The 61,741-nt window shown below is 42.5% G+C and overlaps 1 protein-coding gene across 2 annotated transcripts; it reads right to left on the reverse strand.

The window, feature by feature from the left end:
- Window positions 1-2,345: 2,345 nt before the first annotated feature.
- Window positions 2,346-38,319, reverse strand: LOC135525340 (nexilin-like). 2 transcript variants are annotated; one of them, XM_064953043.1, is made up of 14 exons: window positions 38,170-38,319; window positions 26,843-27,422; window positions 26,153-26,344; window positions 25,446-25,530; window positions 25,029-25,177; window positions 21,643-21,840; window positions 21,138-21,314; window positions 12,612-12,800; window positions 12,215-12,406; window positions 6,831-7,028; window positions 5,224-5,445; window positions 4,950-5,141; window positions 4,426-4,789; window positions 2,346-3,199 (listed from the first exon to the last, which is right to left on the reverse strand). In XM_064953043.1, the coding sequence occupies exons 2-14, from the start codon at window positions 27,374-27,376 to the stop codon at window positions 3,186-3,188; spliced, it is 2,706 nt and encodes a 901-aa protein (XP_064809115.1). In that variant the 5' UTR covers window positions 27,377-27,422; window positions 38,170-38,319; the 3' UTR covers window positions 2,346-3,185. The 2 variants fall into 2 exon arrangements, with proteins under 2 accessions (XP_064809115.1, XP_064809116.1); XM_064953044.1 differs by lacking the exons at window positions 2,346-3,199; window positions 26,843-27,422; window positions 38,170-38,319 and having other exon boundaries at window positions 4,406-4,789; window positions 26,071-26,196.
- Window positions 38,320-61,741: the final 23,422 nt, after the last annotated feature.

Raw genomic sequence — 61,741 nt, forward strand, 5'->3', positions numbered from 1 at the left:
ACTTCCACAGGAATGTCTGAAGGAGGGATTGAACGTCTGAAGGAGGGATGGAACGTCTGAAGGAGGGATGGAACGTCTGAAGGAGGGATGGAATGTCTGAAGGAGGGATTGAACGTCTGAAGGAGGGATGGAACGTCTGAAGGAGGGATGGAACGTCTGAAGGAGGGATGGAACTTCTGAAGGAGGGATGGAATGTCTGAAGGAGGGATGGAACTTCTGAAGGAGGGATGGAACGTCTGAAGGAGGGATGGAACTTCTGAAGGAGGGATGGAATGTCTGAAGGAGGGATGGAACTTCTGAAGGAGGGATGGAATGTCTGAAGGAGGGATTGAACGTCTGAAGGAGGGATGGTATGTCTGAAGGAGGGATGGAACGTCTGAAGGAGGGATGGAATGTCTGAAGGAGGGATGGAACGTCTGAAGGAGGGATGGAACTTCTGAAGGAGGGATGGAATGTCTGAAGGAGGGATGGAACTTCTGAAGGAGGGATGGAATGTCTGAAGGAGGGATTGAACGTCTGAAAGAGGGATTGAACGTCTGAAGGAGGGATGGAACGTCTGAAGGAGGGATGGAATGTCTGAAGGAGGGATGGAATGTCTGAAGGAGGGATTGAACGTCTGAAGGAGGGATTGAACGTCTGAAGGAGGGATGGAACGTCTGAAGGAGGGATGGAACGTCTGAAGGAGGGATGGAACGTCTGAAGGAGGGATGGAACGTTTGAAGGAGGGATGGAACGTCTGAAGGAGGGATGGAACATTTGAAGGAGGGATGGAACGTCTGAAGGAGGTGTCAGGACCCGGTTACGAACCCGGGTCTCCGGAGTGAGAGTCACTTAACCAACTGAGCCACGAATAGTCAGCAGAACCCAGAAGATGAGGCAGACACAGCAGTACTTGAGACGGTGTATTTAATAAAGTAAAAAGTGAAGTCCTTCAGGAAAACATGTAACTCCACAACCTCAAAAGGAATTCCACAAGAACAAGGTAATCCACAAGGTGGTAGGTAAAGCATAAAAAGCCTCAAAAGATACTCAAAAATAAATAAACAAGAACAAAAAACAGAATTCCACAAGAGCGTCCACCGGGATCAACAAGAGTACACAGAATACTAGGGCTGGGTGCTAACATACAAACACAGAGCAAAGAACTGAGGGAAACTAAGGGTTTAAATACAATCAGGGGAAACGAGGCACAGGTGCAAATAATAATGGGGATCAAGGGAAAGCAAAAGGTCAAAAAGCACAATGGGGGCATCTAGTGACCAAAAACCGGAACAACCCTTGCCAAATCCTGACAGGAGGGATTGAACGTCTGAAGGAGGGATGGAACATCTGAAGGAGGGATGGAACGAGGGACGTCTATCGTGCTCTTGTATTCTTAGCTTCACCATCATTTTGTAAAAGTGGTACATTTTATTCGTCTGGTATGATTATGGTTTTAAAAAGCAGTTTTTGTGATACTTTTCTCTTAGCTATGTATGTTTTGCATCCACACACAATACCCTGCAATAGGTACTGTTCATATAACACTGTTTTCCTGTTTAACGATTTTTTTGTGATAAAGAAAATAATTTAAAAGTTGTTGCTGATGAACATATAGGTACAAAGATACATATAGATACAAAATATATTGAAAGCATGTGCTTCCACACAGGTGTGGTTCCTGACTTAATTGAGCAGCAATTAACAGCCCGTCATGCTTACGGTCATGTATAAAAATGCTACCATGGCTATGCCCTCAAAGGATGACAATGCCCATCCACAGGACATGAGTGGTCACTGAATGGCTTGATGAGCATGAAAACAATATAAACCATACGCCATGGCTGTCTCAGTCACCAGACATCAACACATATGAACACTTCTGGGAGATTCTGGAGCAGCGCCTGAGACAGCGTTTTCCATCACCATCAACAAAACACCAAATGATGGAATTTCTCATAGAAGAATGGTGTCGTATCCCTCCAACAGAGTTCCAAACACTGGAACTCTGTTGGAATCCGTGCCAAGGTGCATGGACACTGTTCTGGGGCCTCGTGGTGGCCCAATGCCTTATTAGGACACTTTAAATGGGTGTTTCCTTCTTTTTTTTTTGCTGTTACCTGTATATTACATACACCTGCCGTTGATCCATGTTAATTAGAAGATACAGTATGTACCATGAAAAAGGTGCAGCTGAAAATAGAGTCTATTGTCAACTGTCTGTCAAACTGTCTTACATTGTAATACAATACATCCCTCCATACGTTTAAGTTACAGTAGCTAATGTTTTATAAAGATGATAGAACAGTTACAAAGAGACTAGTATTTAGCACTTTTTATTTCAAACTTTAAATAAACATATCACAAACATGTCACTATACTGTATTTCAAGCCATACAACAGTGTCCAAGACAATTATATAATCAATTTCCTGTAGAGTTGTACTTTAACTCAATGTGAAAAATACTTTTGGGATATGAAAAATCTAAGTGTACATTACAACCAAACCTTTCAGATAATTATTCAAATATTAAAAATGAAAAGAAACAAAAATCCTAATTAGATCATTATTTTATTAGTAAACAATTCTGCAAATAAACTGTGCAATGCATACTGCTGTGTCTATTTTACAGGTATTTCATTAGGCTTTAAATTGGGTTGCACCATATTCTCAAATGGAACTTTCTGAAATTTTACCTTTGAAGGGAGACTTTCCCTGATGCAAAGATGTTATGATTTATGACAGTGTTATTCAATTCCGGTCCTGGAATGCAAAACATTTCCGTTTTTTTGTTTCTACCGAGTAGTTAATTGCACTCACCTGGTGTCCCAAGTCTGAATTAGTCCCTGATTAGAAGGAGAGGATGAAAACCAGAAGCGTTTCAGCCCTCCAGGAACAGCCTTGATATGTGATGTTATGATCACAAAATCAATCTGAACATCATTCGTGACAGCAATCACTCGGGGGATCAATATGTGATTTGGCACAGATTTCATCCTAAACGTAATACTGAAAGGGAGTGCAGCTTTATTGATGAATGATGAGCAATACGTAAACAACACGATATTGCACTTTTCATGTTGTGTGTATCCCGAGAAGGAATGGAGAGCATAATGCTGTTTCCTCCTCTTTTTGGCCCTACCATGAGGGATGAAGTTTTACAAAAGGAGTGAGAGACAGGGAAAGTTCCAGAAAAAGCAGAGCATCAGTAGTCATCAGCTGTAAGAGAGAAACAGAAGATGGGATTACACACGGCTGAAACTGAACCAAGCCGATGAGGAAGAGGAGCATGCGATCCCACCCAATCATAGGAAGATCAGGAGGAGGAGCATGCAATCCCACCCAATCATAGGAAGATCAGGAGGAGGAGCATGCAATCCCACCCAATCATGGGAAGATCAGGAGGAGGAGCATGCAATCCCACCCAATCATAGGAAGATCAGGAGGAGGAGCATGCAATCCCATCCAATCATAGGAAGATCAGGAGGAGGAGCATGCAATCCCACCCAATCATAGGAAGATCAGGAGGAGGAGCATGCAATCCCACCCAATCATAGGAAGATCAGGAGGAGGAGCATGCAATCCCATCCAATCATAGGAAGATCAGGAGGAGGAGCATGCAATCCCACCCAATCGTAGGAAGATCAGGAGGAGGAGCATGCGATCCCACCCAATCATAGGAAGATCAGGAGGAGGAGCATGCAATCCCACCCAATCGTAGGAAGATCAGGAGGAGGAGCATGCGATCCCACCCAATCATAGGAAGATCAGGAGGAGGAGCAAGCAATCCCACCCAATCGTAGGAAGATCAGGAGGAGGAGCATGCGATCCCATCCAATCATAGGAAGATCAGGAGGAGGAGCATGCGATCCCACCCAATCATAGGAAGATCAGGAGGAGGAGCAAGCAATCCCACCCAATCATAGGAAGATCAGGAGGAGGAGCATGCAATCCCACCCAATCATAGGAAGATCAGGAGGAGGAGCATGCAATCCCATCCAATCTTAGGAAGATCAGGAGGAGGAGCATGCGATCCCATCCAATCATAGGAAGATCAGGAGGAGGAGCATGCAATCCCATCCAATCTTAGGAAGATCAGGAGGAGGAGCATGCGATCCCATCCAATCGTAGGAAGATCAGGAGGAGGAGCATGCGATCCCATCCAATCGTAGGAAGATCAGGAGGAGGAGCATGCGATCCCATCCAATCATAGGAAGATCAGGAGGAGGAGCATGCAATCCCATCCAATCTTAGGAAGATCAGGAGGAGGAGCATGCGATCCCATCCAATCGTAGGAAGATCAGGAGGAGGAGCATGCAATCCCACCCAATCGTAGGAAGATCAGGAAGAGGAGCATGCGATCCCATCCAATCATAGAAAGATCAGAAAACCAAATCAGGAAGTGGCATCATGTAGACATGTCGGTCAGATGGAAGAATGCTTACTTTCTATCGTTAGGATGCAGGTGCTGGCGGCGGTGCCTCTGCTGTTGACAGCCTTGCACATGTACTCTCCTTCGTCCTCTGGGAAGGTCTCTGGCAGGTAGAGGCAGAATGTCTCTCCTCTCTCTATGTACTGATAGTCTTCACAGTCCTGGAGCATCTCCCCCTCAAACCACCAGGTCACCTCCGGCTTGGGCTCCCCGGTGATCTTCACCGTGAACCGCACTGGCTCGGCATCCACCACCGATTGGTTCTTCAGGGGCTTCTTAAACCACGGAGCCCCTGACCTGGCGTGGTCCTCCTCATCCTCATAGGCTGCCGAGCTATTGATGATGCTTCCCTCTTCCTCCTCCTCATCTTCCCTTTTCTGACAAAGATATGACACATGATATCACATTTTTTATTTTTGGAAACCCTCCCTCCACTGAACTGTCATGCGTTTTTAGAATGTCATGCGAGTCAGGGACGTTTTCAACTGTTTAACAACGAGAAACCCGATGATTGAACCCGATGAAAGAGGGATTTACTTTTTGGAGAGCGGCGTCAATCTCTTGCTGTTCGAACTGCATCCTCTGAAGCTTCTGTTCGTCCACCCTCTTCTTCTCCTCCTCCTCTCTGGCTCTGGCCATTTGTTCAAACCGTGCGCGCATGTCAACCTTCTGTCTGAACGGAGCCTCCTCAGCCCCTTTCTCTCTGTCCTTTTTGCCTTCATCATCATCCTGAAAAAACAGCATAACATGATACAGACCGACGCATTTGGAGTTCCAACGCGATTCTGAAGGATCATGCTAAAATATATACCTCCTGGATCCTCTCTTCTTCCCTCTCTTTGATTTCCTCATCTACAGCCTTTCTCTTTGCTCTCACATCCTCAATCTTCTTCTGGACCTCCTCGTCTTTCAACTGCTTGATCTTCTCAAACTTGGACTTGAGGTTCTTGGCCTGGATCGAGCCGGTCCTCTTGAGTTTCTTCAGCTCCTCATACTCCTTACTTACTGTATCAGAGCTCTCATTCACCACATCCTTAGGAGATAAACACATATAGTGACAAGATTAGTTTTGAGGATACAGACAAAACAGAAGCATAGGCCTAATAATTTCAACACATAGGAAATTAGGCTGTATGCATCAAGTGTCTCAGAGTAAGAGTGCTGATCTAGGATCAGGTCAATGTTATCTTGTGATTATGGTTTAAAAGGCTAAACTGTTCCTAAATCAGCACTCCTACCCAGACATACTTTATAAATACAGTGGGGCAAAAAAATATTTAGTCAGCCGCCAATTGTGCAAGTTCTCCCACTTAAAAAGATGAGAGAGGCCTGTAATTTTCATCATAGGTACACTTCAACTATGACAGACAAAATGAGAGAAAAAAATCCAGTTAAATTACATTGTAGGATTTTTAATGAATTTATTTACAAATTATGGTGGAAAATAAATATTTGGTCAATAACAAAAGTTTATCTCAATAATTTGTTATATACCCTTTGTTGGCAATGACGAGGTCAAATGTTTTCTGTAAGTCTTCACAAGGTTTTCACACACTGTTGCTGGTATTTCGGCCCATTCCTCCATGCAGATCCCCTCTAGAGCAGTGATGTTTTGGGGCTGTTGCTGGGCAACACGGACTTTCAACTCCATCCAAAGATTATCTATGGGGTTGAGATCTGGAGACTGGCTAGGCGACTCCAGGACCTTGAAATGCTTCTTACGAAGCCACTCCTTCGTTGCCCGGGCGGTGTGTTTGGGATCATTGTCATGCTGAAAGACCCAGCCATGTTTCATCTTCAATGCCCTTGCTGATGGAAGGAGGTTTTCATTCAAAATCTCACGATACATGGCCCCATTCATTCTTTCCTTTACACGGATCAGTTGTCCTGGCCCCTTTGCAGGTCTACAATTTTGAATTTTGTTTCTGGTGTCCTTTGACAGCTCTTTGGTCTTGGCCACAGTGGAGTTTGGAGTGTGACTGCTTGAGGTCGTGGACAGGTGTCTTTTATACTGATAACAAGTTCAAACAGGTGCTATTAATACAGGTAACGAGTGGAGGACAGAGGTGCCTCTTAAAGAAGAAGTTACAGGTCTGTGAGAGCCAGAAATCTTGCTTGTTTGTAGGTGACCAAAAACTTACTTTCCACCATAATTTGCAAATAAATTCATTAAATGTGATTTTCTGATTTTTTTTTTGTACCTATGATGAAAATTACAAGCCTCTCTCATCTTTTTAAGTGGGAGAACTTGCACAATTGGTGGCTGACTAAATACTTTTTTTGCCCCACTGTATGGCCCCTAGTTCTCCTCATCTTGTTATCAATCTCTACAGTTGGTAGTTCCATGCCAATATCCATAAGACTTCCCACGTGGGTCTTTAACAGCATTGTGAGACTGATACCATGTTGATGACTGACCTCTCCCATCTCTTGTCTGAGCTGTTCAAACTCCTGTTTCTCCTGCTCCATTTTCTTCTTGCGCGCCGCCACTTTGCACCTCCTATCGGCTTCCTCCTTCTGCTTTAGCAGCTCTTCAAAGTTCATCTCCAGTTTTCCAGGGTGCAATGCTTCCTGGGAGTCGCTCTTGACCATTCCGTCCTCGTCCTCATCTAGCACCTACCGGCACACAAACACAGAGCATGGTGTCATTGACAATCTCACAATAAACCAATTAGAACCCAAACAAAGTTTGTTTGTCACATGCGCCAAGTACAACAAACTTACAGTGAATTGCTTACTTACAAGCCCTTAACAAACAAAAATAAGAGTTAAGAAAATATTTACTAAATAAACTAAAGTAAAAATAATAAAAAATGTACACAATAAAATAACAATAACGAGGCTACATACAGGCGATATCAGTACCTGATCAATGTGAAGGGGTACAAGTTAGTCGAGGTAATTGAGGTAATATGTCCATGTGCTGTAGGTAGGGGTAAAGTGACTATGCATAGATAATAAACAGTGAGTAGCAGCAGTGTAAAAAAAGGGGGGGGATCAGCGCAAATAGTCCTGGTAGCCATTTGATTAACTTTTCAGCAGTGTTCTGGTTTGGGGGTAGAAGCTGTTTACAAGCCTTTCGGACCTAGACTTGTCGCTCCGGTACCGTTTGCCGTGCGGTAGCAGAGAGAACAGTCAATGACTAGGGTGGCTGGAGTCGTTGACCATTTTTAGTCCTCAATGCCATCGGATGAATCCCGGAACATATTCCAGTCTGTGCTAGCAAAACAGTCCTGTAGCTTAGCATTTGCGTCATCTGACAACTTCCATATTGAGCGAGTCACTGGTACTTCCTGCTTTAGTTTTTGATTGTAAGCAGGAATCAGAGGATAGAATTATGGTCAGATTTTCCAAACGGAGGATGATGGAGAGCTTTGTATGCGTCTCTGTGTGTGGAGTAAAGGTGGTCTAGAGTTTTTTTCCCCTCTGGTTGTTTATGTGACATTCTGGTAGAAACGAGGTAAAACTGGTTTAAGTTTTTCTGTATTAACCTCTTACATCTATGGGGGCGCTATTTCATTATTGGATAAAAAAACGTGCCCGTTTTAAGCGCAATATTTTGTCACAAAAATATTCTCGACTATGCATATAATTGACAGCTTTGGAAAGAGAACACTCTGACGTTTCCAAAACTGCAAAGATATTGTCTGTGAGTGCCCCAGAACTGATGCTACAGGCGAAACCAAGATGAAACTTCAAACAGGAAATGAGCAGGATTTTTGAGGCTCTGTTTTTCATTGTCTCCTTATATGCCTGTGAATGCGCAAGGAATGAGCCTGCGCGATCTATCGTTTCCCCAAGGTGTCTGCAGCATTGTGACGTATTTGTAGGCATATCATTGGAAGATTGACCATAAGAGACTACATTTGCCAGGTGTCCGCCCGATGTCCTCCGTCGAAATTGGTGCGTCATCTTCAACTGCACGTCTTTTTCCAAGCGATTCAGAGGAGAAAGTAGACATCTACGAACGATATATCAATGAAGAGATATGTGAAAAACACCTTGAGGATTGATTCTAAACAGCGTTTGCCGTGTTTCAGTCGATATTATGGAGTTAATTTGGAAAACAGTTCGCCGTTTTGATGACTGAATTTTCGTTGTTTTTTTTGGTACCCAAACGTAATGTACAAAACGGAGCGATTTCTCCTACACAAAGAATCTTTAAGGAAAAACTGAACATTTGCTATGTAACTGAGAGTCTCCTCATTCAAAAAAACATCCGAAGTTCTTCAAAGGTAAATGATTTTATTTGAATCCTTTTCTGGTTTTTGTGCAAATGTTGCCCGCTAAATGCTACGCTAAATGCTACGCTAGCTATCAATACTCTTACACAAATGCTTGTTTTGCTATGGTTCAAAAGCATATTTTGAAAATTTGAGATGACAATTTGAGATGACAGTGAAAAGGCTAAGCTTGAGAGCTAGCACATTCATTTAATTTCATTTGCGATTTTCATAAATAGTTAACGTTACGTTATGCTAATGAGCTTGAGGCTATAACTGGATACAGGTTTTTTTCATAGCCAAACGTGAACAAAACGGAGTGATTTGTCCTACACAAATCATATTTTTTGAAAAACTGAAGATTTGCTATCTAACTGAGAGTCTCCTCATTGAAAACATCTGAATTTCTTCAAAGGTAAATGATTTTATTTGAATGATTTTCTTGTTTTTGTGAAAATGTTGCTGGCTGAATTCTAGGCTTATAGCTATGCTAGCTATCAATACTCTTACACAAATGCTTGTTTAGCTATGGTTAAAAAGCATATTTTGAAAATCTGAGATAACAGTGTTGTTAACAAAAGTCTAAGCTTGAGAGCAAATATATTTATTTCATTTCATTTGCGATTTCCATGAATAGTTAACGTTGTGTTATGCTAATGAGCTTGAGGCTATAAATAGGATCCCGGATCCGGGATTGCTCGACGCAAGAAGTTAAAGTCCCCAGCCACTGGGAGCTCCGCCTCTGGATGAGCATTTTCTTGTTTGATTATGATCTTATACAGCTCATTAGGTGTGGTGTTAGTGCCAGCATCAGTTTGTGATGGTAAATAGACAGCTACAAAAATATAGATGAAAACTCTCTTGGTAAATAGTGTGGTCTACAGCTTATCATGAGGTACTCTACCTCAGGCAAGCAAAACCTAGAGACATCATTAATATTAGATTTCTTGCACCAGCTGTTATTGACAAATAGACACACACCCCAGCCCTTGTCTTACCGAACATAGCTGTTCTGTCCTGTCGATGCTTAGAAACCCCAACCAACTGTATATTTTACATATTTCCGCCATGTCTCAGTGAAACATAAGATATTACAGTTTTTAATGTCCCGTTGGTAGGAAAGTCTCGAACGGAGATCATCCAGTTTATTGTCCAATGATTGCACTTTGGCCAATAGGACAGATGGTAGAGGTGGGTTACCCACTTGCCGATAAATTCTCACAAGGCACCCGGATCAGTGTCCCCTGTATCGGCGTCTCCTCTTCTTGTGAATGACGGGGATTTGGGCCTGTTCTGGAATCCTTTGAATCTGACTCATTAAATAAAACATCTTCATGCAGTTTGAGGTGAGTAATCACTGTTCTGATATCCAGAAGCTCTTTTTGGTCATAAGAGACGGTGGCAGAAACATTATGTACAAAATAATTTACAAACAACTAGAAAAAGCATCTATCCCCTCTAGCACCAACATAACAATCTTTAATCCCAAATCGATCATTGCATCATATCAGCTTCCAATAACAAATTAACACACCACCTAAACCCTCCCACAATGAAACACAAACAACGAAGTACCGGATGAAAAGCAAAGATAAAGCAACATAATCACATTGAACAGAAAAGCTACTGCAACCAAATTACATTGAATTTCTCATCAGATGATCCTGTAAAAAGCTTTTGAATGACATGAAGATCTTTAACTCATTCTATAATAATAAGGTAGATGTAACGGTCGTTGGTGGAAGAAGGTGAGGACCAAAGCGCAGCGTGGTAAGTGTTCATATCTTTTAACTAAGTAATAGAACACTGAACAAAACAATAAACGACCAACGATCAGTCCCGTAAGGTGAATGACAAAAAACACTAAACAGGAAAATAATCACCCACAACTCAAAAGTGAAACCAGGCTACCTAAATATGGTTATCAATCAGGGACAACAATAAACAGCTGCCTCTGATTGAGAACCATACCAGGCCAAACACAGAAATCCCAAAACATAGAAAAAGGAACATAGACAACCCACCCAACTCACGCCCTGACCATACTAAAAGAAATACATAATAAAAGAACTAAGGTCAGAATGTGACGGTAGAAGCCTTTCATTGTCCTTGTAGAATCAGGTAGAATCAGAGTCAGAATAAGCAGGACACACATGATAAAGAGCCATCCATTCACAACCTTGTATTTACAGTAAGAACTTACAGTATTAGCATTTCATGGCAATCACTATTATTTCTTCTTAGTCAGTGGACAAATACAATTGTCATTTGAAAGTGAAAATATCTTACTTCTCCATCTCGATATGAAGTCTTAGATTTTTCTAGATCCAGGGAGCTCTTTAAGGAGATCATTTTGAAGGTAGGAACAGCAATTGCAAGTGTACCATTTGAGTTTGAACAGTAACGTTACATCATCATGTATGATTAATCCATGTCCAATTAGAGTCCAATTATAGATTGAGTTCCTATACTAAATACAGCCTACCTCAAATGTTAATATTGCCGTTAGTTTTCGGGAGATTGAAGAAACATTGGTCACACTTTAAATCAAACATAACAGTAACACTTCAAGTGTTGTTCAATATATAGGTTGTGACAAGCAAGTCATAACTCTGTAACTCTAGAGTTTATTTTTAAAAAAGGTCAAGTTTTGTATTGACACTTTAAGATGCGCTTATGACACTGTTATATGTGCTTCGTGAAATAAACTTAATTCATATAAAAAATAAATAATAATGGGCTCCCGAGTGGGGCAGCGGTCTAAGGCACTACAGACCTTGGTTCGATCCCGGGCTGTATCACAAATGCCCGTGATCGTGAGTCCCATAGGACGGTGCACAATTGACCCAGCATCGTCCGGGTTAGGGAAGGGTTTGGCCGGGGTGGCTTTACTTGGCTCATCGCACCCTAGCGACTCCTTGTGGAGAACCGGGTGCCTGCAGGCTGACCTTGGTCATCAGGTGAACAGTGTTTCCTCCGACACATTTGTGTGGCTGGGTTCCGGGTTAAGAAGGGCAGGTGTTAAGAAGCACGGTTTGGCGGGTCATGTTTCGGAGGGGACGCATAACTCGACCTTCACCTTCCAAGCACGTTGGGGAGTGCTAACGATGAGACACGATTGGAATTGGGGATAGAAAGGGGGTAAAATGCCCCCCCCCCCCCCCCAAAAAAAAAATTATACACAAAAAAGAACAACTCTTCAAGTGTTTAACACTATAACTTCTTAACTTATGAAAGGATAATGAAGTATTCAAAAGCACTTCATAAAGCCTACATATAGACAGCATGAAACATTACTCACTATGGCTCTATTCATGATGAGTAATCAAAATAATTAAAATCTTTTCTCATGCTTCTTCTGAACTTAGCCTACTTCAGTCGACGTGTTAGCGCAGGGCTTCATTTGCTACATGCTGGTGCTGCCTGCAGAGGTATGTTCATAGAGATCCTATAATTCACAAATGTATTGTTTTATACTATAGTTATACCATATTTGATCCATTTCTAGAATTAACGTTTTCCTGACCAAGATGGTCAGATCTCTTGTAGGATCTCTATGGTTATGTTACCCAGTCCTACCATATTCTTGCGGGCTTCTGCAAAGAGCCTCTTCTCCTCCTCCAGCCTCCTCTTGGCCTCCTCCTCCGCTTTCTTCTCCTCCGCCTCTCTCCTCTGACGCTCCTTGTCCTCGAAGCTGACACACAGCTTCCCTGGCTTGCTGCCCTCCAGGTTCAGCATGGCCATCAACACCTCATCATCATCATCCACTATCTGGAGAAGGAGGACAATGACGAGAGAGCTCAAACTAGTGTCTGACATCTCGGGGCTCACAATATTAAACGTAAAAAATGAGCTGTAAAGACAGTGATTATATTGATGGTCCCAGATCTGTTTGTGCTGGACTTTTGGCATAGGAGCTGGCAAGACAGCCCAAACAGATATGGGGTAAGGCGAAGTGACCATCACACTCACTGACCATGCTTTTCCTGGCCTCGGCGAAAGCCTTCCTCTCCTCTTCCATTCGTCTCTTGTATTCAACCTCTGCTGCTTTGCGTTCATTCTCTACCCTCTGTTTCTCAAGCTCCTCGAAGCTCAACCTAAGTTTACCAGGCTGGATGATGTCTCTCTCGCCTTGAGCTCCTTGTGAGTCCTCCTCATCTTCTCCCTGCAAGTACATAGAGTTCCAAAGTCACACCAGGCCCAAGGCTAGGGAAATACAGTGGCTTGCGAAAGTATTCAACCCTTTGGCATTTTTCCTATTTTGTTGCCTTACAACCTGTAATTAAAATATATATATTTTTAGGTTTGTATCATTTGATTTACAGAACATTCCTACCACTTTGGAGATGCTAAATATTTTTTATTGTGAAACAAACAAGAAATAAGACAAAAAAAACAGAAAACTTTAGCGTGCATAACTATTCACCCACCCCAAAGTCAATACTTTGTAGAGCCACCTTTTGCAGCAATTACAGCTGTAAGTCTCTTGGGTTATGTCTCTATAAGCTTGGCAAATCTAGCCACTGGGATTTTTGCCCATTCTTCAAGGCAAAACTGCTCCAGCTCCTTCAAGTTGGATGGGTTCTGATGGAGTACAGCAGTCTTTAAGTCATACCACAGATTCTCAATTGGATTGAGGTCTGGGCTTTGACTAGGCCATTCCAAGACATTTAAATGTTTCCCCTTAAACCACTCAAGTGTTGCTTTAGCAGTATGCTTAGGGTCATTGTCCTGCTGGAAGGTGAACCTCCGTTCCAGCTTAAATCTCTGGAAGACAAGCAGGTTTCCCTAAAGAATTTCCCTGTATTTAGCACCATCCATCATTCCTTCAAATCTGACCAGTTTTCAAGTCACTACCAATGAAAAACATACCCACAGCATGCTTCACTGCAGGGATGGTGTTCTCAGGGTGATGGGAGGTGTTGGGTTTGCGCCAGACATAGCATTTTCCTTGATGGTCAAAAAGCTCAATTTTAGTCTCATCTGACCAGAGTACCTTCTTCCATATGTTTGGGGAGTCTCCACTGTGGGGTTTTGCAGCTCCTTCAGGGTTATCTTTGATCTCTTTTTGCATCTCTGATTAATGCCCTCCTTGCCTGTTCCGTGAGTTTTGGTGAGCGGCCCTCTCTTGGCAGATTTGTTGTGGTGCCATATTCTTTCAATTTTTTTTACAATGGTTTTAATGGTGCTCCTGATCTGTACTTCTCCACGACTTTGTCCCTGACCTATTTGGAGATCTCCTTGGTCTTCATGGTGCCGCTTGCATGGTGGTGCCCCTTACTTAGTGGTGTTGCCGTTCAGAACAGGTGTATATATACAGTGGGGCAAAAAAAGTATTTAGTCAGCCACCAATTGTGCAAGTTCTCCCACTTAAAAAGATGAGAGAGGCCTGTAATTTTCATCATAGGTACACTTCAACTATGACAGACAAAATGAGAAAATAAATCCATAAAATCACATTGTAGGATTTTTTATGAATTTATTTGCAAATTATGGTGGATAATAAGTATTTGGTCACCTACAAACAAGCAAGATTTCTGGCTCTCACAGACCTGTAACTTATTCTTTAAGAGGCTCCTCTGTCCTCCACTCGTTACCTGTATTAATGGCACCTGTTTGAACTTGTTATCGGTATAAAAGACACCTGTCCACAACCTCAAACTGTCACACTCCAAACTCCACTATGGCCAAGAACAAAGAGCTGTCAAAGGACACCAGAATCAAAATTGTAGACCTGCACCAGGCTTGGAAGACTGGATCTGCAATAGGTAAGCAGCTTGGTTTGAAGAAATGAACTGTGGCAGCAATTATTAGGAAATGGAAGACATACAAGACCACTGATAATCTCCCTTGATCTGGGGCTCCACGCAAGATCTCACCTCGTGGGGTCAAAATGATCACAAGAACGGTGAGCAAAAATCCCAGAACCACACAGTGGGACCTAGTGAATGACCTGCAGAGAGCTGGGACCAAAGTAACAAAGCCTACCATCAGTAACACACTATGCCGCCAGGGACTCAAATCCTGCAGTGCCAGACGTGTCCCCGTGCTTACGCCAGTACATGTCCAGGCCCGTCTGAAGTTTGCTCGAGAGCATTTGGATCCATTTGATCCAGAAGAAGATTGGGAGAATGTCATATGGTCAGATGAAACCAAAATATAACTTTTTGGTGAAAACTCAACTCGTCGTGTTTAGAGGACAAAGAATGCTGAGTTGCATCAAAAGAACACCATACCTACTGTGAAGCATGGGGGTTGAAACATCATGCTTTGGGGCTGTTTTTCTGCAAAGGGACCAGGAAGACTAATCCGTGTAATGGAAAGAATGAATGGGGCCATGTATCGTGAGATTTTGAGTGAAAACCTCCTTCGATCAGCAAGGTCACTGAAGTCGAAACGTGGCTGGGTCTTTCAGCATGACAATGATTCCAAACACACCGCCTGGCCACAAAGGAGTGGCTTCGTAAGAAGCATCTCAAGATCCTGGAGTGGCCTAGCCAGTCTCCAGATCTCAAGCCCATAGAAAATCTTTGGAGGGAGTTGAAAGTCCGTGTTGCACAGCAACAGCCCCAAAACATCACTGCTCTAGAGGAGATCGGCATGGAGGAATAGGCCAAAATACCAGCAACAGTGTGTGAAAACCTTGTGAAGACTTACAGAAACGTTTGACCTCTGTCATTGCCAACAAAGGGTATATAACAAAGTATTGAGATAAACTTTTGTTATTGACCAAATACTTATTTTCCACCATAATTTGCAAATAAATTCATGAAAAATCCTACAATGTGATTTTATGGATTTTGTTTTCTAATTTTGACTGTCATAGTTGAAGTGTACCTATGATGAAAATTACAGGCCTCTCTCTCTTTTAAGTGGGAGAACTTGCACAATTGGTGGCTGACTAAATACTTTTCTGCCCCACTGTACTGAGATCATGTGACAAATCATGTGACACTTAAATAAAGTCCACCTGTGTGCAATCTAACTAATTATGTGACTTCCAAAGGTAATTGGTTGGACCAGATCTTATTTAGGGGTTTCAAAGCAAAGGGGTGAATACATATGCACAAACCACTTTTCGTTTTTTATTTTTATTTTATTTTTTGAAACCAGTTCTTTTTTAAATTTCCATTACATGAAATCCAAATAAAAATCAATTTAAATTACAGGTTATAATGCAACAAAATAGGAAAAATGCCAAGGGGGAAGAAAACTTTTGCAAAGCACTGGATAGCTCAGGTGGTTAGAACACAGTAATAAAAACAACCACAACCACCGCAATAACAACAACAACAACCACAATTACAACACAGGTTGAATCCCCAAAGGAGATTCAGAACACCTAATGAAGGAGTTGACTAAATAACCTTTAGAACTATTGTCACGTCCTGACCATAGAGAGCCTTTATTTTCTATGGTGGAGTAGGTCAGGGCGTGACTGGTGGGTTAGTCTGGTTTATATTTCCTATGTGGGGTTCTAGGTTGTTTTTTATATGTTGGGTTTTGGTATGATTCCCAATTAGAGGCAGCTGGCTATCGTTGTCTCTAATTGGGGATCATACTTCAGTAGCATTTTTTCCACCTGTGGGTTATGGGTATTGTTTATGTAGCATCTCGGTAGTGACGGTTCGTTGTTAGTTTATTGTTTTTTTTGTTTTTTTTGTCTTTGCTAAGTTTCACTTTCTTTAATAAATATGTGGAACTCTACATACGCTGCTGCGCCTTGGTCCGACCATTATTCCAACGAACGTGACAACTATACTATACACATTATGAAAGTTCTGACAGATGTGTGTAGTTACAGTATACTTTTCAGAAAGGGGACTTGTGATGGATCGTTTTAATTAAAGGACTGTATGCAATGCTTATGATACTATTTTAACCTGAATAACTACATTCCTATAACTAAACTCATCCTCTCACTGTCATCTGGGTTCATTTTCAGCAAACTTAACATGTGTAAGTATTTGTATGAACATAACAAGATTATACAACTGAGACATGAACTGAACAAGTTCCACAGACATGTGACTAACAGAAATTGAATAATGTGTCCCTGAACAAAGTGGGGGTCAAAATCAAAAGTAACAGTCAGTTTCTGGTGTGGCCACCAGCTGCATGAATTACTGCAGTGCATCTCCTCCTCATGGACTGCACCAGATTTGCCAGTTCTTGCTGTGAGATGTTACCCCACTCTTCCACCAAGGCACCTGCAAGTTCCCAGACATTTCTGGGGGGAATGGCCCTCGCCCTCACCCTCCGATCCAACAGGTCCCAGACGTGCTCAATTGGATTGAGATCCGGGCTCTTCACTGGACATGGCAGAACACTGACATTCCTGTCTTGCAGGAAATCATGCACAGAACGAGCAGTATGGCTGGTGGCGTTGTCATGCTGGAGGGTCATGTCAGGATGAGCCAGCAGGAAGGGTACCACATGAGGGAGGAGGATATCTTCCCTGTAAAACACAGCATTGAGATTGCCTGCAGGTGCGGGCAGCGATCGGTTGAAGAGTATGTATTTAGTTTTACTTGCATTGAAGCTTGTCTGGAGGTTAGTTAACACAGTGTCAAAAGAAGGTCCAGAAATACAGAATGGTGTCGTCTGCGTAGAGGTGGATCAGAGACTCGTCAGCAGCAAGAGCGACGCCATAGATGTATACAGAGAAAAGGGTCGGTCCGAGAATTGAACCCTGTGGCTCCCCCATAGAGACTGCCAGAGGTCCAGACAACAGGCCCTCCGATTTGACACACTGAACTCTGTCTGAAAAGTAGTTGGTGAACCAGGCGAGGCAGTCATTTGAGAAACCAAGGGTGTTGAGTCTGCCGATAAGAATGTGGTGATTGACAGTCGAAGCCTTGGCCAGGTCGATGAATACGGCTGCACAGTATTGTCTTTTATCGATGGCAGTTGTGATATCGTTTAGGACCTTGAGCATGGCTGAGGTGCACCCATGACCAGCTCGGAAACCAGATTGCATAGCGGAGAAGGTACGGTGGGATTCAACATGGTCGTGATCTGTTTGTTAACTTGGCTTTCGAAGACCTTATAAAGGCAGGGTAGGATAGATATAGGTCTGTAACAGTTTGAGTCTAGACCGTAGCAGCTTTCCAATCTGTCTCAGACGATACGAAAGAGAGGTTGAACACGCTAGTAATAGGGGTTGCAACAATTGCATAAGTCGCTCTGGATAAGAGCGTCTGCTAAATGACTTAAATGTAAATGTAAATTTGGGTGAAGGAGAAATGGGGGAGGCTTGGGAAAGTCGCTGTGGGGTGTGCAAGACTGTTGACCGGGGTTGGGGTAGCCAGGTGGAAAGCATGGTCAGCCGTAGAAAAATGCTTATTGAAATGGTCAATTATAGTGGATTTATCGGTGGTGACAATGTTTCCTAGCCTCAGTATAGTGGGCAGCTGGGAGGAGGTGCTCTTATTCTCCTTGGACTTTACAATGTCCCAGAACTTTTTGGAGTTTGTGCTACAGGATGCAATGTTCTCTTTTAAAAAACTAGCCTTTGCTTTCCTAACTGCCTGTGTATATTTGTTCCTAACTTCCCTGAAAAGTTGTATATCGCGGGGGCTATTCGATGCTAATGCAGTATGCCACAGAATGTTTTTGTGCTGGTCAAGGTCAGTCAGGTCTGGAGTGAACCAAGGGCTATATGTGTTCCTGGTTCAACATTTTTTGAACGGGGCATGCTTATTTAAGATGGTGAGGAAATCACTTTTAAAGAATAACCAGGCATTCTCTACTGACGGAATGAGGTCAATATCCTTCCAGGATACCTGGGCCAGATCGATTAGAAAGGCCTGCTCGCTGAAGTAATTTGTGTGAGATTGAGGACATCTGGCTTAGATTGTAGGATGGCCGTGGTGTTAATCATGTCCCAGTTTCGGTCACCTAACAGTACGAGCTCTGAAGATAGATGGGGGGCAATCAATTCATATATGGTGCCCAGGGCACATCTGGGGGCAGAAGGTGGTCTATAACAAGCGGCAATGGTGAGAGACTTGTTTCTGGAAAGGTGGATTTTTAGAAGTAGAAGCTTGAATTTTTTGGACACAGACCTGGATAGTATGACAGAACTCTGCAGGCTATCTCTGCAGTAGATTGCAACTCCGCCCCCTTTGGCAGTTCTAGCATGTCGTAAAATGTTATAGTTAGGGATTGAAATGTCAGGATTTTTGGAGACCTTCCTAAGCCAGGATTCAGACACGGCTAGGACATCCCATTTGGCAGAGTGTGCTAAAGCAGTGAATAAAACAAACTTAGGGAGGAGGCTTCTAATGTTAACATGCATGAAACAAAGGCTTTTACGATTACAGAAGTCAACAAATGAGAGCGCATGGTGAATGGGAGTGGAACTAGGTGCTGCAAGGCCCGGATTAACCTCTACATTACCAGATAAACAGAGAACGAGTAGGATAAGGGTACGGCTAAAGGCTATAAGAACTGGCCGTCTAGTGCGTTCGAAATAGAGAGTAAAAGGAGCAGGTATCTGGGCGAGGAAGAATAAATTCAAGGCACAATGTACAGACAAGGGTATGGTAGGATATGAATACAGTGGAGGTAAACCTAGGCATTGAGTGACGATGAGAGAGGTTTTCCCTCTAGAGACATCATCCTGTCTCAGCCTCCAGTATTTATGCTGCAGTAGTTTATGTGTCGGGGGGCTAGGGTCAGTTTGTTATATCTGGAGTACTTCTCCTGTCCTATTCGGTGTCCTGTGTGAATCTAAGTGTGCGTTCTCTAATTCTCTCCTTCTCTCTTTCTTTCTCTCTCTCGGAGGACCTGAGCCCTAGGACCATGCCCCAGGACTACCTGACATGATGACTCCTTGCTGTCCCCAGTCCACATGGCCGTGCTGCTGCTCCAGTTTCAACTGTTCTGCCTTATTATTATTCGACCATGCTGGTCATTTATGAACATTTGAACATCTTGGCCATGTTCTGTTATAATCTCCACCCGGCACAGCCAGAAGAGGACTGGCCACCCCACATAGCCTGGTTCCTCTCTAGGTTTCTTCCTAGGTTTTGGACTTTCTAGGGAGTTTTTCCTAGCCACCGTGCTTCTACACCTGCATTGCTTGCTGTTTGGGGTTTTAGGTTGGGTTTCTATACAGAACTTTGAGATATCAGCTGATGTACGAAGGGCTATATAAATAAATTTGATTTGATTTGATAGTTTAAACCAGGTGAGGTCACCGCACGTGTGGGAGGTGAAACAAAAGGGCTAGCTAAGGCATATTGAGCAGGGCTGGAGGCTCTACAGTGAAATAAGACAATGATCACCAACTAAAACAGAAATGGACAAGGCATATTGACATTAGGAAGTGGCATGCATAGCCGAGTGATCATAGGGACCAGTGGGTAGCTAGGTGAGCTGGAGACACGGCGATTCAGACAGCTAGCGAGCCGGGGCTAGCAGGCTAGCAGAAGGGCCTTAGGGGGACGTCACGACGGAAGAGTCTGTTGTAGCCCCCTCGGACGGTTACGTCGGCAGACCAGTCATGATGGATCGGCAGGGCTTCGTGTCGACAGTAAAAGGGTCCAGGCCAAATGGCAAAATAGGTATTGTAGCCCAAGGAGTGGCTGATGGACCTCTTCAGCTAACAGTCTGATATGCTCTAGATAGCTAGCGGGCCGCGGCTAGCAGGCTAGCGGATGGGCCTTCAGGGGACGTCTTGATGGAGGAGCCTGTTGAAACCCCATCGAGCGGATTATGTCGGTAGACATGGTGGGTATGTGTCCATAGGTGACGTTGTTGACGGTGATGTCTGGTGAGGACCTGCCATACAACAGGCCTACAAGCCCTCAGTCCAGCCTCAGCCTGTTGCGGATATTCTGAGCACTGATTGAGGGATTATGCGTTCCTGGTGTAACTCGGCAGTTGTTATTGCCATCCTGTACCTGTCCCGCAGGTGTGATGTTCAGATGTACAGATCCGGTGCAGGTGTTGTTCCACGTGGTCTGCCACTGTGAGGACGATCAGCTGTCCGTCCTGTCTCCCTGTAACTCTGTCTTAGGCGCCTACCGTCTGTAAGCTGTTAGTGTCTTAATGACCATTCCACTGGTGCATGTTCATTAATTGTTTATGGTTCATTGAACAAGCATGAGAAACAGTGTTTAAACCCTTTACAATTAATATATGCGTAGTTATTTGGATATTTACGAATTATCTTTGAAACACAGGATCCAGAAAAGGTGACGTTTCTTTTTTTGCTGAGTTTCCATTATACCACAACATTCAAGCTCTGACAGCTACGTTTTTAAAAAGTATTATCAAAGACAGCACAAGTCAACTTCAGAAGCACCAGAGGAAAGCACTGAATGGAAGGGTTTGCGAAGGGAATGTGCAGGTTTGACACGGAATGCCACTGCTAATTTACCTCCAAGGTTGATCTAGCACTGAAATACTGTATCTCAGCTCTCACAAGGAAAGAACAGGACATTGAAATGTGATGCGCTAATAAGTGAATAAGATATTTTATAAGATCAGTCACCATTTCCAGCTTGGCCTCCTCAAAGGCTTTCTTCTCGTCCTGCAGACGTCGTTTAGCCTCCCTCTCTGCCTGCTTTCTCAGGCATTCCTGCCTCTCCTTCTCAGCCTCCTCAAACGTCATTTTTAGCTTCCCAGGAGTCACCTGCTCCTTCTCTGTGGGCTGTTCCTCGTCCTCGTCCTGGTATTGACACAATCAGTCTACGTCAGAGACCATGATATCCACATGAAGTATTGACACAGACAGAATATAATAGCTTTCATGAAATATTAGATTTTCCTAGAAACACCTATGCTCAATCTACACCTAGACTCCATTAAGTATTGACACAGATATAATGGCTTTCCTGAAATATTAGATTTTCCTAGAAACACCTATGCTCAATCTACACCTAGACTCCATGAAGTATTGACACAGATATAATGGCTTTCCTGAAATATTGGATTTCTAGAAACAGCTATGCTGCCAGTCCTGCCGAAGCCTATGGGAGAGGTTCTCCTCAGCTCACCTGAACAACCGAGCTCCTCTTGGCCTCGCGAAAGGAGAGCCTGTTCTCGTTGTAGCGCTTCTTCTTCTCCTCCTCTGTCCTCTTCTTCTGCTCTTCCTCGCGGTTCTTCTCCAGGTCCTCAAAGTTCATCTTGATCCTGCCTGGAGGTCGTGACAGCTTTGCCGGCACCACACGGACCAGGATGGTGTCATCTCCCTCCTGACATAAATGGACAAAAGCCATTGTTAGAAGAGTAAATTACAATAACATAAGATAAGATACGATAAGACAAGACAGTACTTCATTTAGCACATCAAACATCAACAAAACAAACCATTTCCTGGTCTGTGAACTTTACAAATGCTGAAGTGGTCGTGTTTATTCAAGTAATGGACTAAACCTATGTTATACATTATGAAATTATTAGTTGATACCTCTCAAATAAAAATGAAAATCCCCACAAACAAAATACACACACACACACACACACACACACACACACACGCACACACAGAAGATAGGCCTTGAAGGAGAACGTTCTTTTGGTAATGGCCAACATTTGCAGTAGACCTGTCAGTGAACGTCAGCCCTAAGATAGGAGAGTCTAATTCAGTCAGCTAGCTAGGAAGCAGGGGCTAATTTAGACAGTCAGTGGTGTGGGAAACATTTACCAGTCACATGCTGTCTATACCCGGCAGCGTCTGTGGCTCAAGCAGCAGCAGTAGAACTCATTAGCCCAGTTGTTTCTATCCCACTCAGTCAGTACTGGCTCCGATTGAAGCTACCTCCCAGGCTCAATAAACCAGGAAGAATTCCCCAAGTTTTCACTAACTTTTACAGTATAGGTACATGCAGTAGGTTGCAGTGAAAGGAGACAATGAAGAGATGGGTTTATCCAGCTTTCATCATGTTCAAGAGACAAATGACTCCAATTCAGTGGAGTAGAACTAATAACAACACTGTGTGAACAGTAAGCACGGAATATAAACAGACAATATCCATGCAGCCTGTCCATCCACAGCCAAACCAAACGCATTTCCACAAAAAGGAAACCCTTTCAATAGGCTTTGTCAGAGTAACTCTATTGGAACATCTCTGTAATTGCCCTGTGCCAAGATAGAAAGTACATTCAGTACCACTCTTCCTTTAATTTAATTACATTAGAATTAGTCTAGTAGTACTAAGTACTATGTAATTCCCTATCTTGTACAAGGTCATTAACATATTCATTAGAGTGATCCTGAAATGGCACGCAAAGGTTAGCAGGTGTATTAGCAGGTGTATTTCAATTGAATTTGAAAGAATAACATGAATGTTTTCTATTGTATACTTGAAATTTGCACTATAAATTTGAACAAATGAAATTTGAAATGTCAAAAAATTTGTTATTACTTGTAACCATCCAGTACCTTGTTGTATCTAGGTCAACCTCGATTTGGTAATGAAGAACTGGCTTCAATCTAGTTTGGCATGGCTACAACTACAGCTAGCCTAGCATTAGACTCGGCTTCCAGGCTTCACTCACGTCATACCGAAGGTGAGATGAAAGCCCGTGGCAGAGACTAGCCTAGCTTTAATGCACAGCGCTGAATGCTTTAATGCTTTAAACATTTAATGCGTTAATGCACAGCGCTGAATGCTTCTTAAGCAGCCAGCTTATTTCAGTTTATGGCACATTCTAAGGCCTGTATCTGAAGAAGGCTGTGTGATGACACATCTGAAGATTTATATGATATACACTACCTATTAAAAGTTTTAGAACACCTACTCATTCAAGGGTTTTCTTTATTTTGACAATTTCTACATTGTAGAATAATAGTGAAGACATCAAATCTATAAATGTGTTGAAGAAATCAAAATATATTCCATATTTGAAATTCGTCAAATAGCCCCCCGTTGCCTTGATGACAGCTTTGCACGCACTTGGCATTCTCTCAACCAGCTTCACCTGGAATGCATTTCCAACAGTCTTGAAGGAGTTCCCACAAATGCTGAGAACTTGTTGGCTGTTTTTCCGTCAATCTGCAGTCCGACTCATCCCAAACCATCTCAATTTGGTTGAGGTCGGGGATTGTGGAAGCCAGGTCATCTGATGCAGCACTCCATCACTCTCCTTCTTGGTCAAAAAGCCCTTACACACCCTGGAGGTGTGTTTTGGGTCATTGACCTGTTGAAAAACAAATGATAGTCCCACTAAGCCAAACCAAATGGGAGGGCGCATCTCTGCAGAATGCTGTGGTAGCCATGCTGGTTAAATCACAGACAGTGTCACCAGCAAAGCACCCCCACACCATAATACCTCATACATACTTTATGGTGGGAAATACACATGTGGAGATTATCAAATTTGGACTCCAGATCAAAGGACACATTTCCATTGGTCTGATGACCATTGCTCGTGTTTCTTGGCCCAAGCATGTCATTTCTTATTGGTGTCCTTTAGTAGTGATTTCTTTGCAGCATTTCGACCATGAAGGTCTGATTCACACAGTCTCCTCTGAACAGTTGATGTTGAGATGTGTCTGTTACTTGAACTCTGTAAAGCATTTACTTGGGCTGCAATTTCTGAGGCTGGTAACTCTAATGAACTTATCCTCTGCAGCAGAGGTAACTGTGGGTCTTCCATTCCTGTGGCGGTCGACATGAGAGCCAGTTTCATCATAGCACTTGATAGTAATGATGGACTGTCGTTTCTTGTTACTTATTTGAGCTGTTCTTGCCATAATATAGACTTGCACTTTAACCAAATAGGGCTATCTTCTGTATAACCCCCTACCTTGTCGCAACACAACTGATTGGCTCAAACACATTAAGAAGGAAATAAATTATTTTAAGAAGGCACACCTGTTAATTTAAATGCATTCCAGGTGACTACCTCATGAAGCTGGTTGAGAGAATGCCAAGAGTGTGCAAAGCTGTCATCAAGGCAAAGGGTAGCTACTCTGAAGAATCTCAAATATAAAAAAAATAATACAAAAATTAACAATTTTTTGGTTACTACATGATTCCATGTGTGTTATTTAATAGTTTTGGTGTCTTCACTATTATTCTACAATGTAGCAAATAGTAAAAATTAAGAAAACCCTTGATTGAGATGGTATTCCAAAACCTTTGACCGGTACTGTAGCTCTGATAGTATATACTGTATCAGACACGATATGTGCTCTCAGAACTGCAATGGATTGCAGCACCACTCAAGTCCTTTGCAGCAACTGTTAGCCTTTCAAATGGCACTTAAAATACATCATCCAGGTGGCAGTTGAGGATTACCTGACTGATTACACAGAGGTAGAGGCCAGTCCCTCATCAGGGGCAGCGATTGAGCAATCCAGCCCTGATGTACTGCTTCCCTTATAGGCTACATTACAGTTTACCTCTGGCCCAACGAAGGAATCCCGCAAGCTTACCTCTGCGGCTTTCTTGGCCAGCTCCTTCTGCATCTTCGCTTTCTCCATGATGTCCTGGGCGGCGCGCTTCTTCCTCTCCTCCTCCATCCGCTTCCTCTCCTCCTCTTGTCTCTGCTTCTCCATCTCGGCAAACTTCCCCTTCACACTGCCTGTAGAGTGTAGACCCCACATGTTGATGATGAGACCACAGAACAAACAAAAGGGTCGTGTTCATTAGGCCCGCAACGTTTTACAACAGTTTGCAATGGACATGATAATGAGCGTTAATTATTGGTTAGGTCCAGGTAGTCTCACCCTGTTTCAGTCTGTTTCCTTCCATTTGTTGCCTAATGAATACAACCCAATGGGTGAGATGAGGGTAAGGACAGCACCCTCCCCCTCAGGCCTCTCCCAGCCCACCTGCCCCCCATTTCCTACCTGTGATCTTGGGGACGTAGGATTTCTCTACCTTGGCCGGCTTCACCTCCTCCTCCTCATCACTGGAGGCAAGTAGTTCTTTTATCTGTGGTGGATCAGAGGGAGAGCGTTGCTGAGAGGTTACCGGTTTATCTGGGATCATCTGCTCTGCACGCTAGCCACCTCAGGAGCCATGCTGGGCCCAGAAAGTACTCAAGGCCCTAATCTGGTAAAATAGCGCAAGCATGTGACCCACAGGGAGGCCTCTGATTGGATCATGCGGTTGTGACATAGGGGGAGATCAACACTTAGGCATCCAGTCTCTAAGAGTTAGCTACTACCGTACAGGGCGTTTTCTTCCCTCCTCCTGAGGATCAAGGTGTTCCACCCTTGTATCAGACGTTGCTTGTTTTACTGTAATGTGTCCTGTGATACAGCTTTTAATAAAGGACAACATGCGTAAAATAGAAAATGTATTTAGTATGTTCTCAATTATCCCCATGTTTTGGGTATAAGTTTGCCCTAAATTGACATAAGCACAAACCAAGCACATCTATAACATAATTGTTAAGATATTTCAATAGAACATTGAGATTTTTTTGTGCAAAGTGATATGATGCTGATATGAGTTTTCCAGTACACCCACACTGCTGTTGTTGAGGCTTGTGCTCCATGCCATGCAGGCCACAGTTAGTTGGGGTTAACTCTCTCGGTGTTTGACCTCCAACCTGTTGCTTCCTGCGGTTGTATTCTCTCTCCTTGACGTACTGCTCCTTCCTTTTCTGGTGCTCCTCTAGGCTCCTCCTACTGTTGCGCTCCTCCCTGGCCTTCTGCATGGCCTCAAACTTGTTCTTCACATCAGCCTTACCGATCTGGGGCACGTAGCTCCTGGCCACCGGCTTTTTGGAGCGCAGAAGTCTCTGGAGTAAGACAAAAATACAAGAAATGAATTGCTAAGGTTCATATATAGGAGTGTGGTTCTCAGATCTAAAAGAGACGTTTTGAATAGTATTATTTAGCTGAACGTTACAGAAACGTTATGAAAGATCTACAGGCCGTCAATCCCTAACACAAGGATAGGCAACTTTGATGGGGGTGGGGGCCACAAAAAATCTGAACTCATCATGAGGGGCCGCAGTTGCTAGCAGGTCTGTGTACCCAAATTCTTACCCACACGTGTAGTCAGAGCCGGCCCTAGCCTTTTGGGGGCCCTAAGCAAAATTTGATCCACAAAAGGGGGGCGTTATGGCCCGCAGCCGGCCAGTTGCCCATCCCTGCCCTAGTGTGGTTGACTCAGCAATGTGCTACACTTCAAATTGACTCTTTTGAATGGTAAATCTATCCAGAAGCAAAGTACATATCACATATATCCATTTCAACTGTTGATAGCAGGATGAACACCCAGGGCCGTGCCTCACCTTTTGTTTCAGAGCTACCTCAGATTCGTTCTGTGACTGGTCCTTCTCTTCTTTCTCTGACTCATCGTTCATGTCATGTGCCACTCCATTTTGTGCCACATCGTTCTTGTTCTTCCTAGATCTTGAACTTTGCCTTGCCTTGTCCTTAACTGTATCATTTTCTTTGTGCTCCACATCATTCCTGTCGTGTGCCTCATCTTCTTCCTCCTCCTCTTCCTCGGGCTCTGTGTGAACCTCATCCTCTTCGGTGTGAACTTCTTCCTCATTGTCGCTGTGCGCCTCATTCTTTTCCTGTGCCGCATCATGTTCGTCATGGGACACATCGTTATTTTTGTATGCCTCATTGTCTTTGTGTGCCAAATCATGCTTGTCGTGTTCCACATTGTCCTCTTTGTGTGCCACATGGCCATGCAACTCGTTCATGTTGTCGTTGTTCTCTTTATCACTCATTTTGTGTGCTTCATCACACATATCATGTGCAACATCAGTCATGTCGTGTGCGACATCAGCAATATTTTGTGCTACCTCAGTCATGTTCACGCCACGCTGACAAATTAACAGAGCCCTATTCAAATATTACCTGTCAAAAAAATAAAAACACCATTATGGTATGGTACAATAACAACAAACATCTTTCTCTTCACATAATCATGTATTATTCATAATTTATTATTCATATTCAGACCCCTTCCCCTTTCCCATAATTTTTTAAAAGTTACAGCCATATCCTTAGATGTATTCATCTACACACAATAATACCCTATCATGACAAAGTGAAGAAAAAAAACATAAATACCTTATTTACATAAGTATTCAGACCCTTTGCTATGACACTCAAAATTGAGCTCAGGTGCATCCTGTTTCCATTGATCATCCTTGAGATGTTTCTACAACTTGATTGGAGTCCACCTGTGGTCAATTCAATTGATTGGACATGATTTGGAAAGACACAACTGTCTATATAAGGTCCCGCAGTTGACAGTACATGTCAGATCATAAACCAAGCCATCAGGTCGAAGGAATTGTCCATAGAGCTTCGAGACAGGATTGTGTCGAGGCACAGATCTGGGGAAGGATACGAAAACATTTCTGCAGCTTTGAAGGTCCCCAAGAACACAATGGCCTCCATCATTCTTAAATGAAAGAAGTTTGGAACCACTAAGACTCTTCTTAGAGCTGGCCCACCCGGCCAAACTGAGCAACCGGAGAAGGGTCTTGGTCAGAGAGGTGACCAAGAACCCAATGGTTCCCTCTGACAGAGCTCTAGAGTTCCTCTGTGGAGATGGGAGAACCTTCCAGAAGGACAACCATCTCTGCAGCACTTCACCAATCAGGCCTTTATGGTAGAGTGGCCAGACGGAAGCCATTTCTCAGTAAAAGGCACATAACAGCCCGCTTGGAGTTTTCCAAATGCCCCCTAAAGGACTCTCAGAGCATGAGAAACAAGATGCTCTGGTCTGATGAAACCAAGATTGAACTCTTTGGCCTGAATGCCAAGCGTCACATCTGGAGGAAACCTGGCACCATCACTATGGTGAAGCAGGGTGGTGGCAGCATCATGCTGTGGCAATGTTTTTCAGTGGCTGGGAGACTAGTCAGGATCAAGGCATGATTGAACGGAGCAAAGTACAGAGAGATGCTTGATGAAAACCTGCTCCAGAGCGCTCAGGACCTCAGCCAAGACAATGCAGGAGTGGCTTCGGGACAACAATCTCTTGAGAGACCTGGAAAATAGCTGTGCAGCGACGCTCCCCATTCAACCTGGCAGAGCTTGAGAGGATCTGCAGAGAAGAATGGGAGAAACTCCCCAAATACAGGTGTGCCAAGCCCAAGAAGACTCGAGGCTGTAATCGCTGCCAAAGATGATTCAACAAAGTACTGAGTAAAGGGTCTAAATACTTATGTAAATGTATTATTTTCTAAATGCTTTATATACACTTTTCGAATGAGATGTACATCACGTTCTTGCCTTCTCAAGTTATACCATTTTCATTTCCTTGAATCATTTTTGTCCGCAACATCAACTTCTAAGGCTGCTCCCCCATTAGATAGCACCGCCACCTCATACTCTGCTTCAAAACTCAATAGGACAGACAGTGTCTTCTCAGTTTCCCCATGCTCGGGAACGGGTCTGTGTCGCACCAAACGGCGGGCGTCACAGACACAGGGAATCTTTTCGTTACTCCACCACAACACTTAACGCTACGGTCTGAATACTTATGTGATATTTCATTTTTTTAATGTTGTATAAATTAGCAAACATTTCTAAAAACCTGTTTTTGCTTTGTCATCATGGGGTACTGTTTGTAGATTGATGAGGGGGGAAATGATTTAGTCCATTTTAGAATAAGGCTGTAACTTAACAAAATGTGGAAAAAGTCAAGAGGTCTGAATACTTTACAAATGCACTGTATATCCCTTCAAAATGTTTATGAGGCTCCTCTGCCCCATCATGAAACATACTGTAAAGAAAAGAGCTAGCAAAATGTAGTCTCATTCACCTCGGTTTTCCTCAAAGACGTGCAACGTAATGGTGAAACATTTCTCCCAATGATGAACTTCAGATTGAGTTTATTGAATGCCCTATACCGAATGCAAAACTAGGACAACAATTTTACCAGTAAACATTATGTAGTGCCCTTTCTGAAGTCTGGTGTGGTAAATGGCTAGCCTATACATGTATGGACTTCAATAATGTGTGTAACTTTTAATATCTGTTTCACTACACTCTTTAAAAAAGGGTTCCAAAAAGTTTATACCAAGAACCATTTTGATCTGAAGAACCCTTTTTGGAAGACAAGAGTTTTTTTGTAAGGCAAAGGGTTCTACCTTGAACCTTTAACATCCTAAGAACTGTTTTTGGAATACAGGGTTCTTTGATGATGTAACGGCGTTCTTCTTTTGTTGAAGGAGAGTCGGACCGAAATGCAGCGTGTAGGTTACTCATGTTTATTAGAAAGACAAACGAACGAACTATACACGAATAACTATTAAATACAAAAATAACAAACAGAACGTGAAACCTATTACAGCCTGACTGGTGCACACTACACAGAGACAGGAACAATCACCCACGAAATACAAGGAGAAAACCAGGCTACCTAAATACGGTTCCCAATCAGCGACAACGAGAATCACCTGACTCTAATTGAGAACCGCCTCAGGCAGCCAACCTAATAAACACACACACACACACCCCTAATCAACTACAATCCCAAACACTACAAACCCCAATACGGAAATACAATACATAATAACCCCATGTCACACCCTGGTCTGACTAACTAATAAACTAAAACACAAAATACTAAGACCAAGGCGTGACAGATGATTCTTTGGAAGGCAAGAAGTATTCTTTGGAAGGCAAGAAGGGTTCTATATAAAACCAACTATAATATTTCCCAGGATGCTCTATTGCATGGAGATTTTCAGAATTGTTTGTTTTATGGTAATCTCTGTGCTTTTGCATGTACATTGATTGGTTGATTAGATTTATGCTACAGGATGATAAAAAATATCCAGTTTGTAAAAAATAATCCAATCTATTAGTAATTTGATTTATTGGATCTGTTACTGAGATGGTTTTTCCAGTTTAGATGATTGAGGTAGTCTCAGTATTCAATCTTCCCTATCCTGGTAGTCATGCAGAATGCAAGTTACAGGTGATTAACATTTCCACTTGTTGGATATCCTAACTCTGGCTGGATTCCAGTAGGAATTACACGTCACTTTGCAAGCCAGCATAATGTGATTTGCAGGCCTAATGTGACCTGTCAACCAGGATCTTCTCTAACACCACTGTGTTAGGGTAGAACTAGGCCCTCAAAGAAAGTCCTTATGACGTATATAATCTATTGTCATTAATAATAACATTTTAAAGGCTAATAAAGCTGGGGGAACCATTCATAGCAGTTCTAGGAATAATCTTTAGATGATAAAATGGTTATTGGTAGGACCCTTCATAGACGGTTATAAGCAGAACATTTCATATCGGGTTCTAGGCAGAACTACACTGAATAAAAATATAAACAGAGCATGTAAAGTGTTGGCCCATGTTTCATGAGCTGGAAAAAAATTCCCAGAAATGTTCCACTTTGTCACGTCCTGACCATAGAAAGCCTTTATTTTATATGGTGGAGTAGGTCAGGGTGTGACTGGGGGGGTGTTCTAGATTATTATTTCTCTGTGTAGTCTAGTTTTTAGATTTCTATGTTGGCCTGGTATGGTTCCCAATCAGAGGCAGCTATCTATCGTTGTCTCTGATTGGGGATCATATTTAGGTAGCCTTTTCCCACCTGTTGTTTGTGGGATCTTGTTTTGTATTGTTGCTTTTGAGCTCTACAAGGCTGTATGATCGTTTGTTTGTTTCTCTTTATTGTTTTTGTTGCTGGTTCACATTCTATAAATTATGATGAACCCAAATCACGCTGCGCCTTGGTCTACCTATTTCGACGAGCGTTACACACAAATTTTCACATATGTTTACATCCCTGTTCGTGTGCATTTGTCCTTAGCTAAAATAATCAATCCACCTGACAGGTGTGGTGAATCAAGAAGCTAATTAAACAGCATGATTCCACAGGTACTGTGGATAATAAAAGGTCACTTTAAAATGTACATTTTTTTCCACACAACACAAGTATTTATGTCTGCAACAAAGCCATTTTGTTGGTGAAAATTAATTCTGATTCGCTGGGCCTGACTCCCCAGTGGGTAGGCCTGGCTTTCAAGTGGGTGGGCCTATGCCCTCCAAGGACCACCCATGGCTGCAACCCTGCCAAGTCATGTAAAATCCATAGACTAGGGCCTAATGAATTTATTTAATTTGACTGATTTCCTTCTATGAACTACAACTCTGTAAATTCTTTGAAATTGTTGCATATTGAGTTTATATTTTTATTCATTATATATCAGGGGGATCTTTGAAGAACCATCCATAGAGGGTTCTGGAAAGGGTTCTACCCAGCACCAAAAAGGGTTCCACTATGGGGACAAACTTAAGAGTGTACCCTACATATATTTATACTGTACAGCAAACAAAGTGTACTGTGAAGCACTTTGTGATAACTGCTGCAAAATAGCTCTATAAAATACATGCGATTGATCAATACCCTACAGAATATCACATGATAAATACATATGTTTTTGCAGAGCAGCTGGAGTTTTGCGGGTGTATGTTTGGGGAGGCAGGCACCTCATGGCTGCTGCAGTTTGGGGAAGGAAAGGGGTGCTCGTCCTCCACCTCCTCCCCTCAGTATGCTGAGCCACAGCACATTATGCAGGGCCAGGACACTAAGTATAGCCCGCTTGTGTGTCCAGACCATGTGTTCATGGCTATTTCTGATGAGTGGTATGCGGTTGGACAGAGCGAGGGTCGGTAGCCACATGTCACCCAACAGACCCTTGACAAAACATAAGACTTAGTACCAGACTTAGTAACACACTTATTACCAGCCTTAGTACCAGCCTTAGTACCACACTTAGTACCACACTTATTACCAGCCTTAGTACCACACTTAGTACAAGCCTTAGTACTAGCCTTAGTACCACACTTAGTACCAGATTTATTACCAGCCTTTGTACCAGCCTTAGTACCACACTTATTACCAGCCTTCGTACCAGCCTTTCGTACCACACTTAGTACCACACTTAGTACCACACTTATTACCAGCCTTAGCACCAGCCCTAGTACCAGCCTTAGTACCAGCCTTAGTACCAGCCTTAGTACCACACTTATTACCAGCTTTCGTACCACACTTAGTAACAGACTTAGTACCAGCCCTAATACCAGCCCTAGTACCAGCCCTAGTACCAGCCCTAGTACCAGCCTTAGTACCAGCCTTAGTACCACACTTAGTAACAGACTTAGTAACAGACTCAGTAACAGACTCAGTACCACACTTAGTACCACACTTAGTACCACACTTAGTACCACACTTAGTACCAGCCCTAGTACCAGCCTTAGTACCAGCCTTACTACCAGCCTTAGTACCAGCCTTAGTACCACACTTAGTAACAGACTTAGTACCAGCCTCAGTACCAGACTTAGTAACAGACTCAGTACCAGACTTAGTACCAGACTCAGTACCAGACTTAGTAACAGACTCAGTACCAGACTTAGTACCAGACTTAGTAACAGACTCAGTAACAGACTCAGTAACAGACTCAGTACCAGACTTAGTAACAGACTCAGTAACAGACTCAGTAACAGACTCAGTACCAGACTTAGTACCAGACTTAGTAACAGACTTAGTAACAGACTCAGTAACAGACTCAGTAACAGACTCAGTACCAGACTTAGTACCAGACTTAGTACCAGACTCAGTAACAGACTCAGTACCAGACTTAGTACCAGACTTAGTACCAGACTTAGTAACAGACTTAGTAACAGACTCAGTACCAGACTCATTATCAGACTCAGTAACAGACTTAGTAACAGACTCAGTAACAGACTTAGTACCAGACTTAGTAACAGACTTAGTAACAGACTTAGTAACAGACTCAGTAACAGACTTAGTAACAGACTTAGTACCAGACTCAGTACCAGACTTAGTACCAGACTTAGTACCAGACTCAGTACCAGACTTAGTAACAGACTTAGTACCAGACTCAGTACCAGACTTAGTACCAGACTTAGTAACAGACTCAGTAACAGACTTAGTAACAGACTCAGTACCAGACTTAGTAACAGACTTAGTACCAGACTCAGTACCAGACTTAGTACCAGACTCAGTACCAGACTTAGTAACAGACTTAGTACCAGACTCAGTACCAGACTTAGTACCAGACTTAGTAACAGACTCAGTAACAGACTTAGTAACAGACTCAGTACCAGACTCAGTAACAGACTTAGTAACAGACTTAGTACCAGACTCAGTACCAGACTCAGTAACAGACTCAGTACCAGACTTAGTAACAGACTCAGTACCAGACTCAGTACCAGACTTAGTACCAGACTCAGTACCAGACTCAGTAACAGACTCAGTACCAGACTCAGTACCAGACTTAGTACCAGACTCAGTATCAGACTTAGTACCAGACTCAGTACCAGACTTAGTACCAGACTCAGTATCAGACTTAGTACCAGACTCAGTAACAGACTCAGTACCAGACTCAGTACCAGACTCAGTACCAGACTCAGTATCAGACTTAGTACCAGACTCAGTACCAGACTTAGTACCAGACTCAGTAACAGACTCAGTACCAGACTCAGTACCAGACTCAGTACCAGACTCAGTATCAGACTTAGTACCAGACTCAGTATCAGACTTAGTACCAGACTCAGTACCAGACTCAGTATCAGACTTAGTACCAGACTCAGTAACAGACTCAGTACCAGACTCAGTACCAGACTCAGTACCAGACTCAGTATCAGACTTAGTACCAGACTCAGTAACAGACTCAGTACCAGACTCAGTACCAGACAATCGGACGAGCAAGAGATAATTTGGCCATAGAGTCATCAGACACTAGAAAAAGGTTACTGTTTATCAGTGTGTTAGAAATGTAAGCTAAATGTAGAATGTATTATCATCAATTCACTTGGTAATGATACTGAAGTAAACAGTCAGGGAGGTTTGGGGTTAACACATGCTTAATAAAATGAGACAGGCCATCAAATAACATTTGATTGATTTCATTGATTCATGGATTTAAAAGTTGAAGGTTAGACCTAAATGTACCAAATGTTGTTTTGTTGATCAACAGGCCTACTTAATTAACAGTGTATAGTTAGACTTTGAGTTAAATCAATCTCACATTACACACCTGATGAACAGCTGTGTTGGCACATATCACAGCAATTACTTTGATTGCGACAACTACTATGATGTTGATGGTGTGGATTACCAGTCTGAAGGTTGAGAACAGAGAGAGTAACAGGTAATTAACTTGATTTGACCAAAATATGAATAACTCAAGACAACTTTCTAAGAGGTTATCTCGACTGGCTATGTTTCCCTCTGTCCAATTAATCATTAGACTGGGTTCAGAACGTCTGTCACAGCTGTGGAGCTGGTTAACAGACTGCACTGCCCTCTTCAATCCAGCTGTGATAATCAGGCATGATAATAAAGTCTATAATTCATATAAATTAAATGAATATACCTTTTTTATCACAATATTGTGTCTGTGCAAATCACAAATGGACAAAATGGTACAATTTGGGGAAACAGTAAGCAAACACAATGTCCAAGTCACCATCTCTCTCTACAAAGAAGTTGTAGGCCTTTGCCAAAATATAATATAATTTCATGCATTTTTATAATATCACCAACTTGAAGGAGACAAAACTTGAAAAACATCATCCTGAGACATTTTGAAACGTTACATGGTGTAACACCTTGCCAGGGACTAGGAACACTAACAGAAAAGGTTGAAAACACTATTTTGGTGTTTCGAGTCCAATTTAGTGCAGAATTGGTGCAGTTTCCTCTCTCTTAAGCTTCCAAACAGTATTCTGATGATTTGAATCCTGTCACGCGCAGAATTAAATCCTTTTGCTTGGTGTCTTAAAGTTTAACATTGTTTTATGCTTTTGCTATTATATACCGCTTCAGCAGGCACTGTCAAGCACAGTGTTTGTTTGAACCACCAGCAGTAACGACAGGTTCAACTGAAAGAACTAAAGATTCAGCACTAGTGTTTTCCATTGCCAAGCATGAATGTGGAAATGGATGTTGTCCTCATTGAACTTCATATGTCTGATGGTTTTGATATGCGTTCATCATGATCTATTACACTTCACGGCACAACGAGCTTAATACTAATATACAGTAGAAACATACTTTTCTTTCTTCAAACGTGCATACAACACCGTTGAAGAGATGAAAACCAGACTTCCAATGAGTTCAGTCACTCAATTGTCTCTCTCTTTGGTTATCCTCATGAAAGATACATTTTGAGCAACATATTAAGTTGGATTTACCTTATTTTAGGGTGTACTAAGTTAACATATGGAATTGTTTTAACAATGCATTGTTTAGCTATTTCATTTTGAATGTTAGGACCCCTTCAGGTATAGAAAAAAAATGATATTTTATCAACAAACAAAAAAATGTATATTGAATTTGGCCTTTACTGCTATAGCCCATAGAAACGCATTGAACAACACATTTATAAATGGCATAAAAAAACGATTCTGAAGAAGGCCATTGAAGGCCGAAATGTCCATCCTTTAAACGTATCTAATAAAACGAAGAATGTTGAATGGTGAGCCAGCGTTGTGCCTCTTCAGTCAAATAAGACAGTCAAAAAATGAATCACAATGAATAAGGTTTTGACGTGTATTTCCTATATCTAGGAGATATAAGAAAACTCAGGAAAGATTTGTGTTGTTTTGGACACATATTTAACCCCTTATTTTTGTTGGCACAATCCATTAGTTTGTATGGGTTACCTTCAGATGAGTCTAATGACACTTGTGAGGGTCGGAGAGTAAAACGGAGAACACCGTCGTGTTCGTGAGAGTCTCCTTTTTCCATAATAATTTGTAGGCCAAACCGTTCAAACGCTACAAATGTATTCGTTAGAAGACGGATTTTTGCGATGTCTCATGGTCTGACAAACACCGCTGTAGCTCGGCCACCTTCCACCTAAAATGCGGAAAGACGACATAGGCGGATGTGGTGGATTGAGATATGATAGCTCTCGTTTAAACTGAGATTTTGATGGGATTTTTTGTATTATGATAGTTATGAAATGACAGAGGGGAAACAGATAGTGGGAGAAACAGTGGGAGTGAGAGAAACAGATTGAAGGGTTGGATTGGGATTTTAACCCCGGTCATTGGTGAGGAGGGCTGACCTGTCTAAACTGGGTGCGTTACCGCTAGAGAAAGGGCTCTGCATGACTTGCATACATTTTTATTAAGTATATGTTGGTTATTTTTCTTGTCAATTTCAGTTCACTCCAGTTTTTTCTTTAACAGTGTGGCTGTGTGGTTGAGTTGGCAAACTTTTACGAAATGTACTAATTTACTGCCTCATAGGCCCATCAATGAATATTCAGGCTATAAATCAAATCAAATTAATTTATATAGCCCTTCGTACATCAGCTGATATCTCAAAGTGCTGTACAGAAACCCAGCCTAAAACCCCAAACAGCAAGTAATGCAGGTGTAGAAGCACCTTATAAACCATTTGCTTTTCTAAACCATTGACTGTATAAGAAACACAAGTTTTGTGTTTTGATGCTGCCTTCTACATGCACTGAAACGTCTTAAAAACAAGAATATTCAGGTTGAAATGCATCTTCTGCATTCAACCCAACCCCTCTGAAACAGAGAGATGTGGGGAGCTGCCTTAATCGCCTTAATCAACATCCACAACAGAAGTTGTGTGGGGTTAAGTGCCTTGCTCAAAAGGCAGAACAGCAGATTTTAACACCTTGCCAGCTCAGGGATTTCAACCAGAAACCTTTTGGTTACTGGCCTAACACGCTTAACCGCTGGGATACCTGCCGCCCTCAACAACCACTTTGGGTGTTTCAGAGTACTACATTTCTGTTTTATATCATTCTGTGTACTTAAACATTTCCATTAGGTTTACCTTCAAACACCCTCCAAACATCAGATATCAGCTTAGGTGCCTTCATTTTTTATGGTTTCATTACACAATTATGAATTTTGGAGACTTTCTATTTTTACAGTGTATTGTTGAAGCACTTCAATATGGTATATTAACTTAAGTGTCCTACTGTATCAATTATGACCTTTATAGGTTGGCAAAAAATAATCAAAATGTATTAATTACCTTAATTATGATCTACAGGCTATTGCATTACCCTGATATAGTTACACTCATAAATACTTTTCTTGACCACACAATTCATGCAAGGATTTGTGTAGATTAACTTGAACTGCTATATCATCGTTAACCAAATCATTTAGACCTGGCAAGTCAAATCCTATTTTTGGTTAATAGTACACTCAGCTGCCACTAAATACCATGACAAGATGCTAGAATAATCTGTGTATATTTTAAAAAAAGCATTTATTTGTTTGATGTTTGCTCATGTTTGTCCCTTTATGCTGGAGTAAACCAAACTATCATCATCTTTTATTTTACAGCTAAATAAAACAGCTGAATGTCAAAGCAAAGTCAACTAGGCCTGACTGATATATATCAATTTTCAATTTTTATTTTTTTTATTAATAAATTACATTTTGCGTCGTCTTCTGAATAGCATTATGTTCTCCTTCACGTTACAAATCTCAATTTCCAGATCAACCATTGAGGGGCAAAATGTAAACTCTCCCCAACATGTGAATTTTAACATCCACATAACACACATTATCTTAAATTAAAGTTTTGCAGGAAAAAGTTTACCTGTTTCAGTGTAATATCCTCCTTATTTTAGGACTTTTTTTCTGTGCAGAAAGTGGATTAAAACAAATGTAATGTCAAGTATAGAAAACCGAATTTGTCAAAGCATGGAGATGCCTGCGCCGCGTTCACGACTCAAAGTTTAATGGGTGAGGTTACGTATCCGCAACCAGCTTTCATGAAAGTACCGCTACTTTGGCCGACAGCCGCATTCCGCGCGCGCCAGCGCCAGCTTCAGCTGTCGCCTCAAAAACGCATGGTCCTTCCTGTTCGCCCAACACAGATACAGCTGCATCTCTCTTCCATTAACCCAGACCGTGTTTTATCTGTCAAATGATATTCCCTGCCTTTGGAACAATTATTTTGTGAGTAAATGTATACATTATAATAAACTGTTTAACCTACCTTTCATTGGCTTGTTTTATTTTTTTGCAGTAGGCTACTACTACTTACACTGCTACTACTAGTACTACTACTGCTACTACTACTACTACTACTACTACTGCTGCTACTGCTACTACTACTGCTACTACTACTTCTGCTACTACTATTGCTACTACTAGTGCTACTGCTACTACTATTGCTACTACTGCTGCTACTACTACTACTTCTGCTACTGCTGTTGCTATTACTACTGCTGCTACTACTACTAATACTTCTGCTACTACTATTGCTACTACTACTGCTACTACTACCCCTACAACTACTGCTGCTACTTCTACTACTTCTGCTACTGCTACTACTATTGCTACTACCACTACTACTGCTACTTTTGCTACTGCTACTACTATTGCTACTACTACTGCTGCTACTAATACTACACAAATATTCCTTGATGCCCTTCCAGACTCCCTCTGCCTACCCAAGGACGTCAGAGGACAAAAATCAGTTAACCACCTAACTGAGGAACTCAATTTAACCTTGCGCAATACCCTAGATGCAGTTGCACCCCTAAAAACTAAAAACATTTGTCATAAGAAAATAGCTCCCTGGTATACAGAAAATACTCAAGCTCTGAAGCAAGCTTCCAGAAAATTGGAACGGAAATGGTGCCACACCAAACTGGAAGTCTTCCGACTAGCTTGGAAAGACAGTACCGTGCAGTATCGAAGAGCCCTCGCTGCTGCTCGATCATCCTACTTTTCCAACTTAATAGAGGAAAATAAGAACAATCCGACATTTCTTTTTGATACTGTCGCAAAGCTAACTTAAAAGCAGCATTCCCCAAGTGAGGATGGCTTTCACTTCAGCAGTAATAAATTCATAAACTTCTTTGAGGAAAAGATCATGATCATTTGAAAGCAAATTACGAACTACTAATTTAAGCTCAGTTGTCCTTAGTCTGCAAAACTCTGCCAGGACCTAGGATCAAGAGAGACACTCAAGTGTTTTAGTACTGTATCTCTTGACACAATGATGAAAATAATCATGGCCTCTAAACCTTCAAGCTGCATACTGGAACCTATTCCAACTAAACTACTGAAAGAGCTGCTTCCTGTGCTTGGCCCTCCTATGTTGAACATGAGAAACGGCTCACTATCCACTGGATGTGTACCAAACTCACTAAAAGTGGCAGTAATAAAGCCTCTCTTGAAAAAGACAAACCTTGACCCAGAAAATATTAAAAAACTATCGGCCTATATCGAATCTTCCATTCCTCTCAAAATTTTTAGAAAAAGCTGTTGCACAGCAACTCACTGCATTCCTGAAGACAAAGAATGTATACAAAATTCTTCAGTCTGGTTTTAGACCCCATCATAGCACTGAAACTGCACTTGTGAAGGTGGTAAATAACCTTTTAATGGCGTCAGACCGAGGCTCTGCATCTGTCCTCGTGCTCCTAGACCTTAGTGCTGCTTTTGATACCATCGATCACCACATACTTTTGGAGAGATTGGAAACCCAAATTGGTCTACACGGACAAGTTCTGGCCTGGTTTAGATCTTATCTGTCGGAAAAATATCAGTTTGTCTCTGTGAGTGGTTTGTCCTCTGGCAAATCAACTGTAAATGTCGGTGTTCCTCGAGGTTCCGTTTTAGGACCACTATTGTTTTCACTATATATTTTACCTCTTGGGGATGTCATTCGAAAACATAATGTTAACTTTCACTGCTATACGGATGACACACAGCTGTACATTTCAATGAAACGTGGTGAAGCCCCAAAATTGCCCTCGCTAGAAGCCTGTTTCAGACATAAGGAAGTGGATGGCTGCAAACTTTCTACTTTTAAACTCGGACAAAACAGAGATGCTTGTTTTAGGTCCCAAGAAACAAAGAGATCTTCTGTTGAATCTGACAATTAATCTTGATGGTGGTACAGTCGTCTCAAATAAAACTGTGAAGGACCTTGGCGTTACTCTGGACCCTAATCTCTCTTTTGACGAACATATCAAGACTGTTTCAAGGACAGCTTTATTCCATAAACGTAACATTGCAAAAATCAGAAACGTTCTGTCCAAAAATGATGCAGAAAAATTAATCCATGCTTTTGTTACTTCTAGTTTAGACTACTGCAATGCTTTACTTTCCGGCTACCCGGATAAAGCACTAAATAAACTTCAGTTAGTGCTAAATACAGCTGCTAGAATCCTGACTAGAACCAAAAGATTTGATCATATTACTCCAGTGCTAGCTCTGTACACTGGCTTCCTGTTAAGGCAAGGGCTGATTTCAAGGTTTTACTGCTAACTTACAAAGCATTACATGGGCTTGCTCTTACCTATCTTTCTGATTTGGTCCTGCCGTACATACCTACATGTACGCTATGGTCACAAGACGCAGGCCTCCTAATTGTCCCTAGAATTTCGAAGCAAACAGCTGGAGGCAGGGCTTTTTCCTATAGAGCTACATTTTTATGGAATGGTCTGCCTACCCATGTGAGAGACACAGACTCGGTCTCAACCTTTAAGTCTTTACTGAAGACTCATCTCTTCAGTGGGCCATATGATTGAGTGTAGTCTGACCCAGGAGTGTGAAGGTGAACGGAAAGGCTCTGGAGCAACGAACCGCCCTTGCTGTCTCTGCCTGGCCAGTTCCCCTCTTTCCACTGGGATTCTCTGCCTCTAACCCTATTACAGGGGCTGAGTCACTGGCTTACTGGTGCTCTTTCATGCCGTCCCTAGGAGGGGTGCGTCACTTGAGTGGGTTGTGTCACTGACGTGATATTCCTGTCTGGGTTCGCGCCCCCCCTTGGGTTGTGCCGTGGCGGAGATCTGTGTGGGCTATACTCGGCCTTGTCTCAGGATGGTAAGTTGGTGGTTGAAGATATCCCTCTAGTGGTGTGGGCTGTGCCTTGGCAAAGCGGGAGGGATTATATCCTTCCTGTTTGGCCCTGTCCGGGGGTATCATCGGATGGGGCCACAGTGTCTCCTGACCCCTCCTGTCTCAGCCTCCAGTATTTATGCTGCAGTAGTTTATGTGTCGGTACTTCTGTCATATACGGTGACCTGTGTGAATTTAAGTATGCTCTCTCTAATTCTCTCTTTCTCTCTTTCTTTCTTTCTTTCTCTCGGAGGACCTGAGCCCTAGGACCATGCCTCAGGACTACCTGGCATGATGACTCCTTGCTGTCCCCAGTCCACCTGGCCGTGCTGCTGCTCCAGTTTCAACTGTTCTGCCTGTGGCTATGGAACCCTGACCTGTTCACCGGACGTGCTACCTGTCCCAGACCTGCTGTTTTCAACTCTCTCGAGACAGCAGGAGCGGTAGAGATACTGTTAATGATCGGCTATGAAAAGCCAACTGACATTTACTCCTGAGGTGCTGACTTGATGCACCATCGACAACTACTGTGATTATTATTTTTTGACCATGCTGGTCAATTATGAACATTTGAACATCTTGGTCATGTTCTGTTATAATCTCCACCCGGCACAGCCAGAAGAGGACTGGCCACCCCTCATAGCCTGGTTCCTCTCAGTTTCTTCCTAGGTTTTGGCCTTTCTAGGGAGTTTTTCCTAGCCACCGTGCTTCTACACCTGCATTGCTTGCTGTTTGGGGTTTTAGGCTGGGTTTCTGTACAGCACTTTGAGATATCAGCTGATGTATGAAGGGCTATATAAATACATTTTATTTGTTTTTAAAATACATTTGATACTACTACTGCTACTACTTCTGCTACAACTATTACTACTGCCACTGCTACTGCTACCACTACTATTACTACTGCTACTGCTACTACAACTACCACGACTACTACCCCTACTACTGCTGCTACTACTACTACTACTACTACTACTACTACTGCTGCTACTGCTACAGCTACTACTACTACTACTGCTACTGCTACTACAACGACTACTACCGCTACTACTACTGCTGCTACTACTACTACTACTACTACTTCTGCTACTACTATTACTACTATTACTACTACTACTGCTGCTACTAATACTACTACTTCTGCTACTGCTACTACTACTACTATTACTGCTACTACTACTACTACTACTGCTGCTACTGCTACAGCTACAACTACTACTACTACTGCTACTGCTACTACTACTACTGATGCTACTGCTACTACTACAACTACTACGACTACTACTCCTACTACTACTGTTGCTGCTACTACTACTACTACTACTACTACTACTACTACTACTACTTCTGCTGCTACTACTGCTGCTACTAATACTATGACTTCTGCTACTACTTCTGCTACTACTACTACTACTACTACTACTATTGCTACTACTACTGCTACTACTATTACTACTACTATTGCTACTACTACTGCTACTACTACTACTACTACTTCTGCTACTGCTACTGCTACTACTATTGCTACTACTACTTCTGATACTGCTGCTATTACTGCTACTGCTACAACTACTGCTACTACTACTTCTGATACTACTATTGCTTCTACTACTGCTACTACTACTACTACTACTACTTCTGCTACTGCTACTACTATTGCTACTACTACTGCTGCTACTAATACTACTACTTCTGCTACTACTTCTGCTACTGCTACTACTACTTCTGCTACTGCTACTACTACTACTACTACTACTACTATTGCTACTACTACTATTGCTACTACTACTGCTACTACTACTACTACTACTACTACTATTGCTACTACTACTGCTACTACTACTACTACTACTTCTGCTCCTGCTACTACTATTGCTACTACTACTTCTGCTACTGCTACTATTACTGCTACTGCTACAACTACTGCTACTACTACTTCTGCTACTACTATTGCTACTACTACTGCTACTACTACTACTACGACTACTACCCCTACTACTACTGCTGCTACTACTACTACTACTACTACTACTACTTCTGCTACTGCTATTACTATTGCTACTACTACTGCTGCTACTAATGCTAATACTGCTTCTACTACTACTACTGGTACTACTGCTACTACTACTACTGCTTCTGCTACTACTATTACAACTACTGCTGCTACTACTACTACTACTACTAATACTGCGACTACTACTGCTACTGCTACTGCTATTGCTTCTAATACTACTACTTCTGCTACTGCTTCTGCTGCTGCTACTACTACTACTGCTACTGCTACTACTATCCCTACTACTACTGCTGCTGCTACTACTACTACTACTACTTCTGTTACTGCTACTACTATTGCTACTACTACTACTACTACTACTGCTACTACTATTGCTACTACTGCTGCTACTACTACTACTACTAATTCTGCTACTACTATTGCTACTACTACTAATGCTACTACTACCCCTACTACTACTAGCCCTACTACTACTGCTACTACTACTACTACAACTATTGTTTCTACTACTGCTGCTACTACTTCTGCTACTGCTACTACTACTGCTACTACTACCTCTACTACTACTGCTGCTACTACTACTACTGCTACTGCTACTACAAAGCCACAACACAACACAACACTAAACAATACATTAATTGCACTATAACGGTGACAAATGGTGCCCACAAACTGTAAGGGCCTACATAAAGCTGTCCCAACAGCAGAGTCCCAACACCTTACCACTGCTACACCTGGCTTTCAGCGCAGCCTTGTCTGGCAGCGAATAAGTTAATTCAGCCTCATTTACTGCCTTTAAAAAACATAGCTGGTATGGCTGACTTATGTAAACAAATGTGGTTTCTACTGACAATTGAGATGTACAAATTATGGCATAAGGGGACGACAAGCCGATGAGAGGCAATCTGTAATTTTGATCAAGACAATAATGAGCAAGTGACGACAGTCGATGATAAAATGTCTCTAAAACAGGTTAAAGCTAGCCATTTCAAATTGGTTACATGTGTATGCAGCATTATTAACTGAATTAAATATATATATTTTTTACATTGTTTGCAAACTAATATGTGACACGTATGGCATTACTAACCCCACTACTCCTAATAGTAAGCTACGTCCTCCTCTACAATGAAAAAGTAGTGCTCTCCGTGGTGAAATATATAAATAGAAAAGTTGCTTTTGACACATCTCACTGACTCCCCATGCACAGCTGCTGACTCACTGGCCAGTCCAGCTTCTTCCTCACACAGGACATGGCTTTGGAAATCATGAGTAGCACGTTTATTGGCAGTACACTGACCATACACAGCAAGTAGCACTCAAAACAAACATCCAAATTAGCATGATGGGAAGAATACCAATCACACAGTGAAAAAGGCATTTTAGTCATTTCTTTCTGGTCCCAGTGCAAAGATGTGCATTACGTTCTGATAAGCAGTGATTTTATAGACTTTTAGAATGGAAAAAAACAGAATAACTCGTTGTCGTCAGTCAATATGCAGAAAGTGATATGATTTTCACTCAGCTACTGAGATGACTGGTGATTAAACAGGTCTTTAGGAAATCCCCCACCATACTGCAGGTTGGCATTTATTGTCATGAATCTTCTTCTGGATGCAGCTCTGCAGAGTGGTGACTCGTTGGCACAACCACAAAGTCATGAAATCTTACATTTTAAACCTAACCATAACCTTAACCCTAACCACACTGCTAACCATTATGCCTAACCCTAGCCTTAGGCCAAAAACAAAATTGGGTTTCATGAATTTTTACGCTATAGCCTACTTTGACTTGCAGCTGGCCCATCAAACGGAAATCGCTAAGTTCTGCCTCCAGGGCAAGATTCATGAAAATAAATGTCAACCTGCCAGCATAACAGGAGGCAACCCTTGGGCTAATGCCTGGAACTGAAACTTGAGAGCCAGACCAGCATGCATCTCTTCTAGTGCTACAGGTCACAGTCAGTGAAAAAGACACTCTGTGTTGGGCCTATACTGTAGACTACGGTGTCAGATTTTAAACTGTTTATTTGACAGACAGGATACAGTGAGACTTTGAATTATTTATAAAGAAGGGCACTAAGGAGTTGTGGAGATTGTCTTTGAATGAGACAGAAGTCTACTGAAGAAGTTATGTTGTCAAAGCTGGGGTCACCAAATAAGAACGAGTGTTTGAAAAGCACAGATTACCATGATGTCAAAATAAGAAGGGGTGCCAGTGTGGTAGACCTGCTTTAGACTTCACCCCACCATTCACTTCCTCCCTTGGGCCAGAGGTAAAAATCAAATCAAATCAAACGTTATTTGTCACATGCGTGTGTAGACTTTACCGTGAAATTTACAGTGAAGTGTAGACTTTACCGTGAAATACTTACTTTACAAGCCTTTAACCAACAGTGGAGCTCAAGAAGAGTTAAGAAAATATTTACCAAGTACACTAAAAGAAAAAGTAAAAAGAAAAAGTAACACAATAAGAATAACAAGAATGAGGCTATATTCAGGGGGCATCGGTACCGAGTCACTGTGCGAGGGTACAGGTTGGTTGAGGTAACTTTTACATGTAGGTGGGGGCGAAGTGACAAAGCATAGATAATAAACAGTGAGTAGCAACAGCGTACAAAAAGGGGGGGTCAATGTAACTTGTCCAGTGGCGATTTTATTAATTGTTCAGCAGGCTAATGGCTTTGAGGTAGGAGCTGTTGAGGAGCCTTTTGGTCCTAGACTTGGCGCTCCGGTACCGCTGGCCGTGCGGGAAGCAGAGAAAACAGTCTTTAACTTGGGTGGCTGGAGTCTTTAAAATTGTATGGGCTTTCCACTGACACTGCCTATTGGATAGGTCCTGGATGGCAGGAAGCTTGGCCCCAGTGATATACTGGGCCGTTCGCACTACCCTCTGTAGCGCCTTACGGTCAGATGCCGAGCAGTTTCCATACCAGGCGGTGATGCAACCGGTCAGGATGCACTCGATGGTGCAGCTGTAGAACCTTTTGAGGTTCTGGGGACCCATGCCAAATCTTTTCAGTCTCCTGAGGGGGAAAAGGTTTTGTCGGGCCCTCTTCACGACTGTCGTGGTATGTTTGGACCATGATAGTTTGTTGGTTATGTGGACCTCAAGGAAATTGAAAGTCGACCCGCTCCAGTACAGCCCTGTCGATGTTAATTGGGGCCTGTTCAGCCCACAGGAATGTTGGCCCACAATCAGCTCCTTTGTCTTGCTCACATTGAGGGAGAGGTTGTTGTCCTGGCACAACACTGCCAGTTCTCTGACCTCCTCCCTATAGGCCGTTTCATCGTTGTCGACAATGTTGTGTCGTCAGCAAACTTAGTAATGGTGTTGGAGTCGTGTTTGGCCACGCAGTCTTGGGTGAACAGGGAATACAGGAGGGGACTAAGTACACACCCTGAGAGGCCCCAGTGTAAAGGATCAGCGTGACAGACCTGTTGTTGCCTACTCTTACCACATGGGGGTGGCCCATCAGGAAGTCCAGGATCCAGTTGCAGAGGGAGGTGTTTAGTCCCAGAGTCCTTAGCTTAGTGATGAGCTTCGTGGGCACTATGGTGTTGAACACTGAGCTGTAGTCAATGAACAGCATTTTCACATAGGTGTTCCTTTTGTCCAGATGAGAAAGGGCGGTGTGGAATGTGAATGAGATTGCGTCATTTTTGGATCTGTTGGGGCGGTATGCGAATTGGAGTGGGTCTAGGGTGTCCAGGAGGATGCTGTTGATGTGAGCCATGACCAGCCTTTCAAAGCACTTCATGGCTACCGCCGTGAGTGCCATGGGTCGGTAATCATTTAGGCAAGTTACCTTCGCTTCCTTGGGCACATGGACAATGGTGGTCTGCTTGAAACATGTGGGTATTACAGACTCGGTCAGCTAGAGGTTGAAAATGTCAGTGAAGACACTTGACAGTTGGTACATGCATGCTTTGAGTACACATCCTGGTAATCCATCTGGCCCAGCGGCTTTGTGAATGTTGACCTGTTTAAAACTTCTTAAGGCTGGGGGCACTATTTTCACGTCAGGATGAAAAGTGTTCCCAATGTAAACTGCCTGTTACTGAGGCCTAGAAGCTAGGATATGCATATTATTAGTTTTTTGTTGGATAGAACACACTATGACGTTTCTAAAACAGTTTGAATGATGCCTGTGAGTAAAACAGAACTTCTTTGGCAGGTCGAAACCCCGAGGACAAACCATCCAGGAGGGAAAAAATTTGAGGTCACTCTCTTTTCAATGGGGTTTCAATGGGAATCTAGAATTTTAAGGCAGTTGCTTGCAGTTCCTATCGCTTCCACTGGATGTCAACAGTCTTTAGAAATTGGTTGATGTTTTTACTTTGAGAAATGAAGAAGTAGCCCTGTTCAGAACGAGGGTTGAGTGAAGTGTACTGTTGTGGTTGCGGCACATGACCTGAAAGCTCGCTCTACTTTGTTTTCCTCCGGTATTGAACACAGTTTATTCCGTCTTAAATTTGATCGATTATTTACGTTTAAAAATACCTCAAGTTGGATTAGGAAAGTTGTTTGAAATGTTTGGATCAAGTTTGCAGGTAACTAATTAGATAATGGGTAGTCATGTTGCGTGAGTTGGAACCGGTGTATTTTCTGAATCATACGCACCAAATAAATAGATATTTTGGATATACAACGACGGAGTTTATCGAACAAAAGGACCATTTGTGATGTTTAATGGACATATTGGAGTGCCAACAGAAGAAGATCTTCAAAGGTAAGGCATCCACTATATGTTATTTCTGACTTTTGTGTTGTGCCTGGCGGGTTGAATTATGATTTTCATCTGTATGTTTTCTGGGGTGCTGTCCTCAGATAAAAGCATGGCTTGATTTAGCTGTAAAGCCTTTTTGAAATCCGACACTGTGGCTGGATTAACAAGAAGTTCATATTTAAACCCATGTATAACACTTGTATGATTTATGAATTATTATTATGAGTATTTCTGTTTTTTAATTTGGCGCGCTGCTATTTCACTGGTTGTTGTCAACCAATCCCATTAACGGGATTGGCGCGCGAAGGGATCACTAAGAAGTTTTAAAGGTTTTGTTCACATCTGCTACCAAGAGCGTTATCACACAGTCATCCAGAACAGCTGGTACTCTTGTGCATGCTTCAGTGTTGCTTGCCTCGAAGCGAGCATAAAAGGCATTTCGCTCGTCTGGTAGGCTCGCATCACTGAGCAGCTCATGCCTGGGTTACCTGTTGTAATCCATAATAGTTTTCAGGCCCTGCCACATCCAATGAGCATCAAAGCCGGTCTAGTAGGATTCAATCTTAATCCTGTATTGACACTTTGCTTGTTTGATGGTTTGTCTGAGGGCATAGCGGGATTTCTTGTAAGCGTCCGTATTAGTCTGCCGCTCCTTGAAAGCGGCAGCTCTAGTCTTTAGCTCGATGTGGATGTTGCCTGTAATCCATGGTTTCTGGTTGGGATATGTACATACAGTCACTGTGGGGACAACGTCGCCAATGCCCTTACTGATGAAGACGATGACTGAGGTGGTGTACTCCCCAATGCCATTGGATGAATCCCAGAACATATTCCAGTCTGTGCTAGCAAAACAGTCCTGTCGTGTAGCATCCGCATCATCTGACCACTTCCATATTGAGCGAGTCAGTGGTACTTCCTGCTTTAGTTTTTGCTTGTAAGCAGGAATCAGGAGGATAGAATTATGGTCAGATTTGCCAAATGGAGGGTGGAGGAGAGCTTTGTATGCATCTCTGTGTGTGTAGTAAAGGTAGACTAGGATTTTTTTTTCCTTGGTTGCAAATGTGACATGCTGGTAGAAATTTGGTAAAACTGATTTAAGTTTGCCTGCATTAAAGTCCCGGCCACTAGGTGGACAGTGGAAGGAGTTAGTTCCTGAAATCCCAAGGCCGAAGGGCACTAGTCCCATCCAGAGACCCATAGACCATCAAGGATTAAAAGGGGACTTCCTTAAATAGTAACACAGCTGTGGGAACCAATCAAGTCTGGTGACAGCTAGCCTGAATCAGGCCAGGCCAGCTGCTGTGGCACTGCTAAAACACTCCTCAGTCCTGCCTCAGAGTGGTACGGCCCATACACCCCTCTTTCTGCCTAGCCCTGTAGTGGAGCATCTAGTCAGACTGTCACTATGCTGGTTCAGGGATACTGGCGGAGTGACGACCACTACTGTAATGATTCAATTAAATGTAATTGGTAAGTGTGATATAAAATGATACCCTGCTAAAGGTAACATAATGCTGTATGTACATTATCTTTCCCTCAAAATAAAAAATGTGCTCTCACAAGATAGGTGCAATGCAACATAATGTCTTTATGTGGGAACAACACAATGGAGATACACTACATGATCAAAAGTATGTGGACAGTGGACACCTACTTGTCGAACATCTCATTCCAAAATCATGGGCATTAATATGGTGTTGGTTCCCCCTTTGCTACTATAACAGCCTACACTCTTCTGGGAAGGTTTTCCACTAGATGTTGGAACATTGCTGCGGGGACTTGCTTCCATTCAGCTACAAGAGCATTAGTGAGGTCGAGCACTGATGTTGGGCATTTAAGCCTGGCTCGCAGTCGGCGTTCCAATTCATCCCAAAGGTGTTCACTAGGGTAGAGGTCAGGGTTCTGTGCAGGCAAGTCAAGTTCTTCCACACCGATCTCGATAAACCATTTCTGTATTGACCTTGCTTTGCACACGGGGGCATTGAAACAGGAAAGGGCCTTCCCCCAACTGTTGACCAAGTTATCTCTGTTGAAGTGTTGCTACTGGCATTGAGGAATTAGTCTTAAGTTATTTTAAAGGCAGGGTGTGTAGGCATAAAATATCACTATACCTCGTTGAAAGGACACCACTGCCTCTTTCCCTAGATGTAGGCCTAGAACATTTACAGGAGAACAGAGATCTGAACTACATTATGGCCAGTTAAAAAACTGTAACATCTATGGAAATATGCTGTTTCAGGGGCATTTCTCAGAGTGCCAGCTGTGGTGTTTGTGAGCTCAGCTGTCAGGTTTGCAGGGGGACAGCTCGGCCACTGTAACAGGTGTTAGTCTCTGGCCATAGCGAGCCTACAGTTGGTCTGATACAGGAGCTCACTTTGGATCATGGCTATCATACAAGGACTAGAAACCTTTCCACACTAGAGTAAGAACTTACATTATAGTTGCAATGTACGCATATGTTTTTTAATCAAATGTTGCCTACATAGCCTTGTTCATTTGAACCATTGTCAAAAGGTACAGAGAGAACATTTTTTGATTTCTTGAGAACCTTTTCTGCCATTCCAGAACCCTCCAGACATATTTTGGGCTCATTTTTTAACAGGACACAGTGGTGGAATCTGGTCCCAATGGTGGCCCGGTGGGACCAAAAAGACCCCAGTTTCCTCTAGATCTAATTACAGACACCTAATGTATCACTTAACAGGCACTGGCTATATTAAGACCCACGACAAGTGAGTTCTGGTTCGGTGTCCAAGTGCCTAGCAGTGGAGCAGTTTACTTATCAATTACAAATAACATTTCCAGCATCCACAGCTCTGATCTGTGTCACTGATTGGCATTGATTTACTCATTGGTTTATTCATACTTATATTATTTTTTATTTATGTGCTCATATAATTCAGTAGACACTTGTCAGCTGTAAACTCAATGACCATTACAGTGCAGTAATGTTATGCCAACATAGAAAGCAGGTACACTATTCATCAGTATACTTTCCATTTTCACACCATTCTGATTCTCCTCTTTAAATAGATACGAATCCTCTGTGCCATATTTGATACATTCTCTTTGGAAATGTAAGTATCAATACAAATATTGAGTTACTAATCTCCATTTGTACCCCTCCTGTTTTTGACTTGAGGCAGTGGCTGATAAGTCGAAGTTCTAATTCGCTACTAAAGTAATTCACGATCCAAAACTTTAGTAAGAGTCATCGCTGCCCCCTAGTGGTGATAAATGGGTCAAATTGGCAGTGCATCTATTTAGATTTAGTACAAAGGGAATTATAGAAGGTAATAGAAGTGCATTTCACAATAAAACACAATTGTAATGTTTTCTTATGTAATTACAACAAGGAGCAAAGAAGCTGTATGGCATGAACTAGAATAAAAAATGTAAGTGCATTTATTGTAATATCACTATCCCAATAGTGACACCTGTTTGAGCCCACCTGTTTAGCTAATATATATATATATGTGTTAGCACAGCTGAAAACTGTTGTTCTGATTAAAGATGCAACAAAACTGTCCTTCTTTAAACTAGTTGAGTATCTGGAGCTCAGCATTTGTGGGTTCAATTACAGGCTCAAAATGGCTAGAAACAAAGGACTTTCTTCTGAAACTCATCCGTCTATTCTTGTTCTGAGAAATGAAGGCTATTCCATGCGAGAAATTGCCAAGAAACTGAAGATCTCGTACAACGATGTGTACTACTCCCTTCACAGAACAGTGCAAACTGGCTCTAACCAGAATAGAAAGAAGGGTGGGAGGCCCCAGTGCACAACTAAGCAAGAGGGCAAGTACATTAGACTGTCTAGTTTGAGAAACAGACTCCTCACAAGTCCTCAACTGGCAGCTTCATTAAATAGTACCCGCAAAACACCAGTCTCAACGTCAACAGTGAAGAGGCGGCCTTCTAGGCAGAGTTCCTCTGTCCAGTGTTTGTGTTCTTTTGCCCATCTTAATCTTTAATTTTATTGGCCAGTCTGAGATATGGCTTTTTCTTTGCAACTCTGCCTAGAAGGCCAGCATCCCTCGGTGGGAAATGTTGTGTTAGGCCCTGATCTGGCTATGCCATGTGGCTGTGGGCTAAACTAGCTCATTTAGCAGGCAAGATTTGCCTAGAATTCATGTGGCATTATTTTATAGTAAGAACAATACAATTGAACATAGCTGAATGAAATAGAAAGGATGTTTGTCTCCAAACGATTTCCCAGGGAGTGCGCACATGCGGCTATTCTGTGTTGCGGCTATTCTACACACTTAATTTGATGATCAAATAATAATTTGATAAAAAGATGCATGAAAGGGAAGCACTGTGCTCTGTTTGTTGTGCAGTCTGCACACACGTAATCAGTCTCTCATTCACAATTTGACAAGCCCTTGATAATATTCTCAAGCAGTTTTCTCAATTTAGTCTGGTCTTTACATATAGTCTACTAATATATGTGTAGAATTATTTTTTATCTAGAATGGCCCACAAAAATGTCATTCATATCTTGAATAGCGAATGGCGATTTGGTGCAGCTACATTTTTCATATGCCAGGTAGGCCACTGTCACGTCCTGATCTGTTTCACCTGTTTTTGTGATTGTCTCCACCCACCTCCAGGTGTCACCCGTTTTCCTCATTAGTCTCTGGGTACTTATTCCTGTGTTCCCTGTTTGTCTGTTGCCAGTTTGTCTTGTCAAGTCAACCAGTGTGGTATTCTGTGTGCCTGGTTTTTCCTTTTCTCTGTTTTTTCTAGTCTTCCTGGTTTTGACCCTTGCCTGCCTCTACTCTGAACCCGCTTGCATGACCATAGTGCCTGCCCTGACCTCGAGCCTGCCTGCCACCCTGTACCTCCTGGACTCTGACCTTGTTATCATCTTTTGCCTGTCCAACACCATTCTCTTGTCTGCCCCTTGGATTATAATAAATATCAGAGACTCTAACCATCTGCCTCCCATGTCTGCATCTGGGTCTCGCCAAGTGCCCTTATAGGCTACACTGTAAAGCAAATTAATGTGCTTAATTTGTAAGCACCAGAAAGCTGGGATCCGCTTTTAAATAGTAGCTAGTCAAAACTCTGTTTTCACACACGATTGCGCAATGACAGGGATTTTAAGAACACATGTTTCACTAGACTCTGTAGGCTATGGGCTCTCCAACCATGTTCCAGGAGTCATATATTATGAAGATATCATAGTGTCACAAATAAAAAGGTAAACATTAGGCCTATAGCAAATGCAACATAAGGCATTCATTTTTCACATGTAAACAGCACTGTTCAGTAGTGCTCAAATCATGCCATTCCATGAGTGCAGCATTTATCTTTCAACTCGAGTCAATGAGCCCAATTAGTCCTCCATGACAACATGATCATAAACAACAGAGTAGGGCTGGCTAATAAGTCCTTTGTTTTGGGGTTCTGCTCAGGTAAAATAATTAGACTAATCTATACTTCCATATTTCTAAGTCCTATTCTTGAAGATCAAGGGGTATAACATTTATCATCATTCTCTATCATTCTCTATGGCAGGGCTCTCCTACCAGAAGTGGGTGGATGGAGCAAGCAGAGCGAGGCAGGTGTAAAGGACAGGACAGGCAGAGCAGCGTCAAAGTGGACAACCCGCCTGCCTGGCTTTGGTTGGGTCATTATAATTAAAAACAATGCATTCTACAATAAATCACACACAGGGTCGGATTCAGTGATTTGGAGGTCCCAGGCAAAGGCCAGTCTGAGCCCCCCCCCCCACCCCCCCCTCGTCAATTTTTATGGGATTTATAGTAAAGACATTTAACTGTAAAAATGTATTCCCTTTTAATGTGCAATGAACACAACCAGTCATGATGTTTTCATCTGATTGTCAAATAAATCACTTCAAAAAGTAGGTTACCTTTGCACGTTCATCCAAATAATTCCAGCATCTAAGCAGTGCACTTTCCTTCAATTCGCAAGTGGCTGAAACAATCTCACTGGAGAAAGCCTCCGAGCGAGTGAAACAGCGCCCCTCTCTCTTACTACATGTAGCCCATGTATCTGATGCTGTCTGTCCAGAAAGAGTATGACATGCCATAATCTTTTAGGCCAGAGCATCAGTGAGATGGGCTTAATTTACACTATATATACAAAAGTATCAGAACGCCCCTTACAATTTGTGGATTCGGCTATTTCAGCCAGACCCGTTGCTGACAGGTGTATACAAGCCATGCAATCTCCATAGACAAACCTTGGCAAAATAATGGCCATACTGTAGAGCTCAGTGACTTTCAACATGGCAACATCATAGGATGCCACCTTCCAACTTTTATATATATATTTTTTTAAATTTCACTTTTATTTAACCAGGTAGGCTAGTTGAGAACAAGTTCTCATATACAACTGCGACCTGGCCAAGATAAAGCAAAGCAGTGCGACACAAACAACAACACAGAGTTACACATGGAATAAGCAAGTGTACAGTCAATAACACTATAGAAAAAAAGAAAGTGTATATACAGTGTGTGCAAATGGCGTGAGGAGGTAAGGCAATATATACGACATAGTAGCGAAGTAATTACAATTTAGCAAATTAACACTGGAGTGATAGATTAGCAGGTGATGTGCAAGTATTAATGCTGGTGTGCAAAAGAGCAGAAAAGTAAATAAAAACAATATAGGGATGAGGTAGGTAGATTGGGTGGGGTATTTACAGATGGGCTATGTACAGCTGCAGCGATCGGTTAGCTGCTCAGATAGCTGATGTTTAAAGTTAGTGAGGGAAATATAAGTATCCAGCTTCAGCGATTTTTGCAATGCGTTCCTGTCATTCCAGTCAACAGTTCAGTTTGTCAAATTTCTGCCCTGCTAGAGCTGCCCCTGTCAACTGTAATTGCTGTTATTGTGAAGTGGGAAGACCAGGCGCAACAACGGCTCAGCAGCGAAGTGGTAGGCCACACAGGCTAATAGAATGGGTCCACCAAATGCTGAAGTGCGTAGTGCGTAAAAATCGTCTGTCCTCGGTGGCAACTCTCACTACTGAATTCCAAACTGCCTCTGGAAGCAAAGTCAGCACAATAACTGTTTGTCGGGAGCTTCATGAAATGGGTTTCCATGGCCAAGCATCCACACACAAGCCGAAGATCACCATGAGCAATCCCAAACGTTGGCTGCAGTGATGTAAAGCTCGCTGCCATTGCATTGTGGAGCAGTGGAAACCCATTTTCTGGAGTGATGAATCACGCTTCACGATTTGGCAATCTGATGGACAAATCTGAGTTTGGCGGGTGCCAGGAGAACGCTACCTACCCAAATGCATTGTGCCAACTGTAAAATTAGGTGGAGGAGGAATAATGGTCTGGGGATGTTTTTCATGTTTCGAGCTAGGCCCCTTAGTTCCAGTTGCTACAGCATACAATGACATTCTAGACTATTCTGTGCTTCCAACTTTGTGGCAACAGTTGGGGTAAGGCCCTTTCCTGTTTCAGCATGACAATGCACCCGTGCACAAAGTAAGGTCAATACAGAAATGGTTAGAGATTGGTTAGGAAGAACTTGATTGGCCTGCACAGAGCCCTGACCTCAACCCCAATCAAACACCTTTGGGATGAATTGGAACGCAGACTGCTAGCCAGGCTTAATCGCTCAACATCAGTGCCCGACCTCACTAATGCTCTTGTGACTGAATGGAAGCAAGTCCCCGCAGCAATGTTCCAAAATCTAGTGGAAAGCCTTCCCAGAAGAGTGGAGGCTGTTATAGCAGCAAAGGGGGGACCAACTCTATATTAATGTCCATGATTTTGGAAGAGGATTTTCGATTAGCAGGTGTCCACATACTTTTGGTCATGTAGTGTACATGTTCTCTTCCTTGATAACAATGGCAGTAATATTAGCAGCACCTATACTTTTACTAAACAAATCTGTATTTTATCCCCATAGACTCTAAGGCTGGGTTTCTACTTAACTAATATGGAATTATTGTAAGACGGTCATACCAAGGATCATTTACAGATAGATATAAGATAGGTAAAAAAAATTCTGCCTAATTGTAAGTCCACCAGTGTTTGCATGCTTGCCTTTGGTGAATTTAGGCCATAACTCCGCCATGGTTTTTTGGACAAAGCCTATGGGGAAATTAATGCCGTTTTAGTCATTTTTGTTGTTGTGATAAACGCCGAAAATACGGTCTATGGTAAACACAGGCTTAGGACACATTATATGTTTTGTTCTATGGGATCATCTTAATCAGCTAACGTCACTTGGTTGTTAATTTTGAAGCATTTATGTAATAACAAAAGCACATAAAGACTTCATCCTTCATAAAGATCATGTTAACTGACTGATATTATCTCATAGAACAAAACATATTAGATCTCATAAGCCTGGGTTAACCTCAGACCTTATTGTTGGCGTTTATCCCAAACCCCTACTTTTTCCCCATTCATTTTCCCCATAGGAATGGCTGAACGAACTAAAGGTGACTAATTTCTGTTTTAAGGACTACAAGCTAGCCTGTTCAACCTCTTTTTCATATTGTCTGAGATCCCTGAAGATTGGAAAGCTGCCACGGTCATCCCCCTCTTCAAAGGGGGAGACACTCTAGACCCAAACTGTTACAGACCTATATCTATCCTACTCTGCCTTTCTAAAGTCTTCGAAAGCCAAGTTAACAAACAGATCACCGACTATTTCGAATCCCACCGTACCTTCTCCGCAATTGCAATCTGGTTTCTGAGCTGGTATCATCGATATCATAACCGCCATCGATAAGAGACAATACAGTGCAGCTGTATTCATCGACCTGGCCAAGGCTTTCGACTCTGTCAATCACCGCATTCTTATCGGCAGACTCAACAGCCTTGGTTTTTCAAATAACTGCCTCGCCTGGTTCACCAACTACTTCTCAGACAGAGTTCAGTGTGTCTGGACCTCTGGCAGTCTCTGTGGGGGTGCCACAGGGTTCAATTCTCAGGCCGACTCTTTTCGCTGTATACATCAATGATGTTGCTCTTGCTGCTGGTGATTCTCTGATCCACCTCTACGCAGACGATACCATTCTGTATACTTCTGGCCCTTCTTTGGACACTGTGTTGACAAACCTCCAGACGAGCTTCAATGCCATACAACACTCCTTCCGTGGCCTCCAACCTCTCTTAAAAGTAAAACTAAATGCATGCTCTTCAACCGATCGCTGCCCGCCGGTCCAGCATCACGACTCTGGACGATTCTGACTTAGAATATGTGGACAATTACAAATACCTAGGTGTCGGGTTAGACTGTAAACTCTCCTTCCAGACTCACATTAAGCATCTCCAGTCCAAAATTAAATCTAGAATCTGCTTCCTATTTCGCAACAAAGCATCCTTCACTCATGCTGCCAAACATACCCTCGTAAAACTGACTATGCTACCGATCCTTGACTTCAGCGATGTCATTTACAATATAGCCTCCAACACTCTACTCAGCAAATTTGATGTAGTCTATGACAGTGCCATGCATTTTGTCACCAAAGCCCCATATACTACCCACCACTGCGACCTGTATGCTCTCGTTGGCTGGCCCTTGCGTCATATTCATTGCCAAACCCACTGGCTTCAGGTTATCTATAAGTCTTTGCTAGGTATAGCCCCGCTCACTGATCACCATAGCAGCACCCACCCGTAGCACACGCTCCAGCATGTATATTTCACTGGTCATCCCCAAAGCCAACTCCTCTTTTGGCCACCTTTCCTTCCAGTTCTCTGCTGCCAATGGATGAATTGCAAAAATCACTGAAGTTGGAGTCTTATATCTCCCTCACTAACATTAAGCATCAGCTGTCAGAGCAGCTTACTGATCATTGCATCTGTACACAGCCCATCTGTAAATAGCCCACCCAACTACCTCATCCCCATATTGTTATTTATTTTTTGCTCTTTTGCTCCCCAATATCTCTACTTGCACATTCATCTTCTACACATCAATCACTCAGTGTTTAATTGCTAAATTGTAATTATTTCGCCACTATGGTCTATTTATTGCCTTACCTCCCTAATCTTACTGCATTTGCACACACTGTATATAGACTTTTCTATTGTGTTATTGACTGTACGTTTGTTTATTCCATGTGTACCTCTGTGTTGTTTGTGTCGCACTGCTTTCCATTATCTTTGCCAGGTCTCAGTTGTAAATAAGAACTTGTTCCCAACTGGCCTACCTGGTTAAATAAAGGTGAAATAAAAAATAAATATAAATAAATGCAAAGCTGGCAAGCTCTATTCTTCTCTTGCTAGATACACAATTAAAGGGGAATTACACTTTGTTTTTTCTTTTTTCAATGTTTTTTTTTCCAGACTTCAGAAATGGTCTTCTGATGTGATTTAAGCATTGACATGAACTCAGAACATCAATTTTAGTTGTTTCACTAGGAATAATTGTTACATTGAGGGGAAAAAAGGGGGAAAAAATCCCAAAACAGGAAAAAAATACAATGAAGAAAATGAAGAATCTGGAAAAATAAAAAAGAGAACTTTATGGGACCTGCCATGCCAAATACTGCTTATTAACCATTATATTACCATATATATTGACAGAAAACACATGTCTTGTACACCAAGAACCCGGCAAAGAGTTGCAGGGTAGAGGAGAAGTGAAGCGTGAAGCATGTGCCTATTTGAAAGATTTTTTAAAAACTATTAGTAGCTCGCAGCGTTTCAAAAGGTTGGAGAGAGAGACTGGGAGCAATAGTGTGTGTGTGTGTGTGTGTGTGTGTGTGTGTGTGTGTGTGTGTGTGTGTGTGTGTGTGTGTGTGTGTGTGTGTGTGTGTGTGTGTGTGTGTGTGTGTGTGTGTGTGTGTGTGTGTGTGTGTGTGTGTGTGAGAGAGAGAGAGAGAGAGAGAGAGAGAGAGAGAGAGAGAGAGAGAGAGAGAGATATTCAACATGCTGCCTCCCTGTGAATGTTTTTTGGATAATGAGGAGGAGACCTGGCTGGCGACTGTGGCACGTTTTGTGAGCATGGAGAGGCCAGAGATTGCCCGACTAGTGCATTGGGCTAAGGAACAGTAGTCGGGTATTGGAGAGAGGCCATCAATTCATGTTCTGCAAACAATACAGCGGATGAAGGCACGGTATGAGCTTGGTGAACGGAAAGACAAGGTTATGGACAGCGAGGAAGAAGCAGAAAATCCGAGGGCAGAAGGAAGATGTGTGTTGAGGAAGAATGGCGCCAAGTAGAAATTGAACCTGACGAAAGTGAGGAGGAATTACCTGCATTGACGTGGTAAAGACCTCAGAGTCGGAGCCTCGCCATGATGGTCATGCAAAGGATGATGCTGTCACGCCCTGGTCGTAATATATTGTGTTTGTCTTTATTTATTTGGTCAGGCCAGGGTGTGACATGGGTTTATTGTGGTGTGTTTTGTCTTGGGGTTTTGTTAGGTCTTGGGTGTGTGGTTTAGTGGGGGTATCTAGCATAGTCTATGGCTGTCTGGAGTGGTTCTCAATCAGAGGCAGGTGTTTATCGTTGTCTCTGATTGGGAACCATATTTAGGCAGCCATATTCTTTGAGTATTTCGTGGGTGATTGTTCCTGTCTCTGTGTTCACCAGATAGGCTGTATAGGTTTTCACGTTTGTGCTCTGTTTTGTTCTTTATTTTCATGTCTAGTTAATTTCATTAAAGAACATGAATAACCACCACGCTGCATTTTGGTCCGCTTCTCCTTCGACAGACGAGAACCGTTACAGATGCTGGCCCAGTGGGAGTGACATTTTTGGAGAAAGTGGACCCCTGCTTTTTGACTGAACTATATGTAGTCTCAGGCTGGGTAGAAAAAAAATAATTGGGTTTTAAATCTGATGAAAGTAGCTCAGGGTGGACTTCTAATGAGTTTCAGTTTTTCTTCTACCCAGAGGGAGCGGGCGCTTCGCGTCACACGCCTCGGGACAAGACCTGTGACCCGGTCCCAAGCATGGAGAAACTGAGAAGACACTGTCTGTCCTATTGAGTTTTGAAGCAGAGAAAGAGGTGGCGGTGCTATCTAGTGGGGGAGCAGCCTTAGAGGTTGATGTTGCGGACAAAAAATATTAAAGGAAAATGGCATAACTTGAGAAGACAAGAACGAGATGTAAAGGGCATTCGGAAAGTGTATATATATATATCTAAAAAAAATGTTTAAATATTACATTTACACAAGTATTCAGACCCTTTACTCAGTACTTTGTTGAAGCACCTTTAACAGTGATTACCGCCTTGAGTCTTCTTGGGTATGAAGCTACAAGCTTGGCAAACCTGTATTTGGGGAGTTTCTCACATTCTTCTCTGCAGATCTTCTCAAGCTCTGTCAGGTTGGTTAGGGAGCATCAATGCACAGCTATTTTCAGGTCTCTCCAGAGATGTTTGATCAGGTTCAAGTCCGGGCTCTGGCTGGGCCACTCAAGGACATTCAGAGACTTGTCCCGAAGCCAATTAAGCGTTGTCTTGGTTGTGTGCTTAGGGTCATTCTCCTGTTGGAAGGTGAACCTTCACCCCAGACTGAGGTCCTGAGTGCTTTGGAGCAGGTTTTCATCAAGGATCTCTCTGTACTTTGCTACTTTCATCTTTCCCTCGATCCTGACCAGTCTCCCAGTCCCTGCCGCTGAAAAAGATCCCCACAGCATGATGGTGCCAACCCCATGCTTTACCATAGGGATGGTGCCAGGTTTCCTCCAGACGAGATGCTTAGCATTCAGGCCAAATAGTTCAATCTTGATTTCATCGGACCAGAGAATCTTGTTTCTCATGGTCTGAGAGTCTTTAGGTGCCTTTTGGCAAACTCCATGTGGGCTGTTATGTGCCTTTTCCTCAGGACTGGCCTCCGTCTGTTCACTCTACCATAAATGCCTAGTTGGTGGAGTGCTGCAGAGATGGTTGTCCTTCTGGAAGGTTCTCCCATCTCCACAGATGAACTCTGGAGCTCTGTCAGAGTGACCATCAGGTTCTTGGTCACCTACCAGACCAAGGACCTTCACCCCCGATTGCTCAGTTTGGCCGGGTTGCCATCTCTGGGAAGAGTATTGGTGGTTCCAAACTTCCTCCATTTAAGAATGATGGAGGCCACTGTGTTCTTGGGGACCTTCAATGTTGCAGAAATGTTTTGGTACCCTTCCCCAGATCTGTTGTAGAAGGCTGATCAATGGGAACAGGAGGAAGTTGAGCTCAATTTCGAGTCTCATAGCAAAGGGTCTGAATACTTATGTAAATAAAGTATTTATGTTTTGAATTTTTTATAAATTTGCACAAAAAAAATGAAACCTGGTTTTGCTTCGTCATTATGGGGTATTGTGTGTAAATTGAAAAAGGTAGAAGGTTTGTCGAAGAAGAGTGGTGGAAAGTGTAAGCAGAGTGAGCCATATGCTGGATCAAGGTCTGGAGGCGAAATGTAAGTGAAGGTGGGCAAATTATCAGAGGTGGCAGGCGTGGTGAAGTTCTCGGAGCTTGGAGCTTGCATCGATGGTCAGGATAAAGATGAGTTTGTGAGGGTAGGAGAGAAATGTTTTGAGAAAGTGGACCCTTGCCTTTTGGCTGATCCATATGTGGGTTCAGGATGGGTGAAAATGGAGTTGGGGGCTCTGGAATCTGTGAAGGTAACCCAA

The sequence above is a fragment of the Oncorhynchus masou genome, chromosome 31 (genome assembly GCF_036934945.1).
Source record: "Oncorhynchus masou masou isolate Uvic2021 chromosome 31, UVic_Omas_1.1, whole genome shotgun sequence".
Taxonomy (NCBI): domain Eukaryota; kingdom Metazoa; phylum Chordata; class Actinopteri; order Salmoniformes; family Salmonidae; genus Oncorhynchus; species Oncorhynchus masou.

What these genes read in the sequence shown, in the direction of transcription:
- LOC135525340 (XM_064953043.1), bottom strand. Translation starts at nt 27,376, where the DNA reads ATGACTGAGGTAGCACAAAATATTGCTGATGTCGCACACGACATGACT. An exon ending in AGGTAGCTCTGAAACAAAAG is followed by an intron (nt 26,345 to 26,842) that starts GTGAGGCACGGC and finishes GTCTTACTCCAG; the next exon opens with AGACTTCTGCGCTCCAAAAA. An exon ending in CCGAGGCCAGGAAAAGCATG is followed by an intron (nt 12,407 to 12,611) that starts GTCAGTGAGTGT and finishes CTCCTTCTCCAG; the next exon opens with ATAGTGGATGATGATGATGA.